At 42.1% G+C, this 72,089-nt stretch overlaps 1 non-coding gene and 1 pseudogene across 1 annotated transcript; one reads left to right on the forward strand and one right to left on the reverse strand.

Moving 5' to 3' along the window:
• Window positions 1-2,894: 2,894 nt before the first annotated feature.
• Window positions 2,895-2,979, reverse strand: TRNAL-UAG (transfer RNA leucine (anticodon UAG)). The gene has a single exon. It is a non-coding gene; the product is annotated as a tRNA-Leu (tRNA).
• A 4,266-nt stretch (window positions 2,980-7,245) lies between these two features.
• On the forward strand, window positions 7,246-47,336 carry LOC144245042 (ADP-ribose pyrophosphatase, mitochondrial-like; annotated as a pseudogene).
• The last annotated feature ends 24,753 nt before the right edge of the window (window positions 47,337-72,089 follow it).

Below are 72,089 nucleotides of genomic sequence, written 5' to 3' on the forward strand. Positions count from 1 at the left end.
ACTAGTCTGTGGATTCCTTCAGGACAGGAGCCGGGTTTTAACAGGGCCCTGGGGATGGGCGAGATGAACACACTAAGAATAAAATTGTCACCGAGTGTCTGCACCTCTGCTGGTACTGGAAAGACTCAAGAGAATCTCTCTCAGGAGGGTCTCCTGATAGTCTGCAAACCTCATCTTGCAAAAAGCAAACACTTCCAAAACTCGAGAATGCCCTCCGTTTCCCCTGTGTCTCTGTGTCTTTTCCCCCGCCACACCTAGCTATGTGCCATCTATACTTACAATGGGCACCTGGTAACCCTTGGGGGAATAAAACTGAGATGTTCCCGAAGCTAAGGCTCAAGGTGATTAGACCAAATGTGGTAAATCGTGAAGGAGTGGACACGAATGCCCACGAAGCCAGTCATTTTACGGATAATTCCTAGGCTAAGAGTCCTCAACTCTGACAGCTAGTATGGATTTGTCACTTGCCAGTCAAACACTGGGGAAGTAGGGGCACCTGGGAGGCTCAGTCATTTGGGCGTCTGACTTTGGCTCAGGTCATGATCATATGGTTTGTGAGTTCGAGCCCTGAGTCAGGCTCTATGCTGACGGCTCAGAGTCTGGAGCCTGCTTTGGATTTTGTGTCTCCCTCTCTCTGTCCCTCCCCTGTTCATGCTCTGTCTCTCTCTGTCTCTCAAAGATAAATACATGTTTTTTTAAAAAAAAAAAAAGAACACTGGGAAGTAGATCCAGACCCTCCCTGACTCTTGGGATGGCTGGATTTCTTTCTCTCTTTAAATTCACTGCTTCCAACCCCACTGGGAAAGTTGCCTTTGAATTCTGAGGGTAAATCCAAGTGAAAGTATTCTTTCCCAGGCAGTTTCATAGTGATGATTTAATGCAGCAAATTAGTTACAAAGGTGCTGAAAGAACTGGAAGTGCAACCAGGGGCAGGTGAGGCAATCCTGAGATTACCAACTACTAGATGCATCTCCTCCCCTAGGGCCAGAGGGACAAAGGGAAGGGGCTGCCAGAATCTTGAAGGTCTTGCCCAATGGGAGCTGCAGCCATGAGGGAAGTTACAAAGAATGCTGAAGTTGCCTCCCATAGCAAAGAAATCCCCTGGTTTCTTCCTCTCACCCCCCAGGGCCCCCCAGTGGCAGAAAGCAGAAGCCAGTGGACAGGATGACAGAGAGAGGGGGTCAGAGCCCCTACAGTACAGATCAGAGTAGGGAAAGGAGGTGGATCAGAGGGCACAGTGGCAGGCCACTTGACACTCGGGGGCGCGGGTGCCACATCTGGTTACCTCTGGGACTCTCCCTCCGCAGGGGATCCTGCAGGGGCAGCGCACACTCCGTCTCCGAGTCCCAGAACTCCCTTCCTCCTTCTGTGCCAATTTTTGCCCTCTTGCTTCCATTTCTCCTTCCAGCTTCTTCTCTACCATAATTCCCGTAGATTTCCTTTCTCTCTCTTATTCTGTGGCTCTCACTCTTCTCTTTGGATTCTAGTAGACTTCTTCCTGACCTCTCTTCTCTCCATGGAGTCTCCACTCACCCCTTTGTCCGACTCCTTCCTGCGCAGGATGGCAGCCTTCTCCGGCATGAAAGAGATGGATGGGTTCCTATGGTAGGTCATGGAATTGGGACCTGTCGTAGAGTTCCCCTCAAGACACCATGCTAGGTATTTTACATATGTGATCTCGTTTTATCTTCACCTCGCCTGCTAGCTGGGCACCCTTGAATATAACTCTGGTGGCTTCATTATTTCCCATCAGAAGGAAGGCTTTGCTAGTGCAGGTCACCAACCTCACTCTCTTAGCTTTCCTCGTCTGTTAGCTGCCTCCTTCCACGCTTTCTTTCTCTTCCTGCATTTCTTCCTTCCACTAGCTCAAATATTTCTCCTAAATCTCAACTCTCAACAGACTAATAGATCTGCACTCTGAATTGGCATTTCAGCTGGCTTTGGGAGGATAGGTAGAATTCAATAAACAGAGATTGAGGAAGGGCATTCTTGGTGGAACAGTAAATAAAATGGTCCAATTTGACTGAACAAAAGGTACAAGTAGGATATAAGACTAGATTTCAAATATTTGCCTTTACATTTCAGCTCTCTAAGACAGCTGTTTCTACCCAGAAACACAGATTCACCTTAAGTATATTAAGTGTATGTATAATTCGTATAAGTAGAATAATAATGTTTTAAAGCCAAAAAGAAATCAAGACATTGTCTGGCTGGACATATCCATTTTTAAGTGAAAGAACTGAGGCCTACCAGGCTTAGGGAGCTGGAGTGTTACAGTAGTTAAACATGGACATTAGAGGGGTGCCTAGGTGCCTCAGTTGGTCACGTGGCTGACTCTTGATCTCAGCCCAGGTCATGATCTCATGGCTCATGGTACTGAGCCCCACACTGGGCTCTGCACTGGTGGGATGAAGTCTGCTTGGGATTCTGTCTCTCTCTCTCTCAATCTCTCTCTCTTTCTGCCCCTCCCCTGCTCACGTGTGTACACATGTGTGTGCTTTCCCTCTCAAAATAGATAAACTTAAAAAAAAAAACAAAAAAAATGTGGACATTAGAGTTTGAAGACCTATGTTCAAATGTCCACTTTGACAAATGTTAGGTTATATGACCTTGAACTTAGCAGTGTTTAAGATTCCTCATCTATAAGATAGGAAAATGATAGAATCTACTCCAGTGGGTTGGTGTGAGAATTAAATGTTCTTACAGGTAAAACACATAGCACAGTGTCTAGCACATAGTCAGTCTTGACTAAATATAGGTGAATGTTATTTTTTTAAATTATTTTTTTAATGTTTTATTTATTTATGAGAGAGAGAGCATGAGCAGGGGAGGGTCAGAGAGAGAGGGAGGTACAGAATCTGAAACAGGCTCTAGGCTCTGAGCTGTCAGCACAGAGCCCGACGTGGGGCTCGAACCCACAAACCGTGAGATCATGACCTGAGCCTAAGTCAGACGCTTAACCAACTGAGCCACCCAGGCGCCCCTAGGTGAATGTTATTATGATTTCCCATGGCTATTTGGCTGGTAAATACCAGAGTTGGAGCTAGTCCCTAAACCTTTTAAGCAGTAATTGGACATCCTCCCCATTTCCTAGAAGCTATATCTTAGGGTGCTTGTCGAACGCTGTCTGTGAAAGTCTGGTGGCTCCTCTGGTCTGCTGTTTAAAGAAGTTCTCGGTTATCCTCCTGGCTACCATTCGGCTACATTTGCTGCTGTCTGCTCTCCCACCAGCCTCAGCAACCCCACCGTACAATGAGTACTGCGTCCTGTGAGGTTCCAGGGGTGAGGGGCATGAAAAATGAGCAACGAGCACATTCTGTATTCGGCAATGTAGTTTACAAGTTCTGATATAGTCAAGTTCTATTCATTTAAATTTCAAAGGACAAAAAAAAATCATCGAATTAAAGGGGTTTGAGTTATCTGTCATCCTGCAGAGTGTCAAACGTACTGGCTTAAGTTTTGATGGTTCCTTAGGGGGAATCACTGGGACCAAGAAAAGCCGTCCGTTAAAAATTGAGTGTCTAATCCTTCAATAAATTGTGATGGAAGAGAATCATCTTTGTCTCTCCACCTTTCCTTTCTGAGTTTCTGGTCCCACTTTTCAAAACTCCCCCAGCCTCATGATCTTCATGTAGTTCACACTCTGCAATGAACCATGTTACTCACNTGGGGTCTCCCAGGTACCCACATGCTGTTGAAAGGACTTGATCAGTGCCACATGTACCGAAAGGATCCCCTCTTCCTCCCCCTTCAAATCTTCATCCCCTCAGTTGATGTCCTTAGCTAGTTGTCAGCTTGTTGCACTAATTTACCGAAAAGCATGACGACAGCTGAGTGTGAAATAAATGTGCATTTTATAATACAAACTACATTCAAAGAGGGGTATTTTAATGGTGTAAGTCCAGGCAGTATTTTAAGAGGGTCAGGAAGACATCTTTTTGGGCAGCTGGACTTTCCTAACACCTTGCATTATCCCACACCAATTGAAACTGACCTCTCCTATAAATAAAGACTCTTTGACTTTTATTGTTACACACTTCACTTCAGATTTCTTAGGCTAAATTGTAGATGGCCTCCATTCTATATATGACTGTATTAATGACCCTGCCTAAGTCATTTCCTAAAGGGCACAGTTTTCTTTAACCTTTGAAAAAGTTAAACATTGTCCCATTGTTCTCTTCACCTTGAAAGCCAGCCAAGGACCCAATACCCTGATCACTCACTGACCACTATCCTGCAGACTGCTACATAGAGAGCACTCAGTAAATGGTAGTTATTTTAGTATTGTTATTTACTATCAGTGTTATCGCCTTAAAGAGAGGAGAAAGCCTCACCTTTGCTCTCCTTTCAGATTTCTTTCAGAAGTTGGACTTAAGCATCACTTTAGGAAGAGATGGATAATTCACAGGAATCCAGTTTTCCGGGTACCACTTGCTTCTGCTTCTGAAAGAGAGGCTGGAAGAATGGTTAGGGTTAATTGCACTGCTGGGGGCCTGTAATCAGCCTGGCACAATCCATCCTTAGTGTGCCCTCCATAATATTCATGATAAAGTGGGAATCACGCAGGCAATCTCTGGCTCAAGAATAGTTCATAGCGACAGGCCAAAGATTTGTTCTCTGATCATGCTTACAATTCCTTTAGGGCTTTCTCCTGGATGGACCAGAACATTCTCTGTGTCTTGCTCTGTTTGTTTTTCTGCCTCAGACAACAATTTAAAAAAGAGAGTCTCCCCAGTGGCCTCCCAGCAAGTAATTCTTTTGGTCTCTACTATAGTACTTCATTTCCTTCCCTTAGGACAATTCTTGCACCGTGATCGTCAAATGGTGTGATTTAACTGTCTTCTTCTTTGAATGGTGCTAAAAGCAAACAAAATCTCTCATTACTGGTTTTGATGTCCTTTTCTGGCTAGGTGTTACATGACGTCTTCTGCAGCCCACTGTATTTCTGCATTGTACTTGATTCACCAGGCCTTCCCTGCTCCCTTGCTTTCCTCAAGTGTCTGTTACCCCCGAGCATCTGGTTGTTTATATTTGAACATCTGGTCTTTTTGATTCATAGCAAAAATTGACTTTGGCCTTCCAATAATGAGATTTTCAAACATCCTAGAATTATAAAATGTTAAAGGTGGAAGGACTTTTGCAGATAACAGAGGCCAACCGATTCCTTTTATAATGTTAAACCAAGACTCAGAGAAGCCAAGTGTCAGATGCAAAGCTACAATGCTTTTGGTGGGGGAAAGCTAGAACCAGACCCAAGACTTCTCCTCCATTTGTTTCTTGTGAGTTGGATTATCATCGCTGGAAATAACACTAAGGGTCTTCTTCCAACATGTTTACCTTTTCACATCAGTGGTTTTCCTCATATGTTTCCAGGAGGCTCAGAGAAATAAGAATTCCACATTGAAAAAAATGCAGCCACAGGAAGGCATGGCTTACAGAGTTGGGACTCAGATGATGATGGACAATAACCAGTTCTCACATTTCTACGCTGTCAGTTCTACTATTTTGTTCTCTATAATGCCGGCTATGTCTAGGTTTCAAGCCTTCTGGAAGCCTGACTCATGTAGCTTAGGGTTCTTTATGAGGTTGCTGGGTGGGTTTTCCATAGCTGCCTTCCGTAGGAATGGTGATGCCTTCAAATAGTCAGAGATCTACCCGCACGCGCACACACACACACATTTTGAAACTTTTTTAAAGTTGAGGAGGTGTGTTCCTAAATAATACCAACTATTGGATACAAAAAGCATTCCCTGGTCAGGTAATCTGAAAAATACAAAATGAAACAGAATTAAATAGCTTAAGGTCAGTTGGTTCATTTTTACTGGAATTCATGGGATCTTTAAAATAGTAATGTGAATCCTGAATTTCTAAGGGAGGGTGGTGAAATACGTAGAATTTCCCAAACGTATTTGACCATCAAATCATTTATGGGACTTGTGTAACATGGAACAAACTTTAGGAGATGTTAAATTTCCTGTGGGTTTCAATTAGAGTCTGCAGTATTCCCTTTGTTCCCAAACTATCTGTTTCAAATGTTAAGATCCCTTTCCCTGGGGTTTGTTGTCTTAGATATAATGACTAACACTGTGCCTCTTTTCCTCATTATTTATCATTTTAGGACCCAGATGCTATTATTTCTAAGCCTGAATCTCTCCAGACAGAGAAATTGTGGGTTGTTTAACTCTGACCTCATACCTGAGCTGCTCAATTCCTATAATTATTTTCAACTGTCCTATTCTTTTCTACACAGTTTTCAAGGTGCAGGGTCAAAGAGGTAATGATAATTATAGTAATGACAAGTAGCATTTCTGAGTGTGTGCAGTGGGCCACATATGGTGCTAACAGCTTTACATGTAACATCCCATTTAATTGTCAACACAACACTGTGAGGTAGATATTGTTCTGTTTTACACATGAGAAAACTGAAGTGAGCTTAAATAACTGCCCAAGAGGGTCCCAGCGAAGGAGGGGAAGCTGGGATCGAACATGATTGTGTTCAGCTCTTAAGGAGTCCAGGCCCTTCCAGTGTTCGTTCTGTTTCTTAATGGATGTGCTGCCACAATCCTTTCAGAGCAGAGACCACAGGGTCTAGACCACAGTAAAATCTTCTGTGCTTGACACAGCACCTGGCCTGCTGTAGCCAATACTCCTGTGAAGAGAAAAATTAACCAACTTGCCCAAGCCATTCAGCTAGTAAATGGTGGACCTAAGATTTGAACCACCTCCCACACCTTATGCATCATGGATTCCCCAAAAGAACCATGCTCTGTGTACCAAGTGATCTCTTTTTCTCCTTGGAGGTCACATTCACTAGGCTTTTGATCATCCCAAACAAGGCATTTTATGCCCCCATTCATTCTACATGCTCCCCTCCCCCTCCCCCTCCCCCTCCAACACATTCATTCTGCCCTCTCCCAAGCGGACTGTGGATCTAGACCTAGGGAACTAAATCTACCCGTAATGGCTAATACTCTGGTAAGCTAGAAAGCACTTTTGTGGTTCTTGTATGCTCATTCTGTCGGAGGTGCTTGGACGTTGGCTGTTCTCAACCCCAGACTTCACATTTGGAAGCCCTCCCAGATGTTGAAATCTTTCCGTGTAAAATGAGAAGGCGTGCACGCCTGGAGGCCTGGAGGGGCTGGGGGCGGGCCCCCCGCGGCCCTGCTTCTTCATTGGCTCCACCCACGCACCCGGTCCTGGCACCCCCTGAGCGCCCCGACATCCCCACGGGCCGCGGGACAGTGGATGGCTGGACACAGCTGGGCAAAGGTATTAGTGGCGGTGTCTCTCTCCATGACTTTGGCCTCCGCGGCCGTCAGGCTCAGCAGCTGCCCCAACATCTCGCCGGTTGGAGCCCGTTTTCCTCATGTGGGTCTCCTCCAGGCTTAGCAAGTCAGATTTGAATGGCGCTGCTCAGCACCCCCAGAAGAAATCCAGGACGTCTCCATACCCTGGCTCTAAAGTGGAAGAAGCCAGATTCCCCAATGAGAAAGTGAGCTGGCTGGTCGAATGCCAGAGCACAAACCTGTCTAGTACACTGCCGGCTCTGCCTTGGTCCAGCCCATGTGGGCAGACCCTCCAGTGGGCAAAAGGAGCTTCTTTCCTAAATTCAACGAAAAGGATGGACAGGCTGAAAGAAGGAGCCAGAATGGCTTGTATGAGGTTGAAATTGGCAGACCTAGAAATCCTGCAGGCCAGACAGGGCTAGTTGGCAGAGGACTTTTAGGGCGGTGGGGTCCCAATCATGCCGCAGACCCCATTTTAACCAGGTGGAAGAAGGATAGCAAGGGAAATAAAGTTACCCATCCTGTTTCTGAGAGAAGCATCCTGCAATTTGGAGCCATCAAAAGGAAGGACTGTGGAGAATGGGCCATCCTGAGCGGAATGGTAGGGCTGGGAAAGAAAATTAGTACCACCTTGAAGAGAGAATTTGGTGAGGGAGCCATGAACTCCTTACAGAAATCCAGAGCAAAAACACAGAAGTTGAAGAAACAACTTCACAAACTGTTCAGCCAGGAACACTTTGTGGTCTATATAAAGGCTATGTGGATGATCCTCGAAACACAGATAACGCATGGATGGAGACAGAGGCTGTGAACTACCATGATGAAACGGGGGAGGTAATGGACGAGCTTCCTCTGGAAGCTGGTGATGATGCCAAGAAAGTGAAGCGGGTGGACATCACTGATCAACTCAGGCTTTATGTCAGCCATTCCCAGTTTATTCAACTTGTGGCTGAGAAACAAGGTGCCCACTAGAGTGAGGGCACATGTCCCAGGTGCTGTGAATATTGACTTGGAGTCTCATGAAAGCCAGGGGCCTTCAAATGGACATGGAGGTAAGAACTCCCACTGAACAGGACAGGGAGGGGACTTCTTTCGGTGATTGTTTACAAAACTGTTCACAGCGTGAAGGCTTTGTGTCAGGGAATAGTATCAAACACAGGAGATCAGGATCACAGACTTTTTGGTTTTCCGGATGGAAGAAGAGGAAGACAGCTATTGTATATGTTGTATACATGACTCTTAACCACATGATCCAACCAATGCTCTCTGGAGAATTGTAGGTGAGACAAAGATAACTTCTTACCAACCATAACCACTGCTTTTCAGCTAGCCTGAATTTGTCACTTTTTTTTTTCCTCCTGATGTGTTAAATTGTGGTCTGACCTAATGTATAACCTGGTATTTTGGATTACATTTGCTTTTCAAAGTGAGTTTTATGTGGTCTTGCATTCATTGTCTTTAAGAATGAAAGCTCTCTGGTTATTCTTGTTTTTAGGATCTCTCGTTTTATGGGAAAGGTTTCCTCTCTATTTTATTCATAAGGATCAAGTACTTATGAACCAGAAAAACAAAGTGCAGTGACAAAATGAGCTTACTATCTAGCCCTCTGGTTATCAGAACTATTTCTGAACAGAATGGACTAAGCTCAGAATATCTCTCTGCCCCTTCCTCTCATCTCAGAAGACCCAGCAAATGTGAATTCCTGTTGTGAATAAGTCTTTGTCAGGAGATGATGTAATCTGAGCCTAATAAAAATGCAATTCATGCCTACCTTTTCTCAATTAAAAAAATATATATGAAGAGAGAGAGAGAGAGGAAGAGAGAGACTGACAGAGATGTTCAATAGTCAGTTTGCAAACATAGAGATGCTCCCCTGACAATCATGAGTGAGGGGATTCCAGGGGCGCCTGGGTGGCTCAGTCAGTCGGGCGTCTCTCAATTTTGGCTCAGATCATAATTTCATGGTTTGTGAGTTTGAGCCCTCTGACAGTGCAGAGCCTGCTTGGGATTCTCTCTTTCCCTCTATCTCTGCCCCTTCACCCTCAAAAATTAATAAGTAAACATTTTTAAAAAAGAATGAGGGGATTCCAGTAGCAACAAATAGGCCAGAAATACATTTCTTTCCTTTCTTGTCACCTAAAACAAACCAGTTAACGTTATTGGTATATAACACAATGCATGGAAAATTAAGTCAAACCACTGCAATGAGCTTTTTCTGGCTAGAGTGGAAAAGACTATTGCAGGTATTGATAACTACATAAGGAAACACTTTAATAACAGTTAACACTTCTAGCCACTTACTACATACCCACATTCTTGTAAGTGCTTAAGAGAACAACACCAGGGTTCTCTCATGTCCCAGGTTGGGCTCCCTGAGGAGCAGTCTCTGAGAGGGAGATTGTTAGCATTGCAAGATGTTTCTTAGGGACAGCTGTTCAGATCACCTCCTGGGGAAGGGAGGGGAAGGAAGCAGGATTGGATAGCGTCAGACATTAAAGATGAAGTCCAGTGAAGGCATCAGCCAACCCAACATGGAGCTCTGGAGCGGAGAGGCCCTTCTAGCTGTCCTGAATTGGGAGTTCAGGCCTTTATACCCCTGTTGACCAGTCACTGGACACAGGCTGCCCCTAGAAGGAGGTGTCACCTTGGGAGAGACAATTTCCTCAGCCTAGGCAATCACAAAAGAGGGCTGACAGCTGAAGACCATCTCCCTGGTAACACTCCTAGTAGTTAAGAAGGAGAATTTGGAAACGGGGAGGGGGCAGGCATCATAGGGTCTACAACTTATTGTTATTCCAGCTTTACAGATAACATAACTGAGGCACAGAGAGGTTACAGAACTTGAACCAAGTTGTACAACTACAAGTAAGAGGTGGTGGGAACAGAGCACAGGCTGTGGGATCTGTGGCTTACCTCCTTGGCCACTACACCATAGTCCTTTCTGTAGTTACACTCGACAGTCTCCAGGTTCCCTGCGCACTGCTCCTATAAAAAGAAATGACCATTATATCTTTTCCTACATGCACATTTGGTCAGAGTTCCCTTTTCTAAACTTGAAGGACACGGGCATCGTCTCTATTGGTTTTCTCTTGAAAGATGTTGTATTTACACGGGTGATGATAATTATAAAAAGGCCCACCCTGGGATGTCCTGCATTGTTCACGCTCAGGAACAAATTGAATACATTGCTTTTCTTTGTGAATTCTATGACTGCTTGTTGATGGAACCATTTGTCCTGTATATTAGTCTCATTCCAGCAACTTTTCCAGGTGACATATGCTCCCTGTCTATTTGAATAATTGAGGTACCTGGTTGGTCAAACATATTTTGAGTGTTCCTCAACTTATTTCATTCTTTTTTTTCAAAATGTAAGTTCCTAAAAAAAAAAACAACACTTGTACTTAGACAGATACATACACACACACACACACACACACATACACACATCATTGCAAAAACCCCTGAAATAACGAAGGTCTAATCTCTCAAATTTAATATATCTAGAACAGAATTCTTGATTTTTTTCTCCCCGAATAAAACTGTTCCTCCATCATTCTTCCCTGGTAATTGGCACCAAAATCCATACAAAGTTGTGCAATAAAACAAGGAATTAGCCTAGATTCCTTGCTTTTCCTCACTTCTCACATCCAATCCATCTGCAAAATTTAGCTCCACCCCCAACAAAATATATCCCAAATCATTAATTGCTTTTGGCCTTCACTGACCCCCCCTTTAATAAGGCCACCATCCCTCCTCCTCTAGACAACAGCAAGTGCCTCCTCACAGGCCCCTCTCCTTCCACGCTTGTCCTCTTGTGGGTCAAATTCCACCCCTCCCCCCAAATTAAATGACATCTTAAAGAATGTCAGTCATATGATGTCCAATCTCTCTTAAAACCATCCGATGGTTTCTTTTTGCACATAAACTAAAACACATACTCCTTACCCAGGCTGACCCATTCTGCATCCCTGAATTCTAGTCTGACCTGGTCACATTTCACCCTGGGCCAGTCTCGCCTTTCTCTTCCTGTCATACTTCATATTTGCTTCTGCCTCAAGGCCTTGGCTTTGCTTTTCCCGCCTAGAATGTCCTTCCATATCTGTACAAAGTGGGGCTCTTAGGTCATTCAGGTCTCATTCAAATGACACTTCCTCAAAGAGACTTTTTCAGGTCACTTACTCTAAAGTAGTTTACCCAGTCCATTATTACTCCCTCACCTTGTTTTATTTTCTCCAGAGTATTTAACACCAGCCTAAATTATCTTGTAAATTTCTGTTTTCTTACAAGTGAGTGTAGGCGTTTTTCTCTCCTAGTGACTGCTATACCACCAGTATCTAGATTAGTGTGTGGCAGGCACATCCACAAATTATTTGCTGCTGCCAACAGTTTTCTATATGCTCTTGTCTTTAAAATACAAATATAAATATAAATACAAATACAAATATGAATATGATCACACTATCCTTGGTCTAACTTTCTTATTTAAAAAACATTTTAGGGGTGCCTGTGTGGCTTAGTGGGTTAAGCGTCTGACTTCAGCTCAGGCCATGATCTCACGGTTCGTGGGTTTGAGCCTCGCATTGGGCTCTGTGCTGACAGCCAGCTCAGAGCTTGGAGCCTGTTTCAGATCCTGTATCTCCCTCTCTCTCTGACCCTCCCCTGATCATGCTCTCTCTCTCTCTCTCTCTTTCAGAAATAAATAAAACATAAAAAAAATTAAAAAAAACATTTTGTCTTGAAATAATTCTAGATTTACAAAAAAGTTGCAAAAAATAGTACAGAGAGTTCACCTTGACACTTTTCAAGGTGCTGGCCAATTGTTTTTCAAGAATGTCCCACAATTTCAGATTATTCTAACATTTTCTTAAATTTTTTAATGTTTCTATTTACTTTTGAGAGAGAGAGAGAGACAGAGTGCAAGCAGGGTAGGGGCACAGAGAGAGGGAGACACAGATTCTGAAGCAGACCCCATCCAGGCTCTGAGCTGTCAGCTTGAACCCACAAATTGTGAGATCATGATGGAAGCTGAGAAGTTGACACTCAACCGACTGAGCCACCCAGGGAACCCCTATTCTAAAATTTTCATATAAACAGGTTGAGATTATACATTTTTGGCACGAATACCACAGATGTGATGTTGTTTAGCTAAACTTTTATATTGAAAAAATGAAGGTGTCTTTTTCAGTGTAATCACTACTATATATTAAATAGTATATGCTATATTTTATTTACTACTTTTTTAATTTACAAATTTATTTACAACTTTTCATGCCCAATGTGGAGCTTGAACTCATGACTCTGAGATCAAGAGTTGCATGCTCTACCAACTGAACCAGCCAGGCCCCCCGGTATATGCTATATATTAAAATATCACCATCAAATTTCCAGCCATCTTTTACTGATTTTAAACAGCATTTTTATATTTTTATGCACACACACACGCACATACATACACATACAATTGAATATACGTATTCTAACCCTCCCGCTCCTTCTCCATAAGAGAAGGTATCCAGGAAGTTCTGAATCTCATTCACTATACTCTCGATCTTCTTTCTTGAAGTTCATGAAATGACACTTAAATGCTGTGTCTTAACCACTCTATCAGTTACGTATTTCTACCAAAAAATCGGGCAAACTATCCCAAAACACTATAGGATAAGATAGAAACCATCTAGTTTACATGTTTGACGGTTGACCATTAGGGCTGAGTTTGACAGAGTGGTGTCTTTTGGTCATGCCTGGCTCATTATCTTAGGAGATGAAAGAGAAACTTCTCTGCACCTCATGTCTCTCATCCTCTATCAGGCTAATCCAGATATGTTCTTATGACAATGGCAGAGGAGCCAAGATCTAATGGAACCTTGGAAGAATTCTTGAGTCCCAGGCTCAGAACTGGCCCTGAGCCATTTCCATGCATCCTAATAGAAAAACCAAGTCACGAGACCAACCCAGATTTGGTTCTACCTCTTTAGTGAGAGGAAGTAATTCTACCTCTTTAGTGAGAGGAAGTGGCAAGTCACATGTCCAAGGGCACAGACTCAGAGTCACGGGAAAAAGTGAGGCCATATGAGCCTATTGTGGCTTTTTTCCCCTAACAGTTTTATTGTTATATGTTATATCACATACCATATAGTTCACCCTTTTAAAGTATACAATTCAGTGATTCTGACTATATTAACAAGGTTGTACAACCATCACCACAATCACTTTTAGAACATTTTCCTCACCCTGTAAAGAAACTCCGTACCTTTTCCAAGATGCTTTCTCTGACATCCATGATAGAGTTAGACATTTATTCCCCTATGTGGCCTTGTATATATATATTGTTCCACTGCAAAACTCTTTTACAATTTATTTTTATTGAAATCAAAGACTATATTCCATTCATTTTTCCATTCCCAGTATCTAGCATAGATGGACAGTAGGTGCGCAATCAATGTCTGCCAAAGAGAATTGCAGAGACCCCAGGTTTTGCCATTTCTACCCTGAGGTTTACCCATTGCCGTTTCTCGAGCCTCTGGCAGAAGCCCAAAAGTATTTATTTGTACTGGTGCAACTTTCAGCCACTTTCTACACCTGGTGATGGTTGGGCAATTGTTCATGTTGATGAATCATTCTGGTTGCTGCTCAACATTTCTCTTTTCTTTCTGTCAGGGTCGTTATCAAGTAAGATGACAAACTATCGAAAGTAAGATCATGGGGAATGACAAAGTAATAGGGTGGGGAGGTTTGCTTCATCATTTGCTGAAAGTTTGGAACACACCATCTCTGTGTCCCTCCCGTTTCCTTTCTGTCTAATGACAACAGGTACTGTACTCTGTGTCAGGGACTGTGCATGCATCGTCATTTGTGCTTTCTTATCAGGATCAAATGAAACATTTTAAGACAGTCTTTTCCAAAGCCAAGATAGGTCTATGTATGACTAGATACCACTTCAAACCAGCAGCTTTGCGAGAGCGGAGGCTGTGCCCTCCCCCTTTCTCGGCATCTACCATGGCTCATCTGTATTTTATAAGATCTCGAATGAAGTGTAAAAGCTAAAAAACATTTACCATGAACTAATTTGGCATGAAGTAGGGAGTCAAATACAAGTAAAAGCCATTTTATTCAGCTCTGATGAGTTTTAGAATGCTAAGTTTACATATGGCAGTATACTTTCTAGGTGAGAGAATTTTTGTCTTTCGGGGAGTTCTTGAAAGACTTTGATAGTATATATGCTTTAAAAATGGAAGATTGTCAAGGCTTTCCTCATGGCTTCATGTGCTGTGACTGTTAAAATCACATTTCAATGTGGTAAGTTTTGCTCCCAGATTTGTCGCTAACTGGCTGTAGGAACTTGGGTAAAGTTGCTTCACTTCTCCGAATTCCCTTGTAGCTTATAATTCTAGAGGTGTTAAATTGACAGATATGTGCAGTACTTCAGTACATATGTATCAAATGTGTATGGACTTACACATTTATAAATATTATACATTTATAAAAAGCAACTTTTCCAAAATAGCAGTAAGGATTTTTCTATGGGAGAAACCTGAATCCTGCCTGTTACAATTATCATTTCTTTTTAAAAAAAAAATAGTTTAAGGAAATTGGTTTGTTAGTTATCTATTACTACTTAGCAATATTACCTCAAATATATGGCTTAAGACAACACACATTTATTATGTCACAGTTTCCATGGATCAGGAATCTGAGGACAGCTTAGCTGTATTAGGGTATCAAAAGGCCACAGGTGAGGTGTTGAATGGGGCTGCTGTCCTATCTGAGGCCTGACCGGAGGCACAATCAAGTTCATGTAGTTGTTGGTAGTATTCGATCTGTTCCAGGTTGTTGCACTGAGGAACTCAGCATTTCGCTGGCTGTTAACCAGAGGCTGCCCTCAGTTATTTGCTACTTGGCTCTCTTCTCGGCCAGCGTACACCATGATACCTTGCTTCTTGCTTCTCCAAAGCCAACAGGAGACAGAGAGTTTCCTCACAGAATGCGTGACAGTGTTACATAATAGCATATACATGTGCCATCGCATTTGCTGTATTCCATTGGTGAGAAGCAAGTCACAGGTCCCATTAGGGGGAAGGGGGCACACAAAGCATGAGCATCAGGAAGTTGGGATCAAGGGGGCCACTGTGGAGTCTATCTGCCACAACTGGAAAATTACAACATGTATGTGAGCAGTAGAGTAGGGTGAAATTCTAGGAACATCACCCCCAAAAAGCACACACATAAACGTTATAACGAGAGAAGCACCCTGCTTCTTTCTTATCCTCCACTCTGGAAAATGCTGCCATCCATAGCAAAGTCTGTAAACCTGAGAGATACCCTTGGCTCTTTGCAATCCCTAATCAGCCCTCTCCCAGCCCAATCCACCAATAAGATACCAAACATGACCCTTCTGTCTACTTCTACTATTTCCCCACCATTCAGTTACCAATGTCTTTCCCCCAAACATGGTCTGACCACACCTTTCAACCGGCCTTTCGGATTCCACTCTTGCCCTTCCTTATGATCCACTCTTCATACAACAGCCAGAATGCTTTTCTTAAAACATAAATCAGATCATGTCATTCTTCTGCTTAAAATCTTCCATTAGCTTCTCAGTGAATGTGAGTAAAGTTCAAACTCCTTTATCTGACCTATAGGACCCTACATAAACTGACTTCTACTTATGTCTCATCTGTTCTATTATATTTCTCTTTATATATAACAGCATTGTTAATTTGCTACAATGACATATATTATATATAACAGCATTGTTAATTTGTTACAATGACATATATTAGATCTCATAATCTAAAAATAAAGTAAATAAGATTAGTATTATTAAATCTAACATAGAATATAATATCACTTGAACAGAATAAAATAAGTTTTAATAAAGTTAAGCATTTGAAGCTAAAAAGTTTTTTAATGAAGGAAACATTAGTTAGCAATTAGAACTTTATGGGTGATCTAATGCATCATGTATCAGATAACTTGATCCAAAATGACATATCTTAAACTAGATGTAATTTTGGAATAATATAAAATCCAAACCTAAACTAATAATATATATTGAAGCTAAAAATCAGAGAATATGTTTATCTATAAAGTGGTGAGATTTTTATTTTGGAAAGGGGCCAGGAAAAACTTATTACATAGGTGGTCTATTAGTTCTACTTCATCAAAATTTGGAGTTAAAAAATCATGTTCATAATAAACTCTAAAAATAGAATTACACATTCATACAAGTTAGTTTTCTTACACTTTTTATTAGTTAAAGCCAAGAAAATTCACTTTTTAATTATGTGGGTCTGATGATCCACTTATCGTTGACTACCCAAACCACTTGGGTGCGTTCACCCAGACAAATTAAATCTGAATTAAATCTGAATCCTGCAGCTCGGTAGCTGAATGATCTCGTTCAGTTCATTCAATCTTTCTGAGCCTCAGTTTGCTCATAAGCAAACAGGAATAGCAATACATACTCTTTAGAGTTATTTTAAGGATTAAATGAGGCAACATATTTATTGTCATATTTTAAGGACTCTGTATATGTTGTTCTCTCTTTTTCATCGTTGCTTGGCTAATCAATCTGAAAGTACCACAGATTGATCTATTTTCCATTTCTATTCCCCATAATTTAGACCTAGGTTCAACTTGTGCAGAAGGAAAGAATTAGAAAAGTATCATAAAGGGAGAATCATTGAGACTTGGCTGACATAGAGGAAGAATGAGGCGGAAGTTACGCAGGAGTCTGAGATTTCAACTGGACGTGAGAGGTTACATAAGAATCCTGAAGGAATTTGCGTTTATTTGTGGATAGGCAAATCATTGACCATGACAGGACACTTTGGTAAATGATATTATTTACTTATTGAATAATCTATACCACTGTACCCCTCCCCTGCACTTTGAATATAATGGGTATTAATTTGAAATGGAAAATCTGTGTGGTAGTTCAGGGTATTTTAGAAAAATTGTCAAGTATTGAATATAATGCAAATTTATTACTTATATTTCTCACCAGAAGTAGTTGTTTTATCAGATGAGTATTATTTCATTATTATTTCATTTCCAGAGCAATGGGCCTTTTGAATTTTTCAGATTTCTTTTGGGAGAAAAGACATTGCAGTTACTTGCAATTTAATGAAGAAAATTCTTTTATGGCTTCTCACTTTGGGATGCTGTTAGATTGTGTTGGCATGGTGTAAGGAGAATCTTACGAGTTCTATGAACTCTTGGTGGTTTTAACTTTGTCTTAGATTCTAAAATATCACTGTATAATTTTGTTTTAGCATGGAGGGGCACTGTTTACTTACCTAGCCTGATTTGCTTAATAATCTACCAAAACAAACTCAGTGAAAATTCTTTCACTTTCTCTTTTAACCCTGAAACCAATAATTTATTTCTTGGTTGTGCAGTCATAGAAGATATGTAGTTATCTTTGCCCAGTGTCCGGTACAGAGCTCCTAAAACCCTTAAAATTTCCTCAATGAAAAGAATACCTTGAGCTCTTTTGTTCCAATGAAGTGACTCTGGGTGGGGTTCTGGATGGGTTCTGGATGGTGTCTGGTCTCCAGAAAGATGAGGCCATGATTAGAAGCTAGGAATTTGCAGCTCCACCCCCTCATCCTTCAGAAAGGAAAGAAGGGCTGGAAGTGGAGTTAACAATTAATCACGCCTATGTGAAGAAACCTCTGTAAGTTCCCAATAGTATGGGGCCTGGGGACTTCTAGGTGGGTGAATATGTACACACTAGGAGGGTGACATACCCTAAATCCACAGGGACAGAGCTCCTGTGCTCAGTTCACTCCCAGACTTCTCTTTATGTATCTCTTCATCTGTTGTTCATCTGTATCCATCATCATACCCTTTAACAAACCAATAAACATAAGTGAGTGTTTCCCTCAGTTCTATGAGCCACTCTAGCAAATTAATTGAACCAAAAGAGGGAGATTTTGGAACCTCTGAATTATAGCCAGTTGGTCAGAAGCAAGGAGACAACCTGGGCTTGTGACTGGAGTCTGGCGTGGGGAATGGGAGTGGATATGTGAGGTACGTGGGGCAGCCTTGTGGGACTGAGCCCTTAACCGGTGGGATCTGAGCTGTTTGCTGACAGTGTCAGAATTGAGTTAAATTGTAGGACACTGAGCTGGTGATGGAGAGACTTGCTTGGAGTGAGGGAAAAACCACGTATTTGGTGACCACAAATGAACTGTTTTGTGTGAGGAGTAAAGGAGAGTCACAGGGAAGAGACACACCATAGGAAAGAAAGGGTTTTTTTTTCCCTGCAACAGAGGTAGACCGAAATGAAATTTTCAGTACACAGAGACACTCAAATTCTCTCTTTCCTTTGGGTTTATTGACAGGTAGGGTGACCAGCTATTCCAGTTTGCTCAGCACTGTCCTGGTTTTAGCACTAAAATGTCCATGTCCTCAGAAGACTCTCAACCTTGGACAAACCAGGATAGTTGGTTACTCTATCAGGTTTGTTAGGCAAAAATGTTTATTGAGAACCTCCTATGTGCCAGGTATTACAGTTATGGTGTTGAGCAAAACACATACTGTCCCTGCCCTCATGTAACTTAGAAATCTACTACTAGTCCATCCATATCACATGGAAATACAACTAGGATGAGTAAGCAGACAGGGGCAGACTGGGCTTTGGCCGTGGTAATTATTATTTTTTCAAATTTAATTTTCCAATTGGTTACCATTGTTATGTAGGAAAGACCTATTGATTTCTGTGTATTGGCTTTGTTTTCTGCCAGTATGCTTAAATCTCTTAAACTTGTAATAGTTTTTACATGCTCTTGAATTTTCTCTATTACACAATCATATTGTCTGTGAATGACAATTTGTTTTCTTTCTTTCTAATTCTTTCATATCTTATTTTCTAATTTTATTGTGCTGATGAGGCCTTTCAGAATGTTATTGAATAGAAGCAGTGATAGCACACATCCTAATCTTGTTTCTCACTTTAAAGGGAAAATTCTACATTTTATCATTAACTTTGATATTAGATGTGTTTTTTGGGGAAGGCAATCATTATAAGGTTAAAGTTTCTTTCTGTTCCTATTTGCTAAAAGTTTTATTAAAAATCACTGTTGAATTTTATTGAGCATTTTTTTCCTGCAGCTATTAAGACAACTAGAAATATTTTCCCTTTGTTCTGTTGATAGGATGGTTTAAGTGACAAACCCCATATATTCTTGAGATAATCCATGTTGTCCATGATACTGTGTTTACAAGTGGCACATGGTTTGTTAATATTTTATGGAGGGTTTTGCATTTGTAAGGTATAATATTAATCTAAATTATTCTATCTGATACTGCCATTTCCTGGTAAATTCCTGTGTATCAATTTGCTTTTGCTGAATAAAAAAAAAAAGAAATGAAACACACTTCAAAACTTAGTAGCTTAACTACTAGAACTGACTCAAGAATTCAGCCAAGTTGCAGGGTACAAAATCAACGTANATGATTCTAGGTCAGCTATGGGAGTTTTTCTGACCAGAGCTCAGTCAAGTGGCAGCTTGGCTGGGGCTGGATAATCTCAGATAGCAACAGACACGTCTGGTGCTGGGTGGGATGGTTGATTTAGGAAGCCTTGGTTGACAAGGCTTGTCTCTGCTTCATATGGTCTCAAACTTTCTAAGAGCCTGGCTAAAATTGTAACCTTTTCACATGGTAGTTTCAGGGTTCCCAAGAGCCACAAGAAACAATAAGCCCAAATATGCAAACATTTTCCAAGTCTCTGTCTGTGTCACATTTACTATTGTCCCAATTCACCAAAGCAAGTTACATAGTCAAGCCTAAAGACACGAGAGAATAATGCAAAGGTTGGGAATTATGGTGGCCCTTTTAACATTCTAATTCTGATGATGGTTCTAGGGCTTCCAAGGCCAAGGACCAAGAAATTCCTACAACCACTTTCCATCACTCTATAGCTTTGTGAATAGACTAAACTAAGACCTCTTTAAGCAGCAACTGACATGGAGAGTGGCAGAAAAGTAATATTAAAGATATGCAGATAGCAGCTAACAAAACAATACACATACTGTAGTGCTTGGCATTTGTTCCTCCTTCCTTTCAAGTGCTTGTTGGGTTTCTATTAGGTCTCAGGTGTTATGCTAGGAACTGGGGTAGAATGAACCCCCATAGCTAAGATTTCAGCAAGCAAAGGGACAGAGAACTATCAGGCTACAAAAAACTCTTGAGGAAAGCCAGGGGTGGACACATAGAAGAGGGTGAAGCATCCCTGTGAGGAGCAGCATGACTGGTAAGAATTTTAAAATCTTGTTATTTTGGCATTATCTACAAAAAAACGTGCATGTACACAATTGGCCATACAAGATGTTAGCTGTAGAAGTGCTTGAAAAAAGAAAACATTGGAAATATAAATACATATGGGTATAAATGATTATATAAGTTATAATACATTCATAGTATGGATACCAGGAATACCATAAAAAGAAAAATGTAGAGTTATATGAATTGATGTGGGAGAACAGTAATATATTATTACTGGTAAAAATCAGTTGTAAAATAATACGCATAGTATAATATTATTTTGTTAAAATCTGCTTGTGAACAATAGTGTGTGTGTGTGTGTGTGTGTGTGTATGTGTGTGTGTGAGAGAGAGAGAGAGAACAGAAAAGACACCAGATGTGAAATGATAACCATCTCTGAGAAGTGAGATTCGTGGGAGGGTACAATGGGGACCTTTTTTACTTTATATATATTTTGTGTACAATTTCAAGTTTTGAAAAAGAACATGTATTACTTTGATAATGAAAAAGTCTTGCTAGAAAAACATTTACAAGAGGATTGAGGATTGGCACGGCAGCTGATCTGAATGCTCACCTTAGAAATGCTGGAATAGCCAGCCAGTCCCTCAAGACTCCCATGTGCATGGGGGACTCTATTCCTGGGATAAATGATGAAGGGACTTGGAAGCTGTCAGATTTTAGGACACCTGGGCCATGTAGCTCAACTGAGAGGAGATAAAGAACTTCCCAACCTCTGGGATCAGTATGCCTCCAGGAAGGTGAAATATTTACTGCGAGGAGAAAAAAGTATATGTATGACTGCTCAACACATGGATGGTGTGACTCTAAAGTTGTATCTCCCACCTCCCTCCCCGCTTTGCAGGGCTTTCACCAAATCCCTCTCGTGAGGGGGGTAAGCAAGAGACAGGCCATCCTAAGAGATGAAAAATAACTAGTCAACCTTTCAGAGACTTCAAAGACTGGGTAAAGATATTGTCCCAGCTTCTAGAACTTTCCTTCAGTGATGGCAATAATGGGAGCAGAGTCCAGCTCCAAAGGCACCGGAAGGCATGCCCACAGTGTTGAGGTAGAGTGTGGCTCCAGACACGTGTTAGAAGAAGCAGCGAAGACTGACCACAGTTGAAGAACCCACCAGAAAGGAATACACTAAGAAGTACCTGGTGTTGGACATGACCTCTTGAAGTGGGTGGATATAACTACCCTGGCTCTTATTACCGATGCCTCATAGAAGCCAAGCCTGGTGTAGCTCAGGGAGACAAGGGCTACACAATGTGGGTGAAGGAGGACCCCAAGGCAGAGTTGCCTTCCGTAACGCAGCTACGGTCACAGGAATTCCTGCTGCCCTTCTAGCGCACTTGGTTAGGGCCAGTTAGAGTTAGCTCCTGTCAGCCTCTGTCTCCCCGGAACTCCTGGGAGTTCAGAAACCATGGTGTGACTAGTATTTTATATTGTCTTTCACATTTCGGTCCCACAGCACTCATTTAATTGTACACTCTGGACACATGTTTATTAAATTGAACGATGAGCCTGGGCTGACAGTCTGTAATAAGAAGGGAAGCTACAAAATTAGACCAAGTAATAATAGCCAGGGCCTTACCCCCAAGAAGGATTGACACAAATTGTAGCAGTTCTTCTCGAATCAGGACCGGATATAGAAATAAAGAGTCTGTGGCAAAGCAAATTATTTCTTTTAAAAAGCTAGCCTTTAAATCCACAAGGAAAGAAATACATTGGATTTTGTCCCGAGTAGTGGTCAGGAATAGCTACAGAAAGTAGCCGTGGGGGAACTGTTACATAATAGTGACAACATGATTGAATTCAGAATCTGGAGAGAGAGGAAAAGTAAGAAAAAAATCCATCAAGATGTTTGATTTTAAAAAGGAAATAAAACTAAGTTGCTACATTGAAACAAATACCTGAAGTTCATTAAAAAAAATAATACAAAGACTTTAAAAATACCTTCTTGAGAAATGAATGTCACCAATTTTGCAAATTAGCTGTTGGAGGAAAAATCATGTTGCTCACTAGAGCGGTAAACGAAATCACCGGTGGTAAGAGGGTTTCATAGGAGCAGGGAAACATGCCACGAATGACAGAAACAGGAAAGCATATAACTTCTGTCATATCAAACTCATATCACAGATTAGGCAGAAATTCAAGGATCATATAGAATAGGGAATGCCATTTTAATATGAACCATCTCTGAGTGGCTAGGACTCTGTGGGATAAGTCCCTCAGGCTGCGAGATCAAGGAATACTGAATCAAGCAGGAACTGTTTGGGGAAACTGTTCTGTAAAGAGAAATCATACCTGAAAATTGCCCCAGGAATCCCCGAGGGCTTACATACCTCTACAGAGAAGGAAACATATGGTTGAAATCGACTGTTATCAGCCCCATACCAAAGTCAGTCCTATTGTTGAAATTTTGTGAAAAACTGAGGGCAACATTTAGTCAAGGGCAGATAGTTGCTTTGAGACAGAAAACATATAAAGTAAAGCAGGTACCTTTTAGGGGTAAGTACAGAGGGAACTCCTACTCAACATTTTTATGAATGGTCTGGAAAGGCAAATCTTCCAAATTTTCAAATAGCACTAAGCTCCTCTGAGAAGCGAAATATAGGATGTTCTTCAATATTGCCATGTGAGCATCATAAATGCCAGCATTACCACCGACCAGAAGCCTCAGTATAGGCCAGGATCAGATAAGACACGTGGATAAAAAATAATCCAGTTCATACTTTAAAGATGCTGGGTTTATACTTTAAAGATGTAACTCCCTGTTAGTTATATTGTTAAGTTATGATCAAAGAACACCTACGGGTTAAGTTATCCCAGACCAGCAGTTCTCAAATCTTTTAGTCCCAAGACCAAAAAATTTAAACTTATTGAGGATTCTGGGGCACCTGGGTGACTCAGTTGGTTAAGCATCTGACTCTTGATTTCAGCTCAGGTCATGATCTCACAGTTTTTGAGATTGAGCCCCATGTCAGGCTGAGCACTGACAGCATGGAACATGCTTGGGATTCTCTCTCTCTCTCTCTCTCAAAATAAATACATAAACATTTAAAATTATACAATCTATTGAGGATTTCAAACAGCTATTTATTAGTTTATTTTAAAATTACAACAAACCCATTACATGTTAATATAAATAAAACAATTTTAATTAACTTTATTTTCCAAGTGAAGAGACTAGTGAGAAGAATTAAACTGTTTTTATATTTTTGCAAATCTGTTTAATGTATGATTTAGGAGAAAAGAGTGGGTAATTATATTTGCGTTCTCATTCAAGCCCTTGTAATACTATTTTAATTAAAGTAGATGAAGAAAATCCGGCCTTGTACAGATAAATAGCTGGAAAAGGCCTATATTTTCAGAGCCTTTTTAAGGTAATTGTGGATATTGCTCTTTGATACTACACTAAAACTCTCCCAGTGGTGGTTTTTTAGAGGTTAGTTGCATTGTGGAATCTGAAACCATGTTATCTTTTCATATTCTGTTATAGTAAAATCCATTGATTTACCTTGCACTTTGATTTTTTTTTTAATTTAAACCCCTGCATAATTTGTGTAACTTAGTGAATTATTCATTTGGAAATTATTGATTGGCTGAATTCTGTAGATCTTGCAAATGTTGATGTTTTGTTCTACAATAGAAGACAATGCTATTAATGTTGCCCTGGAACTCATCAGTGACTTTAGGCATCGAGCTGAGGTCCGGCTCCCAGTGAGTGATACAAGTTTTCTGAAATTGTAATTTTTATTTGAAAATGCACATTTTATCATTGGCAACAAATACCATCAGTTCTATTTTGGAGAAGATACTGTCAAATACTATGGCCACTGTCTGTCAGGCATTCTTTCAAGTAGCATGTTCCATGAGGAAAGTGAGCATAGCACATAATTCAATTGCAGGAGTGTTTTTCCTCAAGACAACCTTCATACTTATAATGCAGATGTTATTTATGTAGTTCTTATTTTGTTATACAGGAAATTAAAAACATATGTTCCCAAGGGTTCAAACTTAGTAAAGTTAATAATTTTTGCCACATCATGAAGGACATTCTTAAGTGAAATTGCCTGCTTTTTTTTTTAAGTTCACTTATTTTGAGAGAGAGACAGGGGCAGAGAGAAAGGGGCAGGGAGAGACGGAGAGAGAGAGAGAGATAATCCCAGCCAGGAATTCCACACCAGGCTCGATCCCATGAACTGTGAGATTATGACCTGAGCTGAAATCAAGAGTTAGAAGCTTTAACCGAATGAGTCAACCCAGGTGCCACATCTTTTTTTGTTTTTTTACTTGCTGGTGTGTGGTGGTGAAGACTACAGCAAGCCCTTCAGCTAAGCTAAGGGGACTGCAATTTTATTCGCTGTCACTTTTTTACCTTCAGTGCTAATCCATCCAAGTGCTGGGTTTACAGGAATGCAAACAGTTCCTCACTATTATTATGGAAATAGTTTTTTACTTTGCTGACCCTGGACCAGGGATACTGGGAGTGTGGACCACCCTTTCCATGACCACATTCCTGGAGGCAGATCTCTGAATACAGTGTCTCACCTTAGATAGCCAAGGAAATGGTTTGTGTCATCAGCCTAATGTTGGAAATTAAATACAAAGTATTTCATAAAAAAATTAAATATCTGCTTCTCTTAAAACATGACTCTTCCATAGCTGACATATCTTTCTTTGCACATAAGGAAGATTATTTGGAGATTAGTAACTGTAAGTATTCAGTGTTGGAAGAGCCACTTATCAGAGAAGAAAGACTACAATTATTAGAATCCTACTGTGGAAAGAGGGAGGGTTTGTTTAAAGTTTATAAAGTCATGATTTAATTTGATTGGTATTTATCAAGCACCTGTAGAGTGCCACAGATCATATAAAATGGTATATATCCAGGTCCCTGCTCTTGTAAGAACTAGAGTGTCGTTGGTGAGGCAGGGTATATAACTCCAATAAGGAAAATGAGAATCAAGAAATAAGTGGAGATAGAAGACAATAGTATTGAATCAATGTAAGACAACATGTGATCCAAAGCCAAATGAGTGGGATCAATGACCAAATTCCTCAGTCCTGGGTGTATTTCACCAGTCCTAGCCCTGAGCTATATCTCACTGGTCTATAGCCAAGGGCCGACCCCACCCCACGCCCCCAGTGCTGCCACAAGTGAAATCTCAGTCTAGTAGGATAGAAAGAGTTTTTTCCTGACTGGTGTGTCAGGGTAATTTATGAGCATTTGTTTGTTGCCACTGTTTTCCTTGGTGTTCCTGGCCTCTATGGTGTTTGCAGGGCTGTATTTAAGAGGCTGCTTGATGTGACACTCTTTTCTGTGATTTAGTGAAAGTCCAAACATTTAAATTGAGTGGATAATACCAAGTGGCATGGATGGTGCTGGAGACCGAATGGTGTGTCTTCCCCAAATTCCTATGTGACAGTATTTGGAGATGTGGCTTTGGGAAGGTAAGTGGGTCGAGAGGGTGGAGTTCTTGCGAATGGGATTAATGCCCTTCAAAATCTATCCCAGAAAGGTCCCTTGACAGAACTTTTTTCTCCATGTGAGAACACAGTGAAAAGATGGTCCTCTGTGGACTAGAAAGCAGGCTCTCACCAGACACTGAAACTGCTGGTGCCTTGATCTTGGACTTTCCAGCTTCCAAAACCATAAGAAATAATAGTTTGCTTTTTAAGCCACCCAGGCCATAGTATCTGTTATAGCTGCCCACATAGACTAAGACAGGTGAGAAAGGAAGAAGCCAAAGCAGGTGACAGGAAGTGATTTCTGAAAACGGGATGGGGCTGAAGGTGGCAAGGAAGACCCAGGAAACTGGTGGAGCTGCAGAGGAGTCGGCTGCGTGGGCTCCTTGGGAGGCTTCCTTCTGGTTTTAATTGACTGACATTTATGTGGCTACCTCTACATGCCATGTTCTGTGTAGAGACAGCCCTAGCAATGAGGCATAGTTCCTGCCTTGAGGACCTTCTTGAACTGCTTCTAAATTTTGCTATTTAACTTTCTCATTAAGTTAACAGTAACTTAACACAGTAACACTAACTCACAGTAACAGTTATTACTGTTATTACAAGTAGTAGAAAACTCCCTTTTATTGATTTTTATTTATTTATTTTGAAAGAGAGAGTCCGCTCACATGCATGAGCAGGTGGGGCAGGGGGAGAGAGGGGGAGAGAGAGAGAGAGAGAGAGAGAGAGAGAGAATCCCAAGCAGGTTCCCCGTGCTGAATGTGGCTCAATCCCATGATCCTGGAATCATGACCTGAGCTGAAATCAAGAGTAGGACACTCAACCAACTGAGCTACCCAGGCATCCTGAAAACTCTACATATTCCACAGTGGCTCTACCATGTTCTCCACCTCGATGGCACCCCTATATTGCTTTCTAAAATATCGTAGGTTCATACGGAGTTGATAGGCTTTTAGGGAGTGAGGAAAAGAACATAAGATCACTCTAAGATAACCCTGAAGTTCAACCAAGAAGGCTCAGAAAAGGTAACATTTAACACTCCTAGTGCTGAACCCAGAGGAGAAAATGAATAAGACTATAGACAGGTGCTTCCCCAAGTGGAATGCTCTGGAAAGATCCAAGTCATGGCAGATCTTCAGGCTGCGGAACACCAAGTGTGTCAAATCCTAATCAAATGTTCCTATCAAGTTTCCAGTTTAAACATTTGGTTTATGTGTGATGATAAGACATCTTAGGCCAGGCAGCCCTGGATCTGCCATGGGCTGTGAACAGCAGCACCCTAATGGGAAGAGAAGACAAGGTATGAGGACACAGGAGAGAGCGGGAGAATGAGAGAGCAGAAGAAAAGAAAAACTAAGACGGAAGGGTAGAAGAGAGAGATGGCTTTCCAGTGCATGTGCGAGACTCCAGCTGAACGCGGACTTTCTCTCATCGATCCTGCAGCTCCCTGCAGGTTGAATATCTGCTAATCACCCAGCCGTGCAGCTGGAAGACCTTCTCACTCCATCAGCTAACTCCATTCCCTGACCCCATCAGTGGCTTGTGTGGCCCATTCCTGGTGGCACAGCTTGGAGAACTAAGGGCCTTGTCCAAAAAACTAGGATTCATATGTTTCTGGGCATGTCTGGGAGTGGGCTACGGGGAGCCCATGGTGTCACATGGGCATCTCTAGTATGATGGGAAGGAATTCTACCCAAGAAGGAGAGTGACAAACTTGGTTCAAGGACAAGGAATGAAGTCAAATCTATCTATATTCATTTTGAATACAATTGGAGGTATGCCAGGGTGATTTGTGGGGAAATTAAGGTGGCGAGTGTAAAAAGATGAGTCACTAATTGGGAGAAGATATTTTCAATAGATGTAACTAACAAGGGACAGTAACTAAGTGTATAAATAACTCTTTTATTCCTTTTTAGTTTCTCTAATAGCTGAACAGCATATAGAAAGCCTCTTTGTGTGTGTGTGTGTGTGTGTGTGTGTGTGTGTGTGTGTCGCAAAGGTTAGGTTTGAGGATTAAAAATAAAAGCGGACGGGGTGCCTGGGTGGCTCAGTCGGTTAAGCGTCTGACTTCAGCTCAGGTCATGATCTCACGGTTGGTGGGTTCGAGCCCCGTGTCCAGCTCTGTGCTGGCAGCTAGCTCAGAGCCCGGAGCCTGCTTCGGATTCTGTGTCTCCCTCTCTCTCTGACCCTCCCCTGCTCACGCTGGTGCTCTCTCTCTCTCTCTCAGAAATAAATAAAACATTAAAATATTAAAAAAAATAAAAGTGGACAGTATTTCATGATATGGAAAGGAGAAAGGGGCAGAGGTGGAATATCTGGGATGTCACAGCAGTAAGGAGAATTGGGGGAGCAGTAAGGAGCAGAGATTGTCCAGGAGGAAGGTTTCCACGAACCTAGGAGAGGCCCCATCCTCTGACTTCCAGATCTCAGGGGAGAGATCTGAGTGGAAAGTAAGCCTGTGAGGCCTGAGCAATTCCAGGATCCAGCTATGAGGGCGGTGAGGACCTCATTGTGGGGGAACCCTGCTGAGTCATTAGGAGGAATATAAGCAGTGGGGAGCACTGCAGGCCAGGATGTGTGGAGCAGTGTGAATATTTATTAGTGACTCAGCAGGAAACAGAGGGTGCACTCAAGTTGGGTCAATAAGGAGAGCTGAATAAACGTTGGTTTCCACCTGTTAGGGAAGGTGAGAGAAAGGGTGCAGGGCTCTGCGGTGGCCACAGTGGGGACCTTATCACTACCAGGCCTGAAGAGACAAGGCGGGGGGACCAATTATCAGGACTTACAGAGAGAGGAGTAACAGAGAGGGTAGCCTGGCAGCTGCCGGGGAGCTGTGGCTTCTGGTGGACCCTGCTGCCCTCAGTTTCCCTGCTGGCATACACCCTGCCCTGAGGTTAGCCAAATCCAACTGATCCCAGAGGACAAAGGAGCTGGTGATGCAGACCTTATGTGTATGCATTAGTCTACGTAGCACAGAGCAGAGGAAAGCAGAGGGCAGATCTGGAGAAGCAAATGGAAGATAACAGCACAGAGAAATTTCTAGGCTAATCAACATGGCTTTATCTCCCCTCTGCAGTGAGGCTCCACCTCCCACATATAAGAGCAGAGATAAGACTGGGATAGGAGAGGAGGGGAGTGGGACAGCAAGCTCAGGAATGCTATCAGGCATGGTTATTATTATTGTTATTAATTATTATTATTTGAAAAAGAATACCATGGAGGAGGGAAGATAATTTCCCTCTACCCTTCTGAGTTCTTAGCCGAGGCCCCTAAAATAAAAGAGAGATTAACAAGAGGAGACGTTTGTCAACATGTACACGTCATGTATACATGGATGATTCTTAGACAAAAATAAGTTACTCCCTGAGGTGGCTTTGGATTCAGGCTTAAATACCCTGTAACAGAGAAAGGGGTGAGGGTATGTAGGTCTCTCAGGGGAGAGTAACTGAGTTTTAGGAGAGATGAATAGGTCCTTAGAAAAGTAGGAGAACAGTATGATAGTTTGGAACAAAGTTTGTCTGGGGATGGTGTCTACTTCTAGTGTCCTGTCCGGGGATAACAGTCAATCTTCCTTGTTGATGAACGTGCCAGTGGGAGCCTATGACAACGGAGTTGCTGTTGGAGGCTGGGTTTTTAGATAAGGGGAGTTCAGAGAAAGCCTCTCCCCACCTGTGCTGTTTTTCAAGTGCCTATGGTTCAAAATAATCAATGTGCCTGGAGGAGGACACTTGTGGGGATGAGCACTGAGTGTTATGTGGAAACTAATTTGACAATAAACTATTTGTAAAAAAAACAAAACAAAACAAAAAACAAAAAACAAAAAAACCCCAAAATAATCAATGTGCCAAAGCTGCATATTTTGGGGTGGTGTGTCCTGAACTCCTTCAGTCATCCGTTGGTGTGGCATATTCTGTTACCCTTCAATAGCTTTTCTTTTAGTCTTTAAAAAAATAATGTTCACTGTTTATTACTATAAAAGAAAGACACCTTCATTACAGAAAATCTACAATATACAGAAAGATCTAAAGAAGGAAACAAACCGCAGTGGTAATCCTCTCACCCGGAGGTAATAACCATTTGCCTTTCGGTGTGCATCTTTCCAGTGTTTTTTCTTTTCCTGCGCTCATGTGCAAAAACGTATATGTGTGTCTGTGTTATGCATCTACAGGTTGATTAAAAAATAACGGGAAGAATTACAATATTCATTACACCTTGCAATTTCCACTTGTAGGCATATGTCAAAAACTTTATGTTGCCACCACTTTGCTTTGTAGCCTGAAGGAAATGAAGGAACAAATCCTGACTGTCGATTGAACGACTGGTGCTATGCTTGGATTCACTGGGCTGTAGAATTGATGGGTCCAGCATGGCATTAAGGGGCACATATCAAACATTTGTAAGGGTAGAGAAATAACTTTAAGAGTTTCTTCACAAATAGGTTTTGATTATATGTACATATATAGCTTGGTTCCTGAATAATTCATTTCTGTATTTCTTTTTGAATAATTTTGTATTTTAAAAATTAAGATCTATCCTATGTACAGGTTATATTCTGTTCTTTACACTTGCCATTACATCGTGACTATCTTCTTGTGTCATTAATATTGTATGAAAAGTATGGTCTCCCTAGCCACAATCCCTGGAGGGGGACAGCCTTGATTATCACATGACCCTGCTCACCTCTCAACACTTTTAGTCATAGCTGATTGGACCAGAGATAGGCATCGGACACAGGGGTGGCCAGAGGAGGGGAGGCAGGGGGCGGGGAACCAAAGGTCCCTCACTACAGCAATCGAGGAGTCTCTCTCTCAAGAATTTGATCTGAGGGACACAGGCTGTGATGAGCATCTTGTTCATAAATTTGTGTATGAGTATGATTATTTCCTTGGGGTACGTTCTTAGAAGGTCAATTACCTAGTCAAAAGCACTGGCAACATTAAATATCTTGATAGATGTTGCCAAGTCACTCTCCAGGAAAGGTGTATGAACATCTCCATGCGCTGTAAAAAGCCTTGCTGGTGTCCCCTTTCCAGTTTACAGTAGGGTAGAAATGTTAATTTGTTTGAGAGGTCATCAATTAACATAGTTCTGACAAAAAGATGGTAAGGAAAGCCCACCCAAGGGACTTAGTCACCCTGTGTTTCCCTGTATTGTTATGCGTGTATTAAAATAAAAAAAAGCAAACTTTTATGGCATCCCAGTTGCTTGAAAGGTCAGTTTCTAGTTGCCAAGGGGTCTAGGTTGGGGAGGGAATCTGTGACACTACGAAGCAAGAAAGGGAGTGTGAAGACGGCCTAGTGAGGAAGCAGGCAGGATTTGATGGATACGTGGGAAGAGTAACAAATGGGGGCGGGGGCCATCAGCCTTCCGTGAGTTTACTCTTTGCCTCTCCATCAGTATCAGAAGCTCCGCAGGGCAGTGCTTTTCCCTTGCAACATTTAGCGCAGTGGGCGCACTTAGCAAAGCTATTTTTCATTTTGTAGCTGAGGGGGAGCAACGATGAGATGTTTAAGAGGGAAGGGTGTTGTGGTGACAGGGTCTGAGGCCTGAGCAGCCTCACTCGTGGCTGCTGTGGAATGGGAACACAGGTGTTCTGAGTGCTGGAACGGGAGTCATAAACTACAGCCCACAGACTGCAGGCAAAAAACCCAGTTTTGGTCATTCTTAATAGTTGAAAAAATAAAAGGAGAATCATAGCATGAGATGTGAATGTTTTATTCCATTCAGATTTCAGTGTCCATAAATAAAGTCACTGGGCAGTTGAAGATTTGCCACAGAAACCATACAGCCCACAAAGCCTGAAGTATTTGCTGTGTGGCCCATCAGAGGAAAGCTTTGCCCACCCGTACGAGAGAGGAATCGTTTCCATTTCTTGAGCACTTGTCGTGTGCCAAGGACTATAGACATAATTTTACATGCATTTCCTCATTTAATTTTGACAACTCTTCGTATTGTTAAAAGATAAACTGAGCCATATTTAAAATTTTTAAGAGTTTGTTTGAGCAAAAATCAATTTGAATCTGGCAGCATCCAATTTCGCAGATAGGAAGGAGCTCTGAGGAGCTGCACAGAATGAAAGACGTTTACAGGCACAAGGAGGCAGGAACAAGGCAATTATACCGGGCCAAAAAGCAGGTGGTTATAGTAAGATTACCTTCCTTCATGGGATGGCAGGGGTCTCTCAGGCAGGTAACCTAACTAGTTCTGATCAGGTGATTCCCAGCTAACTGGTTTAAGATTGCATTTCTGGGAGGGCTGAAACTAATTGAGTTAAGTCTTTACTTGATGACATGGGTCTTAAATAAGTGACTCCATTTTGGTCCTACTGTCTTATTTGTTTGTTTTGGTTTTTATTTAATGTTTGTTTTTGAGAGAGAGAGAGAGCATAAGCAGGGGAGAGGCAGAGAGAGAGCAGGACGGAGGATCTGAAATAGGCTCCGTGCTGACAGCAGAGAGCACCATGTGGGGCTCAAACTCACAAACCGTGAGATCATGACCTGAGCCGAAGTTGGATGCATAACCGACTGAGCCACCCAGACGCCCCTATTGTCTTCTCTATAACACTACGAAATAGTGGATACATCATTTATCCTCATGTTACATCTAGGAAAGCTGAGGTTTTAAGGAGTTAAAATGTTTCACACCTATAAAATGGGAAAGCTGAGTTTCAAAACCAGGTATCTGACCAGTGAATCTGAAAGTTTAATTGTGTAACCTGAAGAGTGGTCAATAGGCATCTTTCCACAACGTTCTTTAGGCTTTCCTGTCTTCTCTGATCACTTTATCATGCCAAACCTGTACCTTATATGGAACACGAAGGAACATGGAAAATGTCTGGTATAGCCCCTGTCACTGAGTAGGCATTCAATAAACGTTAGCTAACACTATTATAAAAATATGATTAATAATGAAGTGGCTAAATGGCCTATTTTGTCCCATATCTGATAAACTGTAATTAGTTAACATCCTTCGGTCGAATTCCCTTTGCCTGTTTCATGCACACGCATGTTCAAATACACAAGCATGTAATACATATGTATGCGTACCTGTGTCTTCAAGGGCTTTATCGTGAGGAAAGTTTTTTCCACCATTTTCCCCCTTCTAAACTGCAGAGTGGCACTGTTTTCTTTCTTCTTCCAGGGTGTCTGCTCCTTTTGATTTCTATTGTGGCTCTAATTTCTTCCAGCTGTTGCTGTAACTCCTCCCCTCCCCCCTCACGTCCTCCCTCCACCACTTTCCTGATCCATCTCGTTTCTAATCTCTTTGTAAAACTCAAAAGGTTTTCTGTCCCAGGAAAAAGGAAGGCTTTCAGCATCAGGAGGTTTGACATGCCCATGAGGCTATAAGTGGGGCAATATAATGACACCATTAAGTTTTTGACATTTAGATGCCTTTTATGAGCCATCTAGCTTTGTGAACTCTGTTTTTTGTAATCAGAGATTCTTAAAGGTGGGAGCGAGTTTATGAATCATTTAAGTCAACCTCTTGACTATTGTTAGTCTCTTCCAGTACATCTTTGACAGATGGGTACCCAGGTTCACTTGGATACTTCCAGCGAGTAGGGGATAACTGTCTCCCAAGGTAACCTATTCCCATTGTTAGAAAGTTCTTCCTTATGCTGAGCTGAGTTTGCTACTCTGTTACATCTAATCAGTGGTGTCAGGAGACAAATAAAAGAAGTCTACTTCTTGCATGGGACAGTTGTTCACACACTTCCAGATAGTCATCATGTCTCCCTTCTACCCTTCTGCATGAATGTTGGTTTCCAGTCTCTATGCAGTCCAGATGGCTGCCCTTGGTAGGCATTTATTATGTTGTCATGGCTTTTAAAATCACCTGCAGCCGCACTGGACAGAAAGAAGGCACCTGACAGTCTGCCCTGTGCCAAATATGGTAGATCTGAAGTATCAGCATGGCCTTGCAGGTTGGGATAAAAATTAAGGCAAAACTTGGAGAGATATTCAGAATCTAATTGTATATCTTATTACTGATTACAAGAGTTGTGTGTGATCCTAAAGCAATCACAAATATGTGAAAAAAAAATTGGACTCTATTGGACTTTTCTGTTAAGTACAAGGGCTTTCAGAGTTAGAAGAAAAAAAACCACTTCCCTCGAGAACCACAGAAATGCAAAATCAAGTCAAATGGTCAATTTAGGTAGGAATCGCAAACATCTGTGACAAGAATAAAAACTAGGTAATGTATGAAACCTGAAGCCAGGGAAATAGGTTACTTTTTCCTTTCTTCTTCCCCTTCTTATACCCCATAAACCCTTTGAAGTTATGGAGTAATTTCCATAAAAACTAATTGGATTCAAAACATTCCATCAAGCTTTCCTAAGAAGAAAATGCAGACAGCGCCCCACTGAAATCTCTGGTCATTTTCTCATCTCATGCAGAAAAGGCCACTGCCCATATTATGTTAGAAAGCAAACCCCTAAATTGTGCAGTAAAAATAAAATAGTTAACTTAAGGGTTAAACCATTCCAACCTTGGAAAGATTTAAAATTGTGTAACATATTTCAAGAAATTACAACCCAAGATAGTCATCCTTTTATATCAAGAACTTGATATATATTTAGTATTTACATTTGAAATATTTAGACATTGTTTCTGAGAGGCAACCTTATGACTCCAGTTTAAAATGTTTAGGGGCACCTAAGGATAGCTGGGGTGCCTTGGTCAGTTGAGTGTCTGACTCTTAGCTTGGGTCTTGATCTCAGGGTCATGAGTTCAAGCCCCATGTTGGGCTCCATGCTGGGTGTGGAGCCTACTTAAAAGTAATAATAATAAGATAAAATGTGTAACTGAGGATGTGACTTAGACTTACAATTTTAAGTGCAAATCTTACTAAGCATATAATAGTATTAGAACAGTTAAGAAAATTTGAGTCATGTTTAAAGATACAATTTATTTTTAATATAATTACTTAAGTACTTGGGAAGTTGGGTCTTCTATTAAGTGAGACATTAAACAGTTTTTACAAATATAACGGACTATATTAAGTTTATAAACATAGTTTAAATGCTTTAAGATCTTTACATTTATAATTAGAGCCAAGTATTTAAAGGGCTAAGTCTGTTTAAAAATGATTGTTAAATTTACTAGAATTAAATGATAGGGTTTGTAAGTTAAGTTAAAAGCTTAAGAACTAAATTTTAAAACTACGTATCTTAAAGCACTGTATTATTTTAAAACCAAAATCAGCCCCCTAATAGTGTTCAAAAATCACTTCACCTGATCCTGTCATAGCCTCCTAAGCTGGGTTAGGAATTTCAGCCCAAACTGAAAAATTCCAACTTGTATTAAGCTTACAATCAGTCAGTTGGTCCCACATTTCCTTCTTGATTGTTTTCACATGAACTACTGATAGTTTAAGGTTACCTGCTCCTCAACTTGTGCAGCTGACATTTGGGTCATTAACACAGGACTTTGTTATCAATTGCCATCTTGTTGGCTTGGGACCATTATCTCTTCATCATTAAGATTCAACATTGGCAGGCTGAGTGCCCCCACTCTCTCTCACCAACTTAGCCTCCTGTACTAAGTCTTTTTCTGGTGATGCTCAGGTCATGGGTAAAATGCTCAGCCCCCTCAACATTTGTCCAAATCAAATCCCTGTTGAGAGCACAGTTAGTTCCTAAGGCCTCTGTCCTTACTGCCCTCCTCTCTTCTGACCTCCTGTACCAAGTATGGTCAGCCAATCATTTTGTCCCTAAATTGCATGATAGCATGCATTGACGTAACTTTCCCTTCCAAGCTGTTAGCTCTGGCAGGGCAAGGGACAGCTAGCACAGAGTTAGTGGGTGATCAATACGCATTTGTTGAATGAAAGGATTTCCTTACAAGCATCATTACACACAATTTACATGACCACCTGTATGCAGATACCTCCTCAACCGTACAGGAGACTGACTTCTCAAACTCTTCCTAGGACATTTCTCTAAGTATAGCAGTAGTTAATCTTTATTAAATACTTAATATAGGTGCCAGACACTGTTCTAAGTGCTTTCCTTGCACTAACTCATTTGTTCTTCACAGCATCTCTGTGAGAGAGATACCACTATTATTTCTATTTAGTCAAGGAGTGGATGAGTAATGTTACTGACACAGGTAGTAAGTGCTAGAACTCGCTGAGATCTGAATGTCAATCATTTGGCTCCAGGATTTGCACAGGATGCCCAGATAAAAGCTTAAATTCAAATCATATGGAACCTTACCATTGGAAAAAACTTCAAGTATCCTGTGGTCCCAGTGATCTTCAACCTGGAGCATTTGTATTTCTAGGGAAATGGGAAGATTTTTCAAGAGGTGCTTACATATGGATATTTGAAGAGAATCTATTTTCAGATCCATAACTTCTATATTATTATAATTAAACTTGATCTTTTTATTAAATTTGATCTGCCTGGGAAGTGGCTCATTTTTCCACAAAGGATGACCTGGTCCTTGTTCACCTACAATCTTACTTGGGTGCCTTGCTCTACGTTATAAAACAAACTGCTAGGGCACCAAGCCAAAGGGAAGCCTTACTTAAGGAGGGCACCAGGAAGCCCAGGACAGCCAGACTTTTGAGGAGCATTTTTAGGTAAGCATTTCTGGTTAATTGCAGTAAATTCTTAAACATAAGAATCCCAAATGCTTTAGGAGACTGAATGGGATAGAGATCTTAAAGGAGAATGTTCAGGAGACGGCTGCAGTAATTTAGGGGTGTCAAGCAAGTGTCTTGATCTGAGAGAGACTGCAAAACTGGAAAAGAAAGAACAGGTCTGAATGAGGGTGCAGAGAAAAAACCCAACAGGACTTTGGAGTCGATATTGAAGAAGAGCAAATATGGCTCCTAACAATGAATCATCAAAGAGAGTAATAGTAGAAAAAGAATGTGGAATTGATGCTGGAAGGACTATAGCAAACAGTATAAAGAAAGAGGGCTGGGGCGCCTGGGTGGCTTAGTCAGTTAAGCGTCCGACTTTCGCTTAGGTCATGATCTCGTGGTTCGTGGGTTCGAGCCCCGCGTCGGGCTCTGTGCTGACTGCCAGCTCAGAGCCTGGAGCCTGTTTCAGTCTGTGACTCCCTCTCTCTCTGACCCTCCCCTGCTCACGCTGTCTCTCTCTCTCTCTCTCTCTCCTAGAAATAAATAAAAAATATTTAAAAAATTAAAAAAAAAAAGAAAGAGGGTTTGTATCTATTTTCAGATGAATTCAGGTGTCCGTATTGAACAAATCCTAGGCACGGAAGGAAACTGGAATTGTAATACAGAGCCACTGTCAGAAACCTCTGAAAAAGCACAAGGTACACATCAGAGATGAGGACATGTACCCCCTTTAAAATACAGGTGGGAGCAATAGCTTATGGAAGAAATAGGTCTATAGAACTGACACTGATCTCTTAGCAAAATTCTGGATGCTCAAGCCAGCAGAGAGGCTAAGAAGCCAAGCTCTAGCATCAGAAGGACTTGAAAGGAGCAAATCTCCATTCCTCCACTTTCTGGCTGTGAACGTGGCACTTAACCTGTCTGAGCCTCTGGTTCTTCATCTGCAAAAGGAGATGATAATGACCACTTCATGGGGCTGTAGTAATGACGTAATGAACTCGTGTGTGTCAAGTATTCTCTACAGTGCACTGTGGAAGGAAGACATTCAATACCTTACAATAATTACAGTCACAATCTCTCGACTACATCACTAATCAGATGACGAGCAAATGCTTGGAAAAGGAAACAGTGATAGTCAATCAGTCATTCATTCTACAAATATTTATTGAGTGCCTACTAGGGATCTTTCCTAGGGAGGAAAGAGAAGATATAAAAAGGAATTGTGATTTCTATTCTATCTGAAAAAGAAAGATTTGGCTTATTCATTAACTCTCCTGAGTTTCCATTACTGGTTACACTGTATACAGTTCTTTCTGCCTGATCTGCCAGCGAGGCTGTAATTCTGCATTTTTGTGTGTGGCATTGCAATCTATCTGTTGCCATGGAGAGATAAAGTGAAAAGAAGGCAAACCCTGGCTTCAATACAAACAGTGTCAAAGAACAAATATAGAAAAAAAGTAATGAAAACAAATGGAAAAAGCAAAATGGCTTTCTGCTTGAATGTGTATATGACAGCATGAAATCTCTTTTGTCACGAGGTAAAATAGGAAATAGAATCGATACCCTGTATTTTAAGTATTGGTTTGAATTCATATTTTTAAATGCATTAAACTAGCCATGAAGAGACCAAGAGCAGAGTGGAGACTCTATTAATTGTAAATTGCTTCTGTAATTTATTTTACTACGTGGTCAGAGCTAATTTTATAACCAGTTTTTACTCTGGGAACCCAACACCTGGGTTGCTTGAGTTGTAAAAATGATATGAGAATGTGTGTTCCTCTTCGTTTACACTTGCAAAAAGCAATTTAAGAAATGTTAGTTATGCCATTTAATTTCACATTTTCTTGCTGTAAACACACACCCTCCTGTGGCAAGGCATAGTCCAAGAAATGACATTAGCGACAGTAAGTCAATCGACGTTTACTAAGCACTGACCACGTTTTATACATTGCAATTATTTCACTTAATGCACACAATAAGCCCAAGAGACGAAGAAACGAAGGTTTGGAGAAGCTGTGTGATTTGCCCAAGATATTGCTTCTAGGAAGACTCACGTCGGGGATTTGTAACTCGGGTCTTCTGACTCCAAGCTCAGACTCTGTCCACTTCACGATGCGTCCTCTTATCAAAGTGGTTTAGAGGCCAGAGCACAGGCTGAGAAGCAGGAGACCCAGTTCTTATTCCTCATGTTAAAAGCTTTGGGAGAGTAGGGAAACTACTTTTCTGGGGAGATTTTCTTATTTGTGAAAGAAAAAAAAATGGAGAGCTACAATATTTGGGCTCACCATACAACCCCATCCACCATCCTATGAACTACACCCAGAGGTGGATTTTCTGTGAAGCTAATAAAGTTTGAACTTCAGAGACCCTCACCTGCATGGCTCCTGTGAGTACTGGTTGTTGCAGGCAACAACCAGAATGTTCTAGGTAGAGAGGAAGGGCCTGGTTGCCATTAGGAAGCAATTCCATGTAAGCATTTCTGGTAAATTGCCTGAAGAGATCTCTGAGGAAAGGCACTGAATTTCTAGGATTCTTGGAATTCAAAGTCTAAATAATATTCTTTTTCTACCTAATTTGTGTTCACAACCTTTTACTCTTTTTTCTAAAGAAGTCCTCACATACTGTGTAAGCGTCAGGATGTGTCTCTGTGTGTGGTGTTGTGGGGCAGTAGGAAAAGTGATAGAAAAAGTAGGGAAACTGAGGCAGGGGGCTTCAGAAGTCTCCCTAAGCTGCCAGGTGCCAATGAGGCTGCTGGCTTGCTTTGTACACTCACAGCGGGGCCTGGAGGTTGGGGCAGTACATACCCTCCTTGTCCTTCCTCAGACACATAATTGACTACTTTGGACAGCTGCTATCCCAACTTAGAAGTGCCCTGATATGTCATCCATGCCCACTGAGCATGAGCTCACATCCTTCCAGAGTAGAAGTTTTTGAATAAAAATACCTCATAGGGCGCTGGGGTGGCTAAGCTGGTTGAGCGTCCGACTTCTGATCTCAGCTCAGCCTGTGATGTCATGGTTTGCAAGATGAAGTCCTGCATCAGGCCCTGCACTGACAGTGTGGAGCCTTCTTGGCTTCTCTCTCTTCCTCTCTCTGCCACTCCCTTGCTCGAGTGATCTTCCTCTCTCTCTCTCTCTCTCAAAGTAAATAAATAAACATTAAAAAAGAGAAAAAAAAGAGAGAGATGGGGGGGAAATAAAAATACCTTGTCAAAAAGGCTAGAAATCCCATTTGGTCAACACTGCATGTTGAAACCTTCCAGAGACAGTGGCGAAGAAAGGCCCATAGGCGGGGGTGCCTGGAAAGGCAGGATGCCTTTGAGAATCCCTTTTGGCAGCCCTGAGAACTTCTAAAGAAGCAGTTGATAATCAAGATCCCGTTCAGCGTACTCTGCCACTGGCCAGACCGTGTTTGCCAGCACATCCTTCTTACTGACAGGCCCTCCTCGTCTCCTGTGGTTCTCACTTCACAGCAGGAAGAAGTCACAAGCAACAAATTCTCGGACTGTGTCGCATAAGAATCAAAGCAATAATCTGGATAATTCAGGGCAGAAAGCTTACTTGTTGCATTAACCTTACTGATAATTTATTTCAGACATTTTTCTCTTTGAAATGTCCTGATAATTGCTCCCAGCATCTGCTTCACTTGAAAAGGCAAGAAATAATCTCAGAGTCCCTATCCCAAGAGGTTCAGCCCCAAGAGCTAGGCTGGTTGAGGTAGAATGAATCTTTTTGAGGCACGCTGCCTTGTTTCTTGGAAACCTATCTTGACCTTAGGCAGACGAGAGCCTGCAGGATTTAGATGCAGACCTTGAGTCTGTCTTCTGTCTCTTTCCCACCATCCTGACCCCTGTTCCTGCCTCTGCCCTGATGGCCGGTTGCAACAGTCTTGGACATTTGGAAGCTCAGCTTCTCCAACCAAGCCCTGGAGGCTCCGAAAGGGCTGACATGCTCTGCTTTATCTCTCTAGAGACCAGTGCCATCCACTAGAACTTTCTGTCGCATCCGAGAGCTTCATGCCCGTGCTGCCCCATGTAATAGCCGCTCGTTGGATCCGGCAGTTGGGCACTTGAAATGTAGCTAATGTGCCTGAGGAGCTGAATTTTTACCTTTATTAATTTTAATTATTGCAACTGAAATGGGCTCACGTGGTCAGGGGCTGCTGCACTCAACAGCACAACCCTAGACCCTCAGACTGCACATGGCCCCGAGCCTACGTGTGTTTGTGTTTCTGGTTTTCAGAACACAGATCATCAGGTAGGTATATGAACACACTGGGGATGTTGAAGAGATTGGTGGCATCAGACTTGCCATGAACATCTGAGATAGGTCACTTTGCCTTTGTTGTTCTGTAACTAATATTAAAGAGCGAAGGGAACTCAAAGTTACGGAGTGCCCACTAGGTGCCACACACCAAAAATAATATATATATTTATAATATTATATTATATATTATATACTATATAATATACTATATAATATACTATAATATACTATATATAATATATAATATAATATATATTATAATATACTACATAATATAATAATTATATTAATAATAATATATACTATACTATAATATATTATAGTATATACTATATATTATAGTATGTATATATACTATATATATAATACTATATATTATAGTGTAGTATAATATATATTATATATATAATAGTATAATAGAGTGTGTGTGTGTGTGTGTGTGTGTGTGTGTGCCTCTCCAGGCCCTTGACAACATCTGTGAGGCTGACAGGAATACAGGCTGGGGAATGTTGGTAAAGAAATGAGGAAGTAGAGAAAGGGGTGCACCACAGTACCTGAGAAGGATCTTCAGCCTATGGGGGTGGGGGATGTAAAGATGTTTGAGAGGCAGGTGGAGGGCATCAGCCAGGGAGGCAGGAGTGTTAGGGAGAGAAAGAGATGAGAGACTGGGGCAGCTGCCACCCGATATGGGGCCTTGGGGACTTCCTTGGGTCATAGGTTTTAAGGGTAATCACCATGGCACTTTCTAGACTATATCCCAGGTGCTGTTATTTACATCTAGTAATGCATTTAATCCTGAGACTCTAGGCCTCAGCCGTACAAAAAGATGAACCTCCAAAATTCAAGACCACCAGAACTGGATGTTGGGTTGGAGGTGAAGGCGGTGGTCAGGAAAATAGGAGGGAGGAAGGGGTTACACACAGACCATGCATCTAGATTCCACAAGCTCTGTCCAGCCTACTTACAATCGAGATAGGTCTCCAGGAAGCAAGGCAACCAGCCTCGAAAAGATTTGCTCTATCTTGGCTGTTCTATCTCTTGTAGTTTCTAGACCTGTGAGGTAAATACTATTGTTACTTTCATTTCACAGATGAACAGACTGAGGCAGAGACAGGATCTACAAACATATCCAAGGACATGCAACTAAGAAATGACGGAGCCAGGATTTGTACGCTGGCAATCTAACTTTCAAGTCCATGGCTGAGTCAGATGTGTATTGCCATTTGTTGGCCATGTCTGTCACCTTTAAAAAGACCTCAGATGTACCTTTATACATGCATACATGGCTTTTCAAGGTATTTTGGAGATGATTTCTGTTTTCTCTGAGTATGACACTCTGGCTAGGCAGGGCAAAAGGAGGACCAGTTTTATCTGAGGCCCATACGTGATCTCCCAACAGCTCCAAAAGGTATCTGTATTTAGCCCTATTTTATACATTCAGAGAGAATACATTACTTAGCCAAAATGAAGTCACAAGGGTTTAAAGAAAGGTCTGTTGACATCTCATGTTCTTTCAATTATACGGATGTGTTTTGCCTCCACAGCTACACCTACAGATCTGTCTTGGCTTTCAAAAAAGCATCGAATTTTTTTTTACCTAAATATTGAATCAGTGAGAAGACATTGAAGAGATCTGACAGGAAGGAAACTGGCCACAGTCCTATCCTGCAGCTGGCAGTCTCTTCCAGGGCCGCTCCACGTTAATGATGAGGGATGGGTCCCAAGGCAGCAAAGGCAAAGTGAAGATGGTTTGCAGAAAATGAGAGTTGTGAGGAGAGGCCAATGGAATTGGGTTCATAGATTTTAAGCATGTTTCTCAGCTCTTTCTTCCTACCCAAAAAATGGCTGGGGAAGCTTTAAAAAATACAGATATCCATATATTATTCATCCCGATCAAATGACACACAGTGGTGCCTCTGTAAACTTGCTTCTTATATCAGGATTGCTCTTATGGGGTAAAATGTACTGCAGACTTTGCTTCCAGCAGCAGGCCTGGAATGAGCGGTGCTCTTATTGTAGGTACGAGGATGAGAGGAGACGGGTGTGCATGGGAGCGGGTGACATTTCCCCAGCTCTCCTTAGCAAAGCAGGTGCTTGGCTGTAGGCTGAAGACCTGGGTTCAAATTCTAGTTCTGACCCTTATAGTTGTGTGATTTTAACCATGTGAATTGATTTTTCCCAAACTATTATTTTATCACCTGGAAATTAGGGTGGGGGATGTTTTTGCTACTTTACTACAACCTGTTGTGTGGAATTGGTTTTGCAGATTTAAAATGAATGATTGACAAATTACCCTGTCATACAGCAGGTGCCCAGTGGCTTTCAATAAATCTGATTTAAGGATAAACTAAGAAGAAGTCCTGGAATGAAAATGTCTGTTAGATGTAGGAATGTGCCATCGGGAAACACAATGGATTTCACTCAGGAGATTTTAAATAATTTGTGATTTTCCTGGCACTCAGTACTGTCTTATACTTTAAAGTTTCCTTATAATTAAAGAAATTGGCCATGACATTATTCTCTGTCTCCAGAAAAAAAAATCAATTATAAGACATACTTTTCATTTTTAAGGGATTTTTCATCAACTTTTATCAATGAGTAATTATATTTCTTAATTGCACAAATGTCCATCAAACACGATTCCTTTCAGATACTACAAAGCATTGGGCATTTCCTGAAAAGTCTGTTATCTGTTAAATGGCTACCATGGAAATTCTTTGAAAGGCTGAGTTAAAACCAGACCTGCATTAAAGCGCTTTAGAAGTATCAACAGAAGAGCTAATTAATTCTCTTCAAAGATGTTAACATAGTTTAGAGTTATGACTGTAGCATAGAAGGAAATGAATGAGTGTCATCCTAGCAAGTAATTACTCCCCCTGCAAGTAGAGGGTAAAGTTATAGAGTGCTAATCCTCCACCCTTTATGACAGAAATACCAAAATCTGCAAGTCGGTACATACATTCTTGGGTTTCATTCGTTGAACAAAGAAGATTCCTAAAATGGAGTAACTGTTTGTCCTGCCCTTTTAGATTGTGGTCAGCCAATGTCCCTGGGTGACCACCAGGAAATTTACCTGTTTTATGTGAGTTTTTGCAAGAAATACAAGAGAAGTTGAATTTAATAGACCCTGAGTGTGCCTGCCCATGATTCCCTGGTGCCCATCTTAGGGCTGATATAGTTGCTAGTCAACTTTAGTCAGTAGAGCCCCAGTTGATGATGCTGACATCTGTCAATTTTCTCTAAACCAACAGGGCAAAGCTGGTTCTGCCTATTAATAGGCCTGTTCAGTTGCCTCAGTTTCCCTGCTATGCTTAGGAGAAGGCTCATCAGCAAAGACTGAGGTTGACGCTCCATGTGGGGCTCCTTCAGAGACATCCACACCAGTTGCTGGCGATGGGCCCCATGGTAATGGAGGGTGCTTTCTTTTCCATTCTACATCACAGGATCGATATTGCTACAATTTCTCCTACCAGTACAGGGTTAAGCTCAGTTCATTGACAGATTGAAGTTTGGAAAGAACTTGATTTTGATGTCAGTCACTAGAGTGGACCTGCCAATTCCCAGCTGTGTGACCTTGGGAGGGTAAACTAACCACTCTAAGCTCAGGTGTCTTTAGCTATTGGAGAGTGGTAAAATCAGCTTAACATAAGGATGAAATGAGATAATATATTTATGGCACCTAGGCAGACATTACGACAGAAACATAATTAAAAAAAGATTAATTCTTGCTCCTGATGGCCACTTGTTCAGGGATGCATTCAATTACCAAAGGTTAGAGAGTGTAATAGGGAAATCTGTATTTCTGGAGAATGAATGAGCTATACCAGAGCCATAATGAACAGTTCCTTAGAAAAGCAGTTTACAAAACTATGTACCTCTTGTGCTTGTTATAAAAACACATATGTAACATACATAATCATATTAATGGGAAAAGCCTTGGAGAATATGCAGTCAGAGATTATCAACGGCTCCCTGTATGTGTGGTGAGATTTTATCTTTTTGCATAAATAGATTTTCTAATTCTTCTTCAATGAATATGCATTACTTATGAAATTAAAATCCTTTTCTAAAACCATTTTGTAGTACTTAAATGGAATCATTCGTTTAAAATATACCTTTATCCCAGTTCGCTCTTTCACATTAGAACACTGACACGCTTGGTACCCTTGGACCGTCCTCTGTGCACCGAATGGCAGGGGCCCAGGCCTGTGTCCTATGGTTGTGGGTCTAAGACCAAGGGAGAAAACCAAGGAAGAGTGCCTCTTTATCCTGCTAAGCTGCGGGGGCGAGGTGGGGGGCAGGCGGAGGGATTGCATTGCTGGATGGAGCACTGACAGAATATTTAAGTAGCAAAACAAAGGAACTATTCCTGAATAGCATCAGTCAGAAAAGCAGACGCTAACGCAAAGAATGGTTTTCCAGGCAGGAATGTATGTGGAAGCCATGTTTATAAGCGTGCAAGGGCTACCAGTCAGGTCTGTTACCCCTAGGTTTCTCCCTGTATCTCTACCTACTTTGTCTCTNGACCTCCAAGCATTTCCATGTTGCTCGAATCCTATTCATAGAAGATGAGCAAACCCACCAAGATACAAGGACCTCCTCCTGGCCAGATTGGATTAGGCGGAGGATCTTCCTGGGGAAATCTAGTGGCTGAATGGAAACAAGGAGAATTCCAGACTTGGATGAGAAGAAAAACGGAGGTGTGAGTCAGAGTAGAGGTGCCCCAGTATTATGCCAGTGGGAAGCTGAGGCTGAAACAGGAAGTGTAGCTGCCAGTCCATAAGCAGGCAAGACTGGGAGCCTGACCAGACAGAAGCCGAATGATCAGTCCAGCGCAAGGACGCATTCAGGGGACCTTCACCGCTTGAAAGTCACCACCCCTCCCCCCGCAAGCTTCGGTTGCCCCTCATCCCCAAAAGGAACATGATTACAAGACCTCTCAGGGCTGTTGGGAGGATTCAATCAGATAAGACAAGCATGTTAATGAGGCCTGGTTTAATGGCATTAGCCCTATAGGGTCTAGGCTGGCCTGAGAGCTTAAAAGACAACAGAGGGAAGGGAGCAGTGGCACCTCAATGGGGGATGGGTGTGCTGCCCGAATCCAGGCAATAAGAGGGGGCCTTTCTGTAGAGAACGTAACCGCAGTAATAACATGGAATAAAAAGCCTTGTTGCCAAACCCAATTAGCAAATATCAAATTGTGAGGGCAATTCTAAATAGTATCTGTGATAAAATATTCCTCCCAGCTAGGGAGATCTGCTCCCCATCCACACCCCGTCATGCCCCACCCTAGCCTGTAGCACAATGCACCTGTAGACACAGTTCCTTAGCAAAGGAACCCGGGCTTTTCACCACCACAAAAGCACGGCCACTGACCAGCTCTGGGGAGAGGAGAGAGGAAATCATCCGCTCCCCCATGAGATTATCAGTGCAGAGCTCCTCCAGATAGATCATCTCCCCCAGTGACTGACAACCGAGAAGAGTAGACACATGCAGGCTCTACTTCTAGGTCCTGGTACCATTAACAGTGAGACTTGGTCTCCCCTGGGTGCGTGGGTGTGTTAGGGAAGGGGAAGGAAGGGGTACGTGCAACAAAACAATCTCTTTTTTAACCAGAGCCTTTCTGCCAAGTTCTTCCTCTAGTTACCCCCTCCCCCCCATTCCTGCCTGTAGCTTCTTCCCCAAAGTTTGGGGTTCCCAGGCACTGTCTTCTTGGTGGTATCCACGGCTCAGTCATGCTCTGCAGAGATGCTCAGCCACTGATGGAAGCAAGGCCTGGAGTCTGAGCTCGAGGCCAAGGATGTGTGCTACAGGCAGAAGAGAGGAGCTGGACCGGAGGGGCGAAGGACTGAGGCCCTGAAAACAAATTGAAAAAAACAAATGAACAAACAAAACAGAAACAGACTGTTACATACAGAGAACACACTGGTAGTTGTGTGTGTGGGAGGAGGATGGGGGCAAATAGGTGAAGGCGATTAAGAGAGGAAAACTTAGTTATAAAATAAATAAGTCAGAGGGATGAAAAGTCTAGCATAGGGACTTTGCTGACAGATTGTGACTACATGCATCTTTGGTGAGCATTGAGTAATGTATAGAATTGTTGAGTCACTATGTTGTACACCTGAAACTAACGTAATACCGTATACTGACTATACTTCAATACAAACGAAACAAAACATTTAAATCAGGACATATAAATTAAATGGATGAGACTGGCTGGTGTAAGAGGAAAACTACCGTAGAGTCTTTCCCACTTGTCTAGAAGCTGTGGCCCTCTCAATGTAGTATTCATTTTCCTACTCCTGGTGGGACCCTGGCTACAGATAAATAATTCTTCTACTTGTGTTAGAAAAACAAAACACTTGGCTTCTGCACGGCGGAGAAAATCGAGAGGATGAGGAACACTGTAGATGGAAGGAAGCTTGTCCCCTTGCGGAGGCGCTGACCACCGACCATCCCTCTGGATTCTGGCTACCACAGGAATGAAGGTGCATTGAGGCCTGGGTCCTGGTTTGATCAGAGAGCCCAGAGGTCTGAGCTGTTCTGTGAACTCTTCTAATATTTGAATGTTGGCTCAATTACAAACCAGTAGCAGCAGCACTGGAGGACCAGAGAAAATACACCAGATGTGGCCCTAAGGCCACTCGTTTTTGATGTCTGCATCAAACAAAGCTTCCTCTTTGTTCCCCAAGGGAGGCAAGATAACAATTTCCTGTGTAGGCTGGGCCTTCCTGGAGTGGGTGCTGATGTCTCTCCCTCGAGGGGGCTGGTCACATCTCACGGCTGCTCTCAGGAGATAACCACCCAGTGCGGTCCTGGGCACAGTCCTGGGCTCGCTAGGGAGGAGTCCAGGGCTACAGATGGTTATGCCATTTTCTGCATCACTTCCACTGCTGTCTGGGTGGAAAATCCTTCTTGTCCTGAAGGCCATGGCCAAAAGACGGCTCCAGAGAGTTTATTTACAGGGGATGAGGGTTGTCCATCTGGTTGGATGGAAGGTGGGACCTGAAACTCCATTAGCATAGCACTTTGTATCAAGATTGAGAAAAGGCTGTCCTTATCAGACCTTGAAGAGAGTGTTCCCTGAGGTCATCAGAATGTCCCCATGTCCCCAGTGGAAATGTTCTTAGGATCAGATCATTACAACTGTTCATACAAAGACATCCATACATGAGGAGGTTTTATTTTTGTGTCTTTCTCAGAAATAGTTGTATTATGGCAATTTTTTAAAGCCAAATCTTTATTAATGAGATGTTGATCATTCCACCCTCCATTTAAAATCCTTTTAGAATTAAGCATAAAGACCTAAAACCACTCTCAACCAGTTTGGTCTGGCCTCTGCTTGCCTCACTGCCCTTACCTCACACAAATCATCCTTTCCCTCAAACTGAGTATGGTTTTTTTTTTAGTTCTGTGAGTATGTTACACCCTCTGTAGCATGTCTTTATTTGGCTACCCATCCTGCAGGCCACTTGAGATGTCGCTTCTACCCTAAAGCCCTTGCTGTTCCCATCCCCTCCCACTTCCCCAAGACTGGGCTAAGTCCCCTTCTGATGTACTTTTCTTAATCATACAGTTTAACTGTATCCTATCATGATGTTGCAGGTTGAGTTCCCCAGGAAGCAGATGCAGCATTGTAGTTAGGCATGGAGAAGACTGGGGGGTGACACCCATGAATAGAAAAGGGGAGTATACGAGTTTCCTGTGGCTGCCACAGCAAATGGTCACAAACTTGGTGGCTTAGCACAACAGCAATTTATTCTCTCATAGTTTCAGAGGCCAGAAATTCAAAATCAAGGTGTCAGCAGGGTGGCATTGCCTCTTAAAGCTCTAGGGGAGACTGCATTTCTTTCTTCCAGCTTCTATAAGCCCTAGGTATCCTGGGCTTACAGCTGCATTGGTCCAATCTCTGCCTTCATGTTCTCACTACCTTCTCTGTCTCCTCTGTGTGTCACTCTCATAAGGATACATGGGATTACATTCAGGGCCTGTTGGGGAGGATGAACTTTCCTGTACCCTTCAAGATTCTTTTGGCTGGTCTTAGAAATTGGCATGAGACTGATGAACAGGAGAAAATCAAATCTAAGCATGAGAATATGAGCTCCGCAGGCAGTCAAGCAACTGAGGCATATATGTCATCCAGAGCTAAGGAGCAGGGATTTCAAAAGGAAGGAAGACATTCACAGGAAGATGAAAAAGAGGAAGTGTTTGGTAAACAAATATTTGCTGGGCCATACAGAAACAATAGGGGACAGAGAGAGGAATTTTAACAAACAGACTTTGCTAAGTTCCTCCCTGTCTACCACACCTAGTTCATATTATACTGTAGTTGTCTACAGTGACAGCTCCCTTCCTGGAATGGGTCCTCTATCTACATTCTTTCAGGCAGTTAGGGGGAAGGTCAAAAGTTCTTCTTAAGCCTGCTGTTTCTTAAGAATAACGAGCCTAAAATAGTCCTCATGCCAAAGAGATACATTTTGGGGTGGCAAATTTTGTTCCCCTACAGGCCCATCTGGATCATGGTTTCCTCCATGTCTTAAAATTCTTTAATTTATTCACCTTAGCAAAGACTTTTTCCATATAAGGTAATTTTTGCAGATTCCAGGAATCAGGATATGGACATAAATATTGGGGGGGGGCATTTATGGACTGCAGGAAGGAAATAGAATTTGGTACAAAGGGCTTTCAGATCACGATGCAGGTCCCACAAAGTCCCTGCCAGCCATCAGGGATCTCTGGAGTGAGGTCTACCCTTCAGAGGAATTCTGTACTGGATGGAAAAGATTAGGGCTATTTGGTCAGTTCTTGTCTAGGGGCCACCCTGAGGAAATAATGGCCTTGACTGGAAAGCTGAGGTAGACTCTAAAGAAGCTCACAGCTGCAAGTGGCGAGCTAACCACAGTCCTCACAGTCACACAATGAATTCTTTCTTGAAGGGGAGTCTGAATGACACATCTACTTATCTGCCACAACCCACCTCTTACACTCTGCAAGGGGCAGCATTCCAAGGCTCTGGTGGGCCTTTCTTCCTGACAGGAAATGTAAAAGATAGAAGTTAGTGGGATGGACTATAGCTCCTCATTGCTGCAGTCTGTCCTGGGGCTACAACTGGTACTTATCATCCCTTCTTTCATGATCCATTCTGGTCTCCCTGCCCTCAGGGGCCATCTTTCCTGGTCTTGGTAGCCTATCCAATGCTGAGACATGAACTTTGAGCCCATGGTAACTACACTTTCTCAAGCCAGGATTGCAGCTCTAGTCCATTCATGGTCACAGTTGCTCCAGAGAATACTAAGAGGTCCCCAGGACCATCTGCTGGGTTTCTCCTGCCCCCATTGTGTAAATGCGGCACCTCCTTCTCCTGATGGGCAGAGTTTATGCTCCTGACAAGATGATGGCTCCTTTTCTTGCCTACTGATCTCTAGACACAAGGCCACCGTGCCCATGTGACAACCATAGCTTATAGTTGAACAAGACCCTTGTGAGAGTGTATCCTCTTTGGGTACCATTCCTAATTCCTAACCCTGAAGAACCTGGAGATGAAAGGATGTGGAGTATAAAGTCTGCCAGTGGGTCACTGGGAGTGATAGTAAGTGAGGCAACTTCTGCAACTACTCTTTGGCTCCCCAAGTCATGTATTCTTCCTAATTGGAACCTGCTGTCATATAAAAGTCTCTGTATATTGTGTATATTGAATTCTGGAGGATGACACTCTGAGATGGCTTATCAGAATGGCAGCTTCTGGGTAGTGGGATATGTGATACAACCACTGAATCCCATGGTCATGGGCCATTCCTACCCCTTCTGTGGTGTAGAGTTCCCTGGTTGGATGATATGCTATATGGGATTCCATGAAGTGGGTCAGGAAGTCTGTAAGCCCCTGGATAGTGGTTACTGGCTGAAGCTCTGTGACCAAGAAAGGCATACTCACATTTAGAATATATATCTATTCCTGTGCAAAGGAACTGCTTTCACTTCCAGGAAAAAAGGAGCCAGTGTAGTCAACTTGCCAACAAGTAGCTTGGTGGTCTCCCCTAGGGATGGTAGCATACCCAGCTTTTGTCTCTGGCTGTTGCATATTGGACATCTATAGACAGTGGTAGCTAGATTAGCACTGGTAAGTGGAGGTGTATGCTGTTGGGCCCATACGCAGCTTGAAAGGCAGACTTCTAAGAAGGCTACCAATGATCCCTGGCTTCTGCTATTCATACCCTTGTGTGATCTCCTCTCCTTGTGTGGGGGCTGGACCTAGTGACTCACTTCTAACACATAGAACACGGCAAAAACGATAGGATGCTACTTTAGAGATTAGGTTATAAATGACTGTCACTTCTATCTTGCTGTCATTCTCTCTCTCTCTGGCCTCTACCTTGTTCACTCTGATGAATCCAGCTTCCATGCAGAGAGGTCCATGTGGCAAGGAAATGAGGCTGTAGTAACACAACCTATGAGACGCTCCATCCTACCAATAATCGTATGTATAAGCTTGGAAGCAGATCCTTCCCCAGTCGAGGCTTGAAATGAGACCACATACCTGACTAACAACCACCTTGATTAAAGCCTATGAGAGAACTCAACTAAGCCATGCCTGGATTCTGGATCTACAGAAACTGCGAGATAAGAAATATTGTTGTTTTGGGGTGCCTGGGTGGCTCAGTCGGTTAATCGTCGACTTCAGCTCAGGTCATGATCTCACAGTTCGTGGGTTCAAGCCCCACGTCGCGCTCTGTGCTGGCAGCTAGCTCAGGGCCTGGAGCCTGTTTCAGATTCTGTGTCTCCCTCTCTCTCTCTCTGACCCTTCCCTGTTCATGCTGTCTCTCTCTCTCTCTCAGAAATAAATTTTAAAAAACTTTTTTTAAAAGTTTAAAAAAAAGAAATATTGCTGTTTCAAACCCCTACGCTTTAGCCTATACTTTTAGCATGCCCATTGTGCCAGGACAGGGATGGCTGCTAACAAGGCCTAACTGACAGAGATAAACTGAGTCATTTTGTCTCCTTGGTTGTTTAGTGCCTCTTCCATGGTGGATGTTCTCTGGTGGGCATTCACATATAATGCAAAAAAGTTCATAGTTTGTGCTCATTCCCATATTTTCATCCATCTGTCTCTATCCTACCTTAGACATCCTTGTTCAGTTTACCTATCTTTTTTCTTCCAGTTCTGTGATGAACAAGCCAGCCTGTTTGCCACTGCCCATGAGTCCATATGTCTTCCAACCTCAGGCCAGTTCTCCTTCCAGAGTGGGTGACAGGTGCCCTGCTTGCAGCTCTCCTTCTTTGTCATTCAAGACTACTGTTGAGTGAGGTTTGTAGTGAGTTGCCATCTTTTTTGGTCAGTACCCACGTACTGAACTAACTCATCCACAAACAAAGGTCAAGCTTTTCCTTCCTCCTTTAGCTGGCCTTAAGGGATCACCTACATAGCCATAGTTATAAGCTGAGATAGGAGCATCTGTTTAAAATTGCTTGTGCAGCTAACCTGTGCTTGAGGTAGCCTGCACCTGCTGCAGAACCGTTTTTTTGCTCCAGGCCTTACTCAGTGATGGCCCATTCTATGGGCTGGAGCAGTATTTCTAGGTGTGGAATATGTTGCCCCCAGACTCTGAAAAAACCTTGTGCTTCCTTGTTTTTAGTAGGGATGCAAGACACAGAAATTTGTCTTTTACTTTGGATGTCTACCATAGTCTGAACCCAGGATCCCTTAATGCTTTACTGAAGCATCAGGTTCCTGAATCTTCCAGGATGTATCTGTCACTCTCTGAAGCACATCTGTCTTGCCAAGGCTTCCAATGTGGTAGTCACCTCCTACTTATCATGTTATCAACTTAATGGGTCAATATTGATATTATATCAATATCAATGTGATATTCTTCATATTATCCAGATGGTCTAGATCTCTTTGGACTATATTATTACAGAAGGCAGGAGAGTTAGCATTGCCTTGGAGCAAAACCGTAAGCGTATGATGCCGCCTATTCCATTTAAATATGAACTGTTTCTAATGGCCTTTTTTGACTGAGAATGAACAGCATGTATTTTCCAAGTCAGTGGTTACATACTCCACATTTGAGGCCATATTTATCTGCTCTAGCACTGGTACTATATCTCGTTCAGCAGGTGTGATCAGGGCTACTACTTAGTTGCACTTGTAATAATCTCTAGTTATTGTCTAGGATTCATTCAGCTTCTGTAGCAGCCTGACTAGGGAATTAAGTGGAGATATGATATGGACCACCATCTCTGCTGCATTCTGAGATCTTTAATCTCCACTATTCCCTTCAGGATGTGATACTATCTTCGATTTACTTATAATAACTAGCAATTTCGGAGACTTCCACTTGACCTTCTTCCTTATGACAGTGCTTACCCAACAGACCAAGGACTCAATGTAGGAATTGTATCAACTCTCAATTATAATAATTTTAATTATACATTTGGGACCAGGGTAAGTGACCACTATATGGATTCATGGAACAGTGGACTCATTATAAGCCATATTTTGGTCAGGAGTCCATTTATTACCTTACACTTATGTTCTCCCACTGAAAACAGGAGCCCATGATGGTGTTTCAGTCTTTAGGCATCAATGACAATTCAGATCCTGTGTCTAGCAGTTTGGGGAAGGCCTGAGTATTTCTTTTTCCAATGCATAGTCAATTAAGTAAATGGCAGTAAGGCTCTTTGAGGCAGGATTTGTGGATCATTACAGTGTATACTTGACCTAGTATTGGACAGTCCTTATTCCTAGAGATCTAGCCACTTTTCAGCCAACAGATTTTGAATCTGAAAACTGGCTCAGGTGTGGAACCTTGGCAAGGTTATCCTGACTTTGCATTGGTTAAACCGCCCTCAACCTTCTGCTCACTCGTTCTTCCTCCCTTTGATTATATATGTTTAACAGGCAGTCTAGTTGGCTGCCTATCTATTTTGTTCCTAGGAATGCTGAGTTCTATTCACCATCCCCATGATGCTCTATAGGTTAGGCCCTCTTGGCTACCAATCTGTTCTTGTCAGTTGTCATGATAATTACAACTACCTGGCTGCTAGTGGTTAAGTACCATCACCTGGCCTTAATTGCTTTGGAGAAGCCCAACATCCCCATTGCTATCAGTGAGCCAAGTTTCTGTGACAGACTCTCCTATTGTCACACTCAGAGGAGAACTACCACTGAACCAGTTAATGATGCTAGTCATGTCCCTTTCGCCCCCACATTCTCAGTGGCCTTGGTAAATGGTATATCTTCTGATTGGCCTTCTGGCCTCACATAATAAACTCATTCCTGCAAGGCCACTTTCCTGAGGCTTTTAATTTCTTTCTCTATGTCTGCCATGGGCTATCGTTTTCTTCAGGCTTCTAGGAGCCACCTTAACAGCAAGTTTGTATTGCTTCTTGGAGTGTTTCCTGTATCTCAAGAGAGTGACTCAAGTCCAAATACTCTCTGTTATTCAGACTTACATTCTAGCCTTCTTGATCAAGCACCTAATCTCACATAACAGATTCCTACGGTCACTTTCTTCCCTTAATAGGCCTAGCATATTCCTGGCTAGGTTAAACTGTGACTTAACCCTAATGGTAGGCGTGATGTCCAGGAGAGGAAGAGGGAAGCCACCTGCTGTATTTTGGGGGAAAGCCCTCTGTGTCATTTTTCTGCATAAGTAATGTGCTAGCTCTTAACTGATAGAGGCAAGCCAGCCCTGTGGGCTCAGAAGGTTCCGAGAAGTCTAAGGAACATCCCATATGCTGTGTCATTATGTCAGGTTTTGCAAACTGAGGCCTGACTTTGGCACAACAGCCCTGTTTTGATTAAGTATTGAATGGTCTTTGAAGTTTATTAACTTATTAAACCCTGTGCTTCATTTTCAGCTTTTCTGCTTACTCACAATAAGAGGACTTCTTTGCAGAGACTCCTTCCTTCTTAGTTTTAATTGCTAACAGTTTTCAACTTTTCAGTATTCTCCTATAGGGTATCAGTGCAACTTAGTGATAATCATCCAATTCCATCATCTTTATACTTACAAGCCTCAAAGTACATTTCAAATGCTTGAATCAGTGCATTTTTCTGTGCCTAAATGCCACCCAGCTCACCATTGGTGACACTTTTAACAACTCGACTGCCATCTCATGCTAAAGGCTACCTTCAACCCCCCTACCACCAGGGGTAAGGAGTGTGTCCGTAACCAGCTGGGTGTGAGCAATAGAGTCTCCAAACCTTTATCTTACCACTGGCTTTCTCAGATCATTCTTGGTACCAACTGTTGTATGGCAAGTTCTTTGGGAAGTAGATGCCGGACTGGAATTAGAAGTGCAAAATATTTATGGAGGAGTAATACCTATGAAAGGAAAAGGGACCAAATCAAGATGAGGTAGAGAGAGCCATCAGACCAGGTAAAGACATGACATAAACCCCATCAACCCAAGAGTTATGGAGTAAAGACCACCTATTAATACAGTCTGAGGTTGAATGGAAATGGGAAGGCCTTTGGGCCACTGTCTTGCTTAGGCAGATCAAATATAGGATGCTCAGTTACATTTACATTTCAGATAAACAATGAATTTTTTAAGTATATCCCATGCAATATTTAGTAAATACTTATACTAAAAAATATTCATTGTTTATCTGAAATACTAATTTAACTGGATGTCCTGTGCTTTTATTTGCTAAATCTGGCAACTCTAGCTGGAGGTCACCCAGGAAGTGCACGCTCTCAGCTACCGCTGCTTCACTCATCGTTGTCTGGAGTCACACTGAGAAAAGTATGACCTTAGCTTAAAAGCTGAGGTGTACCTGAAGGCGCTAAGTTCTGGAGGCTCTCAGCTAACCTTACTGCTGATAGATGGGCAGCAAGTCCTTTCTGGAAGGAAGAACCAGCAGAAGATCTCTGCCCCTGACACATTTATTTTCAGTTTAACTGTTGTCTCCTGTGTTAGATGTAAGTCCAGAGAAGGTGAGAAAGTGTTGTATCTCTAGTGCCTAACACAGTGCTCGGTTCATGTGAGATGCTCAATTATTACTTGCTAAATTGAGTTGTACTTAAGACTTCAGGGATCTGGGGGTATTTGGGGAGGAAAGAAAGAAGTCCCCTTGTTCTGTCTTTAGAATTATACTCTGAATTTCAGCTGATCCCTCGAAGGCTTTCCATGCTGTGCGTGCAGTGAGCAGAGGTAACAGGTGGAAGATCAGCTTTAAGCTGTAGAGTCTGAGTTCACAGCCACTGAATTCTACATCAGAGCTAATTATTTATGGAATTAATTAAATGCTTTCTAAGTAAGTAAAGAAGGTTCTAATTGAGGAATTTCAAGAGCGACCTTATACATCAAGGTAGGTATTTGGTGCTAATGCCATGCTTTTTCTCTCTACGTATGTGTCCCACATGGGGCCCCAATCCAACAGAGCCTGAACGGAACTTAGTATTGTTCATTCTAGGTCTGAATGTCTTGCCATAGCTCTTATATCACATAAGCCAGGAATCGGTGTCCCACACGACTCTGGCATGCAGTTTCTAACCACTGAGTAAATTCTGCAGATTTACCTCCTTGTCTTTCTCAAGGCCATCTCTTCCTCCCTATCCTCACTGTTACTTCTGTGGTTTAGGTCTTCATCTCTTACCAGGATATGGTTATGCCAGTTGGCCTCCCTGCCTTCAGTGTTACCCTTTCTGCAATCCGTCTTCCATGCTACTCTCAGGCATTTAGCTATAAGACTTCAAATAAATCACATCAAATCAAGTCATGTTATTCTCTTTCTTGAAATCTCTCAGTGGCTCCCCTCCTTTTGGGATCATGTCCAAACTACATCTATTACTCTGCTTGCCACCAAGGGCTCTTACTCTGTTTTTAAGTGTACAGTTGAATGATGTCACACTCTTACTTTACATACTTTACTGACTCCCATGCATGATAGGATAAAGTCCAGCCCTCTGCATGGATTGCAAGGCCCTCTGTGATCTGGACCTGCCTCCATTCACACCATATCCTCCCTCACACTCTTTGCTGTGGCTTACAGTCCCGTGAATGCATCATGCTCTATCATATCTGCCAGCCTCTGTCCAAACTGTTTCCTCAACCTGAAATTATGCTTCCTCTACCTTTCCTGTTATCGAGATCAGCACTGCTCAAACTTTCACATGGCACCAATCACTTGGGGTGTTATCATTTGGATGCTGCTTCATTAGGTTTGGAGTGTGGACCCAGATTTTGTATTTCTAAGGTGCTGATGTGGCTGGTCTGTGGACCACACTTTGAATAGCAAGAGCCTAGGGGTGCCTGGGTCGCTCAGTTGGTTAAGTGTCCAACCTCGGCTCAGGTCATGATCTCACGGTTCCTGGGTTCGAGCCCTGCGTTGGGCTCTGTGCTGACAACTAGCTCAGAGCCTGGAGCCTGTCTCAGATTCTGTGTTTCCCTCTCTCCCTGACCCTGCCCTGCTCACACTGTCTCTCTCTCCCATAAATAAATAAAACGTCAAAAAAATTTTTTTTGAATAGCAAAACCCTGGATCACTTATTTTTCAAACCCCAGAGAAGGGTTTATCATCTCTCTGAAGTCTTTCCTGAATGTTCCAGGAAGAACTGACTACTATTTTTCTTCCTGCACCTACAGTTCTCCATGACCTTTGTCAAGACACTGGTGATATTGTATTGCATTTTCACTTAATGCCCATCTTCCTCTTCTAGACCGAAGGCTCTGAAAGGGCGGGGACCATGTCTTCATCCTTGGATTGCCATCCCTCAGGAAAGGCCTGGCTGTAGTTGGCATTCAATAAAAGTTCACTGAATGAATGAGCATAGTGTCATCCTTAGAAAAATGAAAAGTGTATTTACATTTAGGATTCCCTTTCTCCTTGACTCTCTGATGGAGGACTTACGTATACTAAAATAGAACTCTTTGGCTGCAAATACCCAACCCAAATTTGCTTTCTTAAACTGGCTCAGGTAGCTGGGAGGGAGGGACACTGTGATTGAAAAAGAGATGAACAACCAGTCTTCAGGGGGGCATGGAGCAGAGTCGCCAGAGATCTCAGACACAGGGACCTGATGGCCTTTTTCTTAGGAGCGGCCATCGGTTGACTTGGCCTAAATTGCCTTCTGCACGTCTTTCATTTCTGCTGGTCTCTGCTTCTTTTTCTGTTGGCCTTTTAACTTCCTACTGCAGACGGGCCTGTACCAAGCTGTTAGGCTCTGGGCCCTCAGAACACTCAATTTAGCATCACTGCAAAGAAAGCTCTCGCATCCACCCCAAGGCCACAGCAGAGTGTGTGTGGGGGGAGGTGGAGCTGAGTGTGTGTGTGTGTGTGTGTGTGTGTGCGTGTGTGTGTGCGCATGTGTGTGTGCATGGGGGAGGGAGGGTGCGCAGTAAGGCCTGTTAACAGAAGAATTTGAAAGATTTGCTGCTTTACAAGGAGAAGCTACTTTAGTCAACTAAACCACCTACAGTCCAGAAGAACTGTCGTCAACACAGAGTGGGGGATGGGGGGGAACAGATGCAGGGAGGTGACAATCCTCTTTTTCCTTCTACCTCCCACTCGTGGTGAGTACTGGAGCCCTGTGTTTGGAGTGTGGAACCAAATTTCCATGCATGTCTGTATCCTCTCAAGGGTTGGCAATCCGTCACTGTCTGGGTTGCTTTTAGTAAGTAGCATGGGCTTACTTTTGAATCACTTACTAGCTTTGGTTTTCTCATCTGTAAAGTATGACTAATAATAATACCCACCTCACAGAGGTGTTGTGAGCTTAGTTTTTATTAAGCTAAAAGCAAGCATGCAAAGCAAGGGCCTCTAAGCAGGAACATTGCTTAGAGGTTCTGAGAGGTGAAGCAAGTTTTGTCAATCATACAGTCAGATTTTAAGCAGTCTGATTTCTGTACTTTTTCTTTTTTCTTTTTTCAAGTTTATTTATTTAATTTTAAAACACAGAGAGAGGCAGAGAGAGAATCCCAAGCAGGCTCCACACTGTCAGTGCAGAGCCCTATGTGGGGCTCGAATTCACAAACCATGAGATCATAACCTGAGCCGAAATCAAGAATTAGACACTTAGCCAACTGAGCCACCCAGACGTCCCTGTGCTTTTCCCATTAGAGCGATAAAGATAAGCCCCTTCATACTAGGGTTCTAGGTAGAAAGGAGAACAGTGTCCCCGCCTGCCACAGCCTAATATCACACAGGAGAACAATGTGACCACAGCACATCTGGGACTCGCTGGGAGAAGGGGGGAGCTATAGTGAGAAAGATGTTTGCTAAGAACCACACACAGTAATTCTTTTTTAAAAATAGTTTATTGTCAAGTTGGTTTCCATATAACACCCAGTGCTCATCCCCACAAGTGCCCCCCTCCATGCCCATCAATCTCCTTCCCCTCCCCCCACCCCCATCAGCCCTCAGTTTGTTCTCAGCATTCAAGAGTCTTTCATGGTTTGCCACCCTCCCTCTCCTCCACTGTTTCCCCTCTTCTTCTCCCCCATGGTCCTCTGTTAAGTTCCTCCTAATCCACCTATATGTGCAAACATATGGTATCTGTCCTTCTCTGCCTGACTTATTTTGCTCAGCATAACACCCTCAAGGCCCATCCATGTTGCTACACATGGCCAGATTTCATTGTTTCCCTTTGCCATGTAGTATTCCATCGTATAAATAAACCACATCTTCTTGATCCATTTGTCTGTTGATGGACACTGAGGCTATTTCCATGTTTTGGCTATCCACACACCATAATTCTAACATTACAATGAAGTCTTTGCCTCTAAGAGAAACTACAAATGAGGATATACTCCTGGGAGTATAATTTTTTTTTAATATTGGAAATAGTTTACATAAACTAAGGGCTTCTCTATAAAAAGGAAACAATTTAGCAATATTCCACATTTAAATGCAGAACAATTTCCTCTGTAGCTGTTCCATTACCAGTTTTAAAACTTGGATCGAACTCCTGCCCCATGTCACTATCTTACACCAATCACTTTGCTGGCTCAGGAAATATAAACTAATATTAGCCAGAGCACAAACATAGCTATCAGGATGAACTGATTACTAAAAAGAAATAATGTGATGCAAACGAGTGAGGGAAACTTGGGGGAGGGGGTCATCCATCTGTTTATATTCACCCCATCAGGGCATTCTTCAGGTTCACATGATCTATATACAAGTAATATGCTATACTTACATCCCTCAGTTCTTCTGCAAGTCCTCCCCACTTCTGGAGGACAATGGCATGGCCGATCCCCTTTGCCTAATAACTCCATCATCATCTTTGTAGCTAACTTCAAGACAAAAACAAATAAAACAAAACTCACCCAGAAACAAGATAAAGAAGAAAAAACCCCACCAATCCAGAAATGTTTTCTTTCTCGAACCCTGAACCTGGTTCTATGATTATTTTTACACATTTTACATATTTTATTTTATTTTTTTTAAGTTTATTTATTTATTTTGAGAGAGCCAGAAAGCGTGAGTCGAGGAGGGACACAGAGAGAGGGAGTGAGAGAATCCCATGCAGGCTCTGCACTGCCAGCACAAAGCCGATGTAAAGCTTGAACTCACAAAATTGCAAGATCACGACCAGAGCCAAAACCAAGAGCCAGATACTCAACCGACTGAGCCACCCAGGCTCCCCTACACATTTTACATATTTTAAAACCATTTTGTCTTCGTCATTGTCTTAATATCAGTAGCCATACAGGAAAAAATGTTGAAAATAAACACATGTACATCTCTCTCAAATTTCTTTAGCCACTCTGAAATTGCTTCTGGAAACATCTAAGTTGAGTAGTTTGTCAGTGTGACTACTGACTGAAAAGACTCTTGAGTTCTTGCAGAAATAACAACAGCAGCCACCACATCCTGGGCACACATAGGCACCAGGGAGAGGCCAGGTTCTTTATGTGTTTCAACTCATTTGGTCCGAGCAACAACCCTATCTGTCAGGTAAGGCTTTTTCTTATACCCATTTCCAGATGAGGAAATCAAGGCCAGGTGATCCTGCCTAAGGTTATCCAACTAATAAATGGGAAGTTGTGATTCCAATTCATTCAGCAACAATGAAAGAATTGTTAATACTTATTAAGCCCTTATCATCTTCCATGAACTCTTAAATGTTCTATACGTATTAACTCATTAAAGATGCTGCCTTATTAAAATGGCCCTTGCTGGCCAATTTTCTGCTTGGAGAAGTGGAGGAGGCCATGCTCGGTGCAGGGGGTCAGGATCTCTGAGCTCATTTCTGAGTGGAAAATCAGTACATCCTGGAGGGGCAGGGGCCTAAGGGCCCAGAAGTCCGGTCAATACTGGAGCAGCACAGGCACGTCTTTGGCTGCTGCAGGACGTCACAGACCCTTGTGGATGCTAAAGGCCAGTGCATACCAGTGCTGGTTATATTTACACAGTGGGCTAAAATTAGCTGGCATGCTCTCCTGGCAACCGGGAGGATAGAAGTCTCCCATTTTATCTAGCGATGCTAATTTTGGCAAAACCAAAAAGGGTCCTTCTGCTGTTCTCAGTGGATAGGCATTCAACAACAATAACATCCTTTTCCTTCCTCTTCCTCTTCTCTACATTTTAGGAAATTTCAAACATAAATTCAGGCTGACTTTGGGTCAGGACAAATACTCACAAACATAGAAGCCTAATGGGGGGTCCTAACAGCAGGAGAGTTGAGGGACTCTTCTGAGATAGAAGTAGAACAAAAATAAAATAAAAACATGTCCCTGGCTATTTTCCATCAACACTGGAAGAGCAGTGAACTTAGAAGGGCACCAGTTGGAGCACTGGCATTGTGAGTGCAAATGGAACATTCAGGGAGGGCTGAATAAAGGCCCTGGACTCCGTGGTAAAGAGATAAAGAGAGAGCACAAGCTGGGGAAGGGCAAAGAGAGAGAGAGACACAGAATCTGAAGCAGGCTCCAGGCTCTGAGCTGTCAGCACAGAGCCCGACGTGGTGGTCCAGCCCACAGACCGTGAGATCATGACCTGAGCTGAAGTCAGATGCTTAACTGACTGAGCCATCCAGTGCCCCTAGATCATTTTTAAATGCTAAAGTGTAAGTATCTCAAATAACTCCCTCATTCTTTTTTTTTTTAATAGTTTATTGTCAAATTAGTTTCCACATAACACTCAGTGCTCATCCCCACAAGTGCCCTCCTCCATGCCCATCCCCCCCTCCCCCCACATCCATCAGTCCTCAGTTTTTGTCAGCATTCAAGAGTCTCTCATGGTTTGCCTCTCTCCCTTTCCCCCACCATTTCCGCCCTTCTTCTCCCCCTTGTTCCTCCGTCAAGTTCCTCCTAATCCTCCTATACGTGCAAACATATGATATTTGTCCTTCTCTGCCTGACTTATTTCGCTCAGCATAACACCCTCAAGGTCCATCCATGTTGCTACACATGGCCAGATTTCATTGTTTCTCATTGCCATGTAGTATTCCATGGTATAGATAAACCACATCTTCTTGATCCATTCATCTGTTGATGGACACTTAGGCTCTTTCCATGTTTTAGCTATTGTGGAGAGTGCTGCTATGAACATTGGGGTACATGTGCTCCTATGCATCAGCATTTCTGTATCCCTTGGGTAAATTCCTAGCAGTGCTATTGCTGGGTCATAGGGGAGTTCTATTGTTAGTTTCCTGAGGAACCTCCACACTGTTTTCCAGAGGGGCTGTACCAGTTTACATTCCCACCAACAGTGTAGGAGGGTGCCCGTTTCTCCACATCCTCGCCAGCATCTAGAGTTCTCTGATTTGCTCATTTTAGCCACTCTGACTGGCGTGAGGTGGTATCTCAGTGTGGTTTTGATTTGTATTTCCCTGATGAGGAGGGATGCTGAACATCGTTTCATGTGTCTGTTGGCCATCTGGATGTCCTCTTTGGAGAAGTGTCTGTTCATATCTTCTGCCCATTTCTTCACTGGGTTGTTTGTGTTTCGGGCGTGTAGTTTGATGATAACTCCCTCATTCTTGACATTCTGTCTCCCCAGTTGTCCTTGATTCCTTCCTATAACTCTTCTTTACCCTCATATCCTGTCCATCATCCATTCCCCTCTACTGCTGAATTCCACTCTTTTTCATAGTTCCCTACTCTTCTGGCACTTCTCATTTCATGCAAATTCCTTCCTTAAATCTTAACTGGATTTTTTTTATTTTAGGCAATAAAATTAGGGAGTTAATTCAAATTTTTTATTTCATTTCATCTCTTTTGTTGCCTTATTAGTTATAATTCTTTGCTTCGTTATTTTAGTGATTACTTTAGGGTTTCTAGAATTCATTTTTAACTTATCAGGGTCTCCATTCAACTGATATTAAGTCACTTTGTGTATGGTATAAGAATCTTAAACAATATACTTTCAGTTCTCCTTTCCCCGATTTTATGATATAGTTTTATACATTTTATACACCTGTTCACACACACATATGCACATTATAAATCCATACTACATTGTTATGCATTTTGTTTAAACAATTATCCATTAAAAGAGATTTAAATAATAAAAAAAACCCTATATGTTGACCCAGGTAGCTACCATTCCTGAAACTCTCCTTTTTGTACATCCATATTTCCATCTGGTAAAATGTTTCCTAATTTTTCTTGTAGTATGGGTGTGCTGGTGATGAATTCTTTTGTTTTTCTTTTTCTGAAAAAGGTACTATTTTACCTTTGTTTTTGAAAGATATTTTTTCTGGGTATAGAATTCTAGTTCGAAAGTTTTTTTGGTATTTTAAAGATGTCACTCCATTGTCTTCTCATGCACATTGTTTCTGATGAGAAATCTGATGTTATCCTTTTCTTTGTTCTGCTGATTTTCTCTGTACCACTCATTCTGAGCAATTTGAATATGATGACCTTGGTGTAGTTAAAAGCTTTTTTTTTAATGTTTATTTATTTTTGAGACAAAGAGAGAGAGACAGCAGGAGCAGGGGAGGATCAGGGAGAGAGGGAGACACAGAATCCGAAGCAGGCTCCAGGCTCTGAGCTGTCAGCACAGAGTCCGACGTGGAGCTTGAACCCACAAACTATGAGATCATGACCTGAGCTGAAGTTGGACGCTAAACTGACTGAGCCACTCGGGCATCCCAAACTTGGTGTACTTTAAGAGAAAATTTCCTGTGCTTAGAGTTTGTTGACCTTCTTGGATTTATGGATTTGTAATTTTCATAAAATCTGGAATGTTTTGTTTATTATTTCTTCAAATTTTTTCTGTTCCACTCCTCCCTTGGGGACTCAAATTACACTTATATTACCTTATTTGAATTGACCTACAGTTCATTGATGCTCTGCTCATATTCAAATTATTTTTCTTGCTCTATGTTTCATTTTGAATAGTTTTGTATTGTTCTGTCTTCAAATTCACTAATCTTCTCTTCTGCAATGTCTGATCTGCCATTAATCCCATCCAAACTATTTTTCATCTCTCACATTGTAGTTTTCATCTCTAGAAGTTGGAGTTATTTTTTAAAAAATCTTCTATATCTCTAGTTAACTTCTTGAACATATGGAATGTAGTTATAATAGCTGTTTTAATGTCCTTGTCTGCTAATTCTAACACCTGTATGAGCTCTAGGTTGATTTTAATTGGTTGTTTATTCTCCTCATTACAAGTTGTATTTTCCTGCTTCTTTTCTTGCTTGGTAATTTTTTATTGGATACCAGACACTGTGAAATTTACTTTGTTGGGTGCTAGATATTTTTGTATTCCTATAAATACCCTTAAGCCTTTTTTCTTTCCTTCCTAGGATCCAGTTAAGAAATAGTTTGTGCCTGGGATTCATTTAGAAGTACTTTCATCTTTTTGCCTTGCTTTTAAGACTTATTGGACAATGGGGCACCTGAGTGGCTCAGTTGATTGAGCATCTGACTTCGGCTCAGGTCATGATCTCACGGTTTGTGGGTTCAAGCTAGCTGACAGTCTCTATGCTGAGAGCTAGCTCAGAGCCTGGAGCCTGTTTGGGATTCTGTGTTTCCTTCTCTCTCTGCCCCTCCCCAGTTCACACTCTGTCTCTCAAAAATAAATGTAAAGAAAAAAAATTTAAGACTTACTGAGCAAGACTGGAGCAGTGCTAAGTCAAAGGCTAATTTTTCCCCACTACAGAAGTAAGAATCTTTTGTGTACTTTACCGAATGATTCATGAATCATGAAGTTTCCAGTCTGGCTTGTGGGAACAGGTATTATGCCTATGTTTATGTGATTCTTGGGCATTGTGACCTCTAGTCCTTTGGGGTGTTTCTTTCCTCAGCCTCACATAGTTTCTTCACATGCACACACTGATTATTAGTCAGCTGAATAGTCAGAGGGGACTCTCTTAAGATTTTCAGAATGCTCTCTGCATGCTGCTTTCTCCTCCTTAATGTTCTGTCTTGCAAACCCTAGCTGCTGTGGTGTCTCAGACTCTCAGTCCCATCCTTGAACTCAGGGAATCTATCACACTCTACCTGTGTTTTCCTTACCTCTGAATTGCAACCCAGGAAATCTATTAAATGAATACACTGAAACAATCATAGTGCTTATCCTGTTTATTTCCTGGCTTGCAGGGATCCATTATTGCCTGATGTTCAATGTCTTAAAAACTTACTTCATATATTTTTGTCCATATATTTTTGTTTTATGTGGGAGAATAAGTCTGATCTCTGTTTTTCTGTCTTAGCTAGAGTCAGAAGTTCCAATCTAATGTTAAGATATTTCCAAAACACAGTTACCAGTGAGTTTACATGGCTATGAATTGTCTCGGGTGAAGGTTTGAAGGAGCGTTTGGCAGCATTCTTTGGGGGAAGGCAACTAAGGATGGTTCCAAACTCCTCTTTCAGAAAACTTAATTTCTCGGTACAAGCCATTGCTCTGTTGTATTCGTTTTGAGCTGGGCTTGGATGAAAGTGGCGCCTCAGCGGAGCTGTGGCTTTATTTAGAAGTGGCAAGTTACTGTAGATTTATAGAGACACTCTACCACCCACCTTGGGAATTTAAAGGGAATGATAAGATCCAAAGACCATCAGCCGGCTTCAATCAGCAAAGCTCCAAGTCATTTCTGATGTATTAAACTATAAGGGCTGGAAATTCATAGGCTTCTGAGCCAAGATGAGATTCACATTCAATGTAAATAAGAATTAGTCTGTGATTCTACAGTTTTGCTTCCTGACCTGGCACCTCCTGCAAAAATAGAAATGTCAGCGCCTGGTGGTGGTGGAGCATGCCAACTGATATTGTGACCCAAAGGACCAAGGAGGCACTGGCTCCACAGCCAGCTGGCAGGCTGCCATTGCCAACGGGAAAATCATTCCTGTGTGATAAGACGGCAACAAATGCTTTCCCTGTGGCTGCGATTAAAGCAGGCTCTGCATTATGACAACAGTGCTTCGAGCTTCGCATAGCAGTCATTTTTGCTAAATATTCATATGCTTATTTATACTCTCCCAGGCCTTGTCTGAAATCAGAGAGTTTAGAATTTCAGATACAAATTATTTCCCTTTTTTGGGAAGAAAAGTTAGTGGACACAGGCATACAGGAGTTGAGGAAGGGATGGAGAAAGGGAAAGGTAGATGATCCCATAATCAGTCTTTGAAAGAAATGCTTATTTTCTTTGTTCACTTGGTAGAAAAGAGTTGCTAATTGTGTAGGGCATGTAACAGTATAAGCTACAGTCCCAGGGGGCTGTATTTTTCCTAACCCAGCAACTCATAAATAATGTGTTGAATGAATGAGTAAATGAATGAATAATCTATACAAATGTGCAATGTCCTCTAGGGCAGAGACTAAAGGTTGTCTTTGTACCCATAGTGTTTGAGCAGGGTTCCTGGCACATAGCAAGAACACAAATACATGTTTTTGGATTAGTTAATGAATGACAACAGGAAAGGAAGGAAGAGAGAAAGAGAATAAGAGAGAGAGAGAGAAGAAAGGGAGAGAGGAAGGGAGGGGTTTAAGAACAGACAGCTGGGCTGGCCACCCTACTTCCTGGGACAAGTGCACCTAGCTGCCAAGAAGCAGATTTGTCTTCTCCAGCTGTTTGTTACACCTGCTTGGGGCCATAAAAATCTCAGGCCATTGTGGTGAGACTCTCCACAATTTGTTAGCCCTTTGTAACTTATAAAGCATCTCAGGGTTCCCAGGTGGCCACTAGGAAATTTCAGTGTTTTTACTTTGAGAGGGATCTCTTCCCTCCAGGCTAGTCTGATTCTTGTCACTTCTAGATATTCCTCTGCCCTTCCCTATCCGGGGATGGTTTGTATGTCTATGAAATGGAGAGAGGAAGAGAGTGAGAAGCTGGAAGTCAGCTTCCCTATGAGTTCTCTGGAAGCCCACCAGTCAGCATCTTTTGGCTTCCACATCCCTTCCTACATTCTCATGGAGCTCTGTTTCTGCTTATGTCAACATAAGAGCTTATGGGCTTAAGACTTCAAGGGTTGAAATGAATACTGAAAGTTTATAGCTCCTTGGCAGGATTATGGAAGGGGGTTATGGGCATTTAATTCCCTTTTATATTGCCTGATAAAATCAGTGGAAAGAAATTCTCTTTAGGTTCTTCCTATGTGTAATAAACTGGGGACTAGTCAGAGAATCAGGGGCCTTGGTCTCTATCTTATCTCTGCCTCCAACTGGCTGTGGAAATGTGAGTGAGTGGCTCCCCTCCAGACCCTGGTTGCTCACCTGGCTAATGGGAAAGTTATGCTATAGGGTCTCTAGAGTCCTTGCTGGCTGTGGCTCTTCTGTAACCTTCTGTAATCACCTGTATGGCGATGCTGATATCCTGGAACTCACTGCTCCAAGAGGAGCTTGAGATGGAAGACACTCTGGGTAACCACTGTCCCCAACCTACCCTATTTGTTTGCATCCATCAAGTTAAGCACTTGGGAAAGATAAAGGTAGCCTGGTGGACCTCAGAGTCATAAGAACTAAGAAAAAGACTACTCAGCTCTAGAGCCATAGTCCTTTGAGACCATGACAGTGTCTCCTCCCTTGCCTCCCCCAGTCCTTCTCACTTGTACATACTAATACCTCACTCTACAAATCAGCCTTAGCTAGTCCCTGAGCCAAGGCAGGGATTACCCTTACATAAATACAAAATCTGGTGTGACTCTTGAATAATAATAAAAAATGAAGATGAATCCATTGAATCCATACCTACAAACTCATCCACATTTCTTTATATATATTAAAATAATTTCTTTATATATATTAAAATAATATAAATCTATCTCAGAGTCCCCGTCCTTCCAAGCTAATGGGAAATACATGTTAGTCTGTATTGAGGTTCCACCTGGATTGCCATTGGGTAGAGTGTTCCTGGGTTCTGATGGCAGAACGTTAGCATGACCCCTTTGCTAATTGACTGGTTACTGCAAGACCTTCTTTGTCCCAGTCTTAATGGTCCCTCACATCTTCATCTCTGTGATGAGACCCAGAGCCAGGCAACCAGGGTCCAGTCCCTCTGGGGCAGCAGACAGTCATTCCCCTTAATACTTGCTTCCTCCTGGGACTCTGCCAGAGAGTGGGCTTAGGGTTCCCACTGTTCAGGGATCCTGAAGACCTCGGTCCTCTTCTCTGGAAGAGAGCTCTCTTTCCTCTTGTTCTCAAGCCCCTCCTCAGTCTTTCTTCATCTCCCAGAAACATCTATTCAATGAGTTTAGGTACTTAAAACTGGTAGAGACTTCAAGCAATTTCTGCTTTAGACTTTCAGGGGGAAAATGTAGATGCTAGAAAATGTGTTTTAGTTAGGGTATGGGCTCAGTTATCATGAAAGATGCAAATGTATGGTGATGACTTGAATAGCAGCATAGAGGTGAGCAGTCAGGGCAGCTTATCTCTTCCACAGTCTTGTAGGAATGGAGGCTCCTTCCCTCTTCTCCTCCACTGGTCCATAGGATGTTGTCCCTAGGCCATTTGCATGGATGACCAGAGCTGGGTAAGCTCCATGTCTGTGACCCAGCCCACACAAAAGAGAAAGAGAGGAAGACCAGGGCCTATAACTTATCTTTTAGGGGATGATTGAGAAGTTCTCATGTCATTTGTACTCCCAATCCATTGACTGAACTAATGTATAAGACTACCCATGGCTGCAAAAGAAAAATAGTACTGGAGGGAATGCTAGTCCTAAGAAGAAGGGAATAATATATATCAGGGACAATTGGGACCATATCCTTAAAATATAATGAAAAATATAAGAAAAAGAAACCATAAATTAACATTTTAACAAGTTATCTTATTAGTATCATCAATAGCATTATCATTCCCTTCTCATTATTTATGACCACTCTTTCTCTGTGAGATTTACATGTACATAGTATCTCCAGTTCTTTACAATAATTTCACAAGGAAATGATAGCCCTTATATTATCTGGGGCTCTGTGGTGTCTTTTTATTGTGTACATTGAGAGAAGTGAAATTATTTATGATTTGAGATTAGCGTTGGCTACAAGAGAAATTTGGATGAGATTTGAAAGACAAACAAAGCTTCAGCCATTTTTTTTAAAGTTTAAATGTTCATTTATTATTTAGAGAGAAAGGCAGAGAGACAGAGCATGATCAGGGGAGGGGTAAAGAGAGAGGAAAACACAGAATCTGAAGCAGGCTCCAGGCTCCAGGTTGCCAGCGCAGAGCCTGACACAGAGCTTGAACTCATGAGCCATGAGATCATGACCTGAGCTGAAGTCGGATGCTTAACCAACTGAGCCACCCCAGGGGCCACAGCTTCAGCCATTTCTATACAAGGCACCGTGGCATCTCCTGCACATTGCCACTGGTCTGCTGCTCCCCTTGCTGGCATGGGGCAGCATCCAGGCTTCTAGCTCCTCCGCTTACTGTTGAACTTTCTACTTTAGCTTCTCTGAGGCTTGGGCCACGAATATGTACAGCTCCATGATGAAAGATACTGGCTTTTCTCATAGGTAACTCATATTATCAAAGTTCAGGTAGTTTGTCTTCATGGGTTCCATTTCAGGAGTTCTAGATTGTCCTTGCTCTCTCCATTTCTTGTGCTTCCATCCTTCCTTCCTCCTTCTTCTTCCTTCTTCCTTCCTTTCTTCCTTCCCTCCTTCCTTCTTCTTTCCTTCTTCCTTCCTTGCTCCTTCCTTCCTTCCTTCCCTTCTTCCTTCTGACACCCCTGCTGATCTATAGCTCTGGTCCAACATCAGGCATAGAGAAAACACCTTATATGAAATTTTCCAACACAGCTTATCATTATAGAAAGTCTAAGTACTATAATAGATCCCTTACCCTATAGCACTCATGGTAGTACTTCTCTGATCAAAACCTGACTGATACAGACCCTTTGGTTGCAATTAATAAAAAAACCACCTTCACATAGCATAAGCATATAAAGGCTACTTTATTTTAAGGGTGTACAAATGTCTCATGGAACTCAAGGATGGGAAATCCATTCGGTCACAGGGAAGGAGAAGATCTTTCATAGTATAACAAACAACAACAACAAATTCCCTCACTTATCCCACATTCCATATTTTAGCCTCTACCTCATTATTGAGCTCCCCTTCAAATACGAGTCATGTGCACATCTTCCTGAATTATCCCACTTTCAGTAACTCTCCAACACTTAGAAAGCCAGACTTTAACCCATAATGCCAGCACACCAATATTGTCAAGTGCAATGCACATTTCCACACCCTTGACTTACTGGAATCTTCAGCACTGCTGACAACTTGCTGTCTGGATAGATGTTGCAATGTACTACCCAGAGCCACCTTCAGTGAAGGACTTGTTTTCCCAGCTGTTGGGAGTGATGTAGACAGAGACTCCAGCTGTGAGCCTGTTCAAGGAGGCCCTCAGCTGCAAAGAGCCCCTTGGCCAAGATCACACTTCTTCTTTTATGGCTTCCATCCAATATGACTGATGTGAGGGAGAGTAAAGGCCTAGCTACTTCTAGCTGGACTCTGAACAGTCATTCTACCTCCAGATCCATCTGTGGGATAATCCAAGGTGCCCTTGGCCCTGCATTGCAGTTCAACTTCTCTTTCTACTCACTCCTGTGTCCCTCCATTCTTTTCCATGGGTGTTAAACCTAGAGAGACTCCTCTGATGCTAAGTTTTGTCCCAGAGTCTGCTTCCTGAGGAAACCGACTAGAGAAATTTTCCTCTTCAAATGCTCCTTCTCTGGCTTCTGTGATTCTTCTTTTTCTTGGTCTTTCTCCCGCTTCTCTGTCAGTTCATATCTGCTTCTTTCAGGCTTCCATTCTTCTCTGACTTTTCTAAATAGGAGTTTCTCATTTCTCTTTCCAGGTAAATTTATCCACTCCTGTTTTCAAATGCCATCCGTGTGTTCATGACCTCCCCGTGACTTACATATCCAGCCCAGAGTACTCTTTAGGACTATAGGCTTATAGGTCTAATTTCCCTCTTGACATCTGCACATAGATGACTTATAAGTATCTCAAATTTGATGTTTCCAAAACTAGACTACCTACTTCCTTCTGAAATCTGTTTCTCTGCCATAGTTTCCCAACTCAGTAAACTGCATCCTTCCCATAGTTCAAGTCAAACACCTAGCTCCATCCATGACTCTCCCTGTCCTTCGCTCCCAACAACTAAAAGTTCAGCAAGTGCTGTCTTTTACATGTGTCATAGCCATGCAGGTAGTACCATCGTCCCCAAATTTCTTCAGGCTTCCTGCCTCCTGGTTCCCTTATAAGAACCTACGGCAAGATCTGTCTTGAGACAGGCAGGTGTTGAACACCCGGGCTTAGCACAGTCATGGACATAGGCTGGGTCAGCTCCCAAAATGTCCTACTGAGTTTCTAACAGAGGCACAGAGAAATGCCACAGATCTGAAGATACTTAATGCATTAGCATCATTCTGAAGATAAAATTATATTCCTTACAATAGGATATATCTGTATACATATATACTTTGTGCTAATATAAATAATGTACACTACTTTTGCTGGGGGGAGGAAGGGTGCTCTGTTTTATCCACATTCCTTAATCCCTGGGAACCAAGAATAAGAAAATAGTACAGACTTATAGCACCAAGCCAAACAAACAAAAATACAGTGCAAACTTTTCTACAAACAATGTAGTCAATCAAATATTTGCTGAAGATCCACTTCATACCAGGCACTCTGCTAAGTGCTTTGAAGGAGCTCACTGATGAATAAGACATGACTCCTGAATTTTCACAAAATAGTTAAGAAAACAAAGCACAATAAGTGAACAGTTAAGTAATAAGAAGGAATTAAGTATTGAGGGTTTGTTTATACAAAGCAATGCAAAGAAATTACA

This window comes from Crocuta crocuta, unplaced genomic scaffold, assembly GCF_008692635.1.
Source record: "Crocuta crocuta isolate KB4526 unplaced genomic scaffold, BGI_CrCroc_1.0 scaffold170, whole genome shotgun sequence".
NCBI classification, from domain to species: Eukaryota; Metazoa; Chordata; class Mammalia; order Carnivora; family Hyaenidae; genus Crocuta; species Crocuta crocuta.